The 72,089-nt window shown below is 36.0% G+C and overlaps 3 protein-coding genes, 1 long non-coding RNA gene and 1 pseudogene across 6 annotated transcripts; 3 read left to right on the top strand and 2 right to left on the bottom strand.

Moving 5' to 3' along the window:
- Window positions 1-36,018: 36,018 nt before the first annotated feature.
- On the top strand, window positions 36,019-37,157 carry LOC113361222. Its single transcript, XR_003365013.1, has 3 exons — window positions 36,019-36,372; window positions 36,545-36,732; window positions 37,004-37,157. It is a non-coding gene; the product is annotated as an uncharacterized LOC113361222 (long non-coding RNA).
- A 334-nt stretch (window positions 37,158-37,491) lies between these two features.
- LOC113361221 lies at window positions 37,492-38,806 on the top strand. Of its 2 annotated transcripts, none has more exons than XM_026604533.1 (4): window positions 37,492-37,597; window positions 37,719-37,844; window positions 37,957-38,033; window positions 38,585-38,806. In XM_026604533.1, the coding sequence occupies exons 1-4, from the start codon at window positions 37,507-37,509 to the stop codon at window positions 38,663-38,665; spliced, it is 375 nt and encodes a 124-aa protein (XP_026460318.1). In that variant the 5' UTR covers window positions 37,492-37,506; the 3' UTR covers window positions 38,666-38,806. The 2 variants fall into 2 exon arrangements, with proteins under 2 accessions (XP_026460318.1, XP_026460319.1); XM_026604534.1 differs by having other exon boundaries at window positions 37,957-38,065.
- Window positions 38,807-42,737: 3,931 nt separating this feature from the next.
- Window positions 42,738-44,485, bottom strand: LOC113356056. Of its 2 annotated transcripts, XM_026599069.1 has the most exons (3): window positions 44,225-44,485; window positions 43,836-44,088; window positions 42,738-43,239 (listed from the first exon to the last, which is right to left on the bottom strand). In XM_026599069.1, exons 1-2 carry the CDS (start codon window positions 44,319-44,321, stop codon window positions 43,859-43,861), a joined length of 327 nt encoding a protein of 108 aa, XP_026454854.1. In that variant the 5' UTR covers window positions 44,322-44,485; the 3' UTR covers window positions 42,738-43,239; window positions 43,836-43,858. The 2 variants fall into 2 exon arrangements, with proteins under 2 accessions (XP_026454854.1, XP_026454853.1); XM_026599068.1 differs by lacking the exon at window positions 42,738-43,239 and having other exon boundaries at window positions 43,587-44,088; window positions 44,225-44,483.
- Window positions 44,486-44,636: 151 nt separating this feature from the next.
- On the bottom strand, window positions 44,637-50,827 carry LOC113356055 (annotated as a pseudogene).
- Window positions 50,828-54,927: 4,100 nt separating this feature from the next.
- On the top strand, window positions 54,928-55,347 carry LOC113359391. Its single transcript, XM_026603033.1, has one exon. It carries the CDS (start codon window positions 54,928-54,930, stop codon window positions 55,345-55,347), a length of 420 nt encoding a protein of 139 aa, XP_026458818.1.
- The last annotated feature ends 16,742 nt before the right edge of the window (window positions 55,348-72,089 follow it).

Raw genomic sequence — 72,089 nt, 5'->3', positions numbered from 1 at the left:
AAATTTGTTTCCTTCTTTCAAAACAATGGATAGCATAATGATTTCCTTTTCCACAGAAGGTACAAGTTCGTGGAGGTGAAGAAACAACATGCACTTGTTTAAACTTCATAGCCACTGGAGAAGATTGTAAGTTATGAAAACTTTTCTTGACACAATCTTCATCTGGAGAAACTTTCATTTTTGTACAGTAACTCATGAGAATTAGTTTGTGTAGAAGAATAATTCTTTAAAACAGAGTTTTTCTTTTCCAAGGATCTGCACTGTCCATGGGCTAAGACAATCGATGCTTCAAGTTTCTCCTTCTCAACACGAAGTCTGTCTAGATCGAATAGATGCGTCTTGATCAAACAATTTTCTCTAATTGAGCCTTCTTTGACCAGCTTTTCAAGATCACAAATCTTTTCACGATGTATATTGTTTTCTTGAAGAAGTTTCTCAATTTCCTTAGAAAATGACCCTATAATGTTGTAGAGTACTTGTTCACGGTCAATAGACTTTTCGAATTCATCCATGAGCTGTACATAATCCTTGAGATCAACAAACTCTGTAGAATTTTTTGAAATTCTGGTGAGCTCCATTTCAGCTTTTGCCATTATGTGCAAAGTCTCATTGGAGGAAGAATAACCAACACATGATGGAACAGTCTTCCTACCTCGGGATTCAGAAGAATTATCTAAGGAGTGACCCTTTGAGGTATTTCTGAGACGCCTGACAAGGTTGAAAACTTTAGGAGGCATTTTGGTATGCGTATGAGATTCTGTCCACAGACTCAGATTGCCACAAACACAGACTTATGAGGTCTTTGACGTGTTTGCCTGCTCTGATACCAATTGAAAAAGCGGGGGTCTAACAACACCACCCAATATTTCTTTTAGCAATCTATATGGACTAACTCTGAAATACTTTGCTAGAGAACCAACTAGACATTCAGACTCAATCTAGATAAAAAAGTATCTCTAGGAGTTATTATCTCAATCTCTCGATTTGATCTTTACACAAGAAAATATAAATCTGCGAGTTTTTATCAAAGAGAGATAACTTGGACGGTACCACAGACCAATGTCCAAGGATCAATCAACTACAATCAACAACCAAAGGTTGGATTAGAGAAGTTGATGATCTTAACGCACAACATGTATTATTTCAATTATATAAAATATAATGCGAAAAATAAATAACACAGACACCAGAAATTTTGTTAACGAGGAAACCGCAAATGCAGAAAACCCCGGGACCTAGTCCAGATTGAATACACACTGTATTAATCCGCTACAAACACTAGCCTACTACAAGCTAACTTCGGACTGGAATATATTTGAACCCTAATCAGTCTTCCACCGATCCAAGGTACAGTTGTACTCCTACGTCTCTGATACCAACATGATACTACGCACTTGATAACCTTAGCTGATCTCACCCACAACCAAGAGTTGTTGTAACCCAAAATCACAGACTTGGTGATAAACAGATCTGTCTCACACAGAAAAGTTTATCGAATGATAAATCTGTCTCCCACAGATAAACCCTAGGTTTTATTCCGTCTTAAGATATAAAATCAAGGTGAACATGAAACAATTGATAATCCGGTATTATATTCCCGAAGAACGACCTAGATTAATCAATCACCTCTCTACAATCCTTCCTGACTACACAGGCGGTTTGTCGAGGAATCACAAACAGTGAGACGAAGTTGTTTGTGACTTCTTTATCTTGCCTATCGGAGAACTCTCATGATATCAAGCCAATAAATCGATTGTACTCGTACGATAGAAGATGCAAGATCAGATTACACAACTACGATAAAAGTAGTATCAGTCTGGCTTCACAATCCCAATGAAGTCTTTAAGTCGTTAACCTGGTTTTAGAGATGAAAACCAAAGGTTAAAGGAGAATCGACTCTAGCGAGCGCACTAGTATCACACAGACGTGTGGGGATTAGTTTTTCCCAATGCTAGATGTCTCCTTTATATAGCCTTCAAATCAGGGTTTTGCCTTAGTTGCAAAGCAATCCTTATTCGCCGTTAGATGAAAACCTGATTTAGATTCAAGCTAATATTTCTCAACCGTTAGATCGAAAACTTAGCTTGTCACACACACTTGGGTATACGTTTACTGGGTTCGTGAAAACCATGCCCAAACGTATACGTGTATGTTGGTTCAACATAGTAACCCAAAAGGTTAACCATATGAGTATTTTATATTAACCTTGTTCTTCTTCACCATAACTAGTTCAATTGACTCAAATGAACTAGTTAGAGAATTGTTCAATTGCTATGAGATCTTATGTAACTACACAAGACACAATTGAAACAAAGATGATTCGATTCGATTGAATCGGCTCATGAACATTATAGCCATGGTTTTCATAAAGCATTCCTTAGTAATTTAATGTTTCATGTTCAGAGCACATCTTTAGATCATAACCTCTTAAGTTCACAAACAAGTTCGCGGACTTAAGTTAATCGGTTGAGTTTTCCAAACTCAGCATAAATTCTCGGAAAGAGAACTTCCGCCAGTTCGCGGACTAAGCAAACAAACGAGTTTTGGAAAATCCAGCAGAAATTCTTGGTCGAGAACATCCGACAGTTCGCGGACTTGGCAAGCCAATTCCACAATCCTACCGATTTCTCTTGATCAACAAAGTTCGAAAACTTCGGTTCAATCGAATACATGGTTATGTAATCTAAACTCTCATTTCAATCATTGAGACATTCTCAGAGGATGCTATGTAGCCGTTATTCAAAGACTGATTCACGTCAGAGCAATTCTCAAAGTGACTGAAATTTTTCATGACTTTCGTCACTAGGTGAAGATAGACTTGATCAAAGCGAAACGCTTTACCAACACACGATTTCGAGATAAAATATAAGCAATGAATGCTCAACTCGAAATGTCAAGTGTGTATGATCTAGTTTATATAGCATACGACTTTTGTATCATAAGAAGTAGGAGATAGAATAGATAGACTTTTGAGTGATAGATAAGTACAAGTCTCCACATACCTTTTTGTTGATGAAGTTCCACGGTTCCTTGTATAGATCTTCGTCGTTGTATGATGAATCGCGATGAAGTCCTTGAGCTCAACTACACTTTTCTATCCTAGTCCGAGACTTAGCTATGTAGGTTAGAAATCAAGACTCATAGTTTTGATCACTAACATTGAAAAACATGCTTGAGATAGCAACACATGCGAGGTTGACCGAGCTATGCTCTAACAAAATTCAATGTCCTTATCACTCACCTTGTCATGGACCTGGCGCACTGACCTCGTCAAGGACCTGATGCACTGACCATCTCCTTCGTGCATGTTCTTCTTCTCAATTTTGAGGTATCTACAATGGCTAGACATAGTTTGGGTTATGGTGGAAAGTTAGGTAATTATACGGAAAAAAAATAGTTGATGTCGCAAATGTGTGGGTATGGGAGCCTTTTGAACTAGTAGATTTATAGCCTGAAAAGAAAGTATTTGAGAGGCTCATAAAGGCCAATTTACATAGCAGGGTCTCTACGAAATCCTAACAACGTTCTTCGGATTTGGTGAAATCGTTGGGGTTTTATTCCGTATAAAAAAATTTATGGCTGAAATTGGACTTTAGGTGACAGTTTTTGAAGCAGAAACAGTGATCTAATGCTGTCAAAACCGTGGTTAAAGGGTAGTTTCGGGTTTGGAATGTCTACAAGGTTTGTTTGAATTAGGAAACTTGTATGACGGTTTGGAGGAGTATTTTCCAAGTTTAGAATTTCCTAATTAAGGTGTGAGTCTATTTTTAGGAGTTCTAAGACTTGGGAAGCAATGATTTGTCTATTATATAAGAAGTCTTATATTGTGAGTAAAATCCATTTTCTTGGAGAATTCTCTCTTTATGAGAGTGTTCGGTTCACAACCATTATGTCCTACAATGGTTGGTGATGGTGAAAAATCTATGTGAGATGAGAGATTTGTAGTGAGAAAGGGTGTGGGAGAAATCTAGGGTTTCTAGGGTTCATAACTTCATATGGGAGAAGCTAGAATTCATGATGTTCTTCATGTTCTTTTCTAAAGTCGAAGCAACCATGGCGGTGGAGGTTTATGGAAGAAGAAGAAGAACAAAGGAAGAGGTAAACTCTTCGTTATATGTCTTGTTGTTTCTAACATTTAGCGCTAGTGGGTTACATAACTAGTTGATTATATAAAGTGTCGATGTAATAACTTGTTATGATGATGAAAGATTCTCGGAGTGGTTTTGGCCGTGGATGTATCCTACAAAGAGTAGGTGAACCACGTAATCTTTGTGTCGTGTGTTGATAGACGCATTTATGTGTCTAAATTGTCCTCATTGTTTCGTATTGTTAGTACTCGTTTTCGTCTTTATTATGGTGTTTTGTGTGTTTGTAGGTAATTTTTGGAAATAAATAATTTTGGAAAAATCGGCTCGAAAAATTATGCGAAGCATCCCAGAGGACATTTGTTATTCGGACTCTCATTTTGGTTAAGGGGCAACCCAATTACTAAGGGGCATCTCAGTTGGGCATTTGCTATTTGCACTCCAGAGACGGATAGGGGGCAGTCTTCTTCAAAATTCAAATTTTGATTTTTGGCGGGAAAATTGTTCACAGTTCAGGAGATTTTCGATCGAAGAAATGAAGCCGTTATACATCGATTCAATGGCTGAATTTTGGCATAGAGATGTGATATGGCATATAGAACATGTTTTTGGCATCAGGTTTGATCAAATTTGGCTAGAATTCCTGGTTCGATTCATCAAACCAAAACAGAGCAACACGCACTGTAAGCAAGAATAATTGGAGTTAGAGCGTGCATGGGGGAGTTATGCTAGCTCAGGAAGAGTTCTGAGGCGTGGAGAAGGCAATTGGGAGCGTTCAGGGAGAGAGTTGACGTGAAAATCTTCTAAAAATGGTAACTATCGTTTATTTTTGGACAGCGGGTTTAATGAGAATTATGTGGAGTTATGGCGAGATTCGATGCTCCTGTTGAGTATAAAAGGGTCTGTTAGGTAAATTATAAGGGTTAGCAAGTGATTGGAGATCCTTATGAGGAGTGTAGAAGCCAGAATAATCGATAGAAAATTTGACAGAAACTGCTCCTGCTGCTGCTGTGAAGAACAGGAATCGGCCACGGTTCCTTCAACCCATTCTTCGCAATAGTTTCTTCAACCAATGAGCAACAACATATTAGACCACAGATCCTTAATTTCCGTCACCAATTGTTTCTTTGTAACTGTTCAACATCGTCTTCGCAACAGAACAGCTGTTGCGATTTCTCTGTTGCAACTTTTACTCATTTGTAAACAATTTTGGAGCAATAATATTATATTTTGAGATGCATTACATAATGATGAGCTAATTTTATTCTCTGGGGCGACGGAGGAAGCAATTCCACCAATAAAAATTGGTAATATCTATTTTTATTATTTATGCAACTTAATTTATTTAATTATTTGCCTTGAATATTTAGGATTTTCCAAAGATTTTTATTAAATACTTGTTATTTTGATTGATGGATTATGCTGGACTTAGAAGTTTTTGATATTCCATGCTTTTAACTTACAAGTATTATTTTATAAAATCAATTTTTGCAATAATTAAAACTATTTAAAAAGAAAAATCTGCATAATAAATATTAGTAATGTCATTTTTATTTGGTAGAAAAGTGGAATCCTTAACCCCAGTTTCCCCCAAAAAGACTTCGACCACTTTGCTATTTTATTATTTTTCGTACAACTGAATTAAATCTAAAAAAAAAAGTTACCTTCACAAGTTCGAAAAGAACCCCTTTTACCACTATCACTATAACTTTCGAAATTACATCATGTGTGATTTTCTATTATCGTATTGATTATATATTCGTGCTAGTATTATCAGATCATGCTAATCTAAAGATGTAAGTAAAGGATTCGAGCTAAGTTATCTAAAGTAGGATGTTTCATGGAATTTAGTTTTATGAAAACATGCCGGTTAGAGATGAATGTAACCTCGGTTTCCCGACAAAGATATGGAGTTATCTAACTGTGAATTAATCCTAATTATCTTACCGGGTAACTAGTTTATGAAAATCTTTTCCAATCTCACAAAAGCAAATGATTTCAAATATAAAGATATAAAATAATTTTTTATTTTTTGACTTATTCAATTGGTTACACAGCTCATAGTATATATAGAGCTCAGTATTCTCAATATATGAAAGACCTGTAAATTAGGAACGAGTTGGTGCATAGATATCACACATGCCCAACTTGTACAGAAAACTTAAGTACTACTTACTTGATACTGAGTGAGTAAGGATGTCAGCGAGTTGATCTTCAGAACGAATCGGTGACAACTCAATAATCTTCTTGTCCAACTTCTCTTTGATGAAAAATCTATCGATATTCACATGTTTAGTACGATCATATTGTACAGGATTATATGCAATATCACGTGCATCTTTATTATCACAATACAAAAGGTTCCTTAGGAAGAAACCCCAAATACTTGAGAAGAAACTTTAGCCACAAAGCTTCACGGATACCATTCTCTATTCCTCTAAATTCAGCCTCTGCACTTGAAGATGAAACAAAATTCTGTTTTTTGCTTCTCCATGTAACTAGGTTACCTCCCACGAAGGTAAAATATCCCACAGTAGAGCGTCTGACATCTAATTCTCCTGCATAGTCTGAATATGTATATGCCACAATTCTTCGACAATCTTCATTTTTAGAGAATAATATCCCTTTTCCAGTAGCAGACTTCAAATATCGCAAGATACGTATAACTGCATCCATGTGTTGCTCTCCTGGATTGTGCATAAATTGGCTAACAACACTAAGTGCATAAGCAAGATATCAATATTCCCACAAGTCTTTGATGTCTTCCTTTATCAACAGGTACTTGATCAGGCTTAATACATAGTTTCACCATTTCTTCCATAGGTGTATGAACTGGTTGACATGTTGACATGCCTACTTCCTATAAAAAAAATCAAGGATATGTTTTCTCTGTGACAAGAAAATTCCCTTACTAGATCGAGATATTTCAATTCCAAGGAAGTATTTTGGCGAACCAAGGTCTTTCATTTGAAATTCCTTAGATAAGTAGGTATGTAGAGGTCTTCTCTCTTCTGGATCATTTCCTATCACCACCATGTCATCCACATATATGATGGGAGTTGTAATTTTATCTTTTTTTTTTCTTTAAGAACAAAGTATGATCAGAGTTACTCTGACGATGTCCAAAGTTCCTCACAGACTTGGTACATCTTCCAAACCATGCTCTTGGAGATTGTTTCAGTCCATACAATTATTTATTTAACTTACATACCTTTTTACTATGGGACGAAAAAATATGAATACCTGGTGGAAGCTCCATGTACACTTTTTCAGATAATTCACCATGCAAAAATGCATTTTTTGCATCGAACTGTTGTAAAGGCCAATCCAAGTTTGCAGCGAGAGATAACAATACTCGCACTATGTTGATTTTAGCTATAGGAGCAAAAGTTTCATTATAATCTATCACATAAGTTTGGTTGTATCCCTTAGCAACTAATCTTGCTTTATAACATTCAATCTCACCATTTTCCTTGTATTTAATTGTGAAGACCCAACGACATCCCACAATATTTCTTTATTCTGGAAAATCTACATAATCCCAAGTACCATTTTCTCTTAAGGATCTCTCTTCTTCTTCCATAACGGCCTTCCATTTTGGATGAGCTAATGCTTCCTGCACATTGTTAGGAATAAAAATAGTAGATAGTTGACCTTATTTGTTTCTGAAAAATGGTGGGTAGAGACATAATCGTTCATAAGGTACTTGAACTTAGTAGAGATTTCTGATTCATATGTGGGTTTAGGAATACCTCTGTTTATACGATGAGGAAGCTGTTTTCTTGATGATTCAGGAACATCCTCGGCAGACGATTAATTAGGTGTGTCATCTTCTTGAAGTACTGTAGACTCTGGAATTTCTTCTCTTAGAACTTCTGGAATTTCTCTTCTTAGGCCTCTTGCACCCACTATATAGATGGAAAACAAGCAAACATGCCTGGCTAAGTGGAAAATTTGCCACTCAGCCAGGACAGGTCAAGTTTCTACCTAGCTGTCGAGAACGCTCGGTATAGAGAAAAACGGTAGGTGTAGTTTCTACCGCCAGCGGTCTAGACTCGATCGGTCGTATCATCTCATCTAACGGTCATAATTTCATCTTCCTATGAATACAATATCAAATTTCATTTCAACTCACACCATTCTTTCACTCCACAAATCCAATATGTCAGTTCGAGTTCGAGCTCGCAAATTTAGCATAGCTGAAGATGAATCCATTTGCAGGCATTATGTTTTTGTCATGCAAGATATAGCCAATGATGGATAACATTAACATTAAGAGATTGTATGCAGTCGCATATTTTATAGATTTCAGGAAGAAACATTGAACCTCAATAATCGAAATGCAAATGGATTGTGTCATCGCTTCGGAATAATAAACAAGGATGTAAAGTTGTTTGTTGTTACACTTACTGAAGGCTATCGAAACGGAAAAAATGGCCAAAACGCATTTGATATGGAGCAAATGTGTCGGCTCAAATGGCGCAACAGAGTGGGAAAAGATTCTCAATTTGATGGTTGTTATCTTATCTTGAGGGTGTTGCCCAAATACGATCAGTTTAGATTAGCTGCCCAAATATGATGCATCTATCATTTGTATCAAATTTTAATTTTAGATTACAATAAAGACTTTAAAATTAAAAATTTGGGACAATGTTCTTCATCTTGTTTATCTTCTTCATTTCACCAAACTTTCGCGCTCATGAACGGAGTTTCCTTTGTTTATCTTCTCTTGAATTTCAGTATTCTGATATGATATTGTATTTACTGTTTCTGTTTCTTCTCTTGAAACTTCTTCATCTCTTATAGTCTCTTCATCAGCAGATTGACTGATTATATCATCAGAGCCAGTAATAACAGATACATCAGTATTAGATATATTGTCATCGATCATATTTAAGAGTCTGAATTTCCTTGTGGTACTCCCCCTAAGGTTCAGACTCACATGTAAAATACATGGAATCTTCATGAAATACAACATCCAAAGTAACGAACATTCGTTTGGTTGGAGGATGATAACAACGGTACCCTTTTTTTGTTGCTACATATCCTACAAACACATATTTCAAAGCTCGAGGAGCCAACTTATCACGCTGAGTCTTGTATAGATATACAAAATCTACATAACCAAACATCTGAGGTGGTAAATTTGGAACAGTTGGAGTAAGCCTGTCAATATCTGTCCGATATCCAGAATCCGTTTCCGAATATTCGGGATCCTATAGGATTTTATCTGTTGTATCGGATATCGGATACGGATATTTATCGAATATTTATTCCTTAACCTATCGATATCGGATTAGGCTCCATCCGTTTCGTTAATATCCGATATCCGATAGAGTTAGGGATATACTTGTAATTTTTCCAATTCCACCTATTATCAGTCGAGTAAACCGAGAGATATACTCTTTTTTTTTTCTCTTCTCTTCTTAGTCCATCAGTCGCCTCTCCACTCTGTCCCTCGATCGATCAATCACTCACTCACTTGTTTATCAATCACTCATCCACTCAATCAGCAATTGATTCTCTTCTATTTTTGTATTCGATTTTTGTGTTCGATTGTCATGAAATTAGGGTTTCTATCTTGCAATCAAAAATTAGGGTTTGATATTACTTACATGTATGGATGAAATTAGAGAAATATTTGAGATGGGTTTAACTTAAATAAGAATATGAGGCATTGAGGTTGAAGAGTAACTCAATATTGATAGTTATTAGTTTAGGGTTTGATTGAATTGATCTATTTTTGAGATGGGTTATAAGGTGGTTATGAGTTTGAAGAATAACTCAATATTGATGAGTTACTGAATTGAATCAGAGTAAAGAAGAGATTGAATTAATCTATTTCTGGAGTTTTTCATGGTTTGTTGATTCTATTAAATTTGCACATAAAAGGTTTCTTTGATTTATGTTCTTATTCATTCTTTGTTCTTGTACTTTACATATTTCTTAAGCAATATTATCAATCTGCATCACTATTTGTTTTTATTTCTAAGTGATTATTTGTGAATACAGATATGGAAGTCCTCGACGACTGAAGTTGATGCAATGATACAACATACAACCAAGCAGCCAAGGAAGATCATCATTAGCCTGTTGAGTGTTGACATTGTTGTTAATTCTGTTACAAGAAGACATGGTTTTTTCATTTTTTGTACTTTAGTTTGCAGACTGTTTTTGTGTGTTTGTAGTCTGTTTTTCATGTGTAATGTAGACTGGGAGTAGTGTTTGTGTGGGTTCGTCTTTCAGTTACATTGAACATTTTGAACAAAAACTCTGTTAATTTCAACATTTACTTTTGTTCCCAGAAACCGGATATTATCGGATAAAATTTCGATATCCGATAGCTTATCCTTTACCCTATCGATATGGAATTCTTGGATTCCGCCGGATATTATCGGATACTGGATATCCGATAACCCTTAACCGTAACCTTATCGGTATTGCCAATATCCGACGGATTTTTATACGTTGCCAGCCCTAAATTGGAGCGACAACTTCTTCAGTAAGAGCTTGATATGGTGTCTGAAACACAATGGCATTAGAAGGTACTCGATTTATAAGATATCCTGCAGAAGTAAGTGCCTCACCCCAGTATGACAATGGCATATGTGCTTCCATCAATGAAGAACGAACAACTTGTAATAGGTGGCGATTTTTTCTTTCAGCTACTTCATTTTGCTGAGGTGTATTAGAACATGTATTTTGATGAATAATTCCATGTCCCTCCAAAAAATGTCGAAGTTAGGAATCCATATATTCACCACCATTATCATTACGCATTACTTGAACCTGTTTGTTTTACTGAGTACTAATCATTTTATAAAACGATTGAAATAACGAAGTAACTTCACTTTTAATCTTCATTAGACACACCCAAGCCATCCGAGTGCAATCATAAATAAACATGACAAACCACTTTGAACCACACAAAGTAGTGACTTTAGACGGTCCCCAAATATCAAAATGTATAACCATAAAAGGAACTGGACTCTTATTGAAAGATAGTGGAAAAGAATGGCGATGGATTTTTTCAAGTTCACATACTTCACAATGAAAACTAGAGATATCAAGTTTTGAAAAAAAACTAGGAAATAACTTTTTCAAATATCCAAATGATGCATGTCCCAATCGTCGATTCCATAACAAGATTTGAGATTTCCGTCTCTCCCCCTCGGAACCGTCAGCAAGTAGAGCTTGACGCATCTTATCAGAACTACTAGACGCCAGATCCAAGTAATATATCTTGCCACACTTAACACCATAACCAATCGTTTGCCTAATGTCCTTAATTACACAAAAGTCGGGCCAAAAAATTACCACACAATGTAAAGTATTAGTTATTTGGGAAACTGATAATATACTACAATCTAAGGTGGGAACTACCAAGACAAAATATAAGTTCAAAGTTTCAGTCAGGGATACTGATCATTCACCAATAATTGGAGCTTGTGATCCATTTGCAGTGGACACTTTTTTTTTTGTAAGGATGGTTGAATGGATGAAATTTGTCGGGAATCAAATGTCATATGGTCTGTAGCACCAGAATCAACTATCCATGAATTATTCAAAACAAGTGAATAGATATTTAAAACCTTACCATCATTACATGCTCTTGCAACTGATGCAGATTTTACCTTAAAATTCTTTTCTTTCTTTGTTGAATCCGAAGAAGCATTAAAATTCCTCTTTGACTCATTCTTCCTCTTGAAATGTTGATTCCACCATTCTGGATACCTAACCATCTCAAAACAAATGTTTTTTGTATGTCTAGTTTCATTACAGTGGGTACACTTGAGTGTATACTTGTCCACCTCCTTTGAATGTCTCTGAAAGGATCCCTTTTGATTGTACCAGTTCCGAGTTACCATAGAAGAAGGTTCAATTTCTTGTGATTCTTTAACCATCATTGTACGTCGAACAGATTCACGACGAACAAGTGCATAACATAATTCCAATCCAGGAATAGGATCCTTTCTCAAGATTTCACCACAGATTTACTCAAAACTTTCATCTAACCCAGCAAGGACGATATGCACCCTTAGCCGCTGAATTGATTTTCGATAGGTTTCAATATCATTGTATTCTCCATAAACACTTTATCGCGATGATCTAACTCTCCAAAGATTTCAGTTAGCTCTCCTTAATAAATAGAGAGTGCTCTGCCATTTTGTTTTGTAGAAAACACTCGTTGATTCAGAGTAAATATGTGTAGTTCATCATCTCCATCATAAAAGGCTTTAGATAGTGCTTCCCAAATATCTCGAGCAGTAGGTAATCGAATATACCTCTTTATGACTTCTGGCGACATGGACATCAACAACCATCTCTTGAATTTTTGATTATCTATGTACCACTTTTCATATCCCTCGTATTCTTCAGTAGGTTTTTTTGTCTTGCCTAGAATAAAAGAACTTTTTTATTTCTCGGCGATATGCATCTCCATGATTTGTGACCAAAAATCATAGTTGGTTTCATCAAGAAAAATTTCTGTCTTGAATGCTGCACCTTCAGATTGAACAACAATGGGGGCAGATTTGTTAGATGTTTACATCTTCTCTTTATGTCTTAGTTTGCCAGATTTCTCATATAGTTCTGAATCACTAGCCATGATTCAAGAACCCTAGCTTCGAAGAATGCAACAAAATGAGTATGTTATAAATAAGGTGAGTATCTATCACATATATAAAAATGCAACAAAATGAGTATGTTATATCATTTGCTCGGATAAATCTTTAATAATCATCCAAATCTTTATCGTCATCATACCTCGTCATTAAACTAACAAAACCATGCACCTAACTGAAATCTCATCATTTTGTTTAGAAGATTGTACAAAAAAACCCAAAGGTTTTTACATTTTTGTTATCATGATCAATACCTCCAATTTTTAGTAAACCTTTACTAAACTTGCTTTTGAGTGACATTTTTCTTCTTCATTTCCCACCTTGAATACTATTCTTTACTTGAACCCAAGTTCATCAAGGTTAAGGTATTCAAGGTCAGACTCAAAAGATATGGTGTTCATCATCTCATTGACATCTTCGTAATAAATTTCATAGCATCAATACTACACCATCATGAATACCTTTAGCAACAACATTGACATCAAGTATTTTGGCTCCACCTTCGTTGGAGTTTTCTGGGTTCTCGGATAATAAAATTTTGTTCTTTCACGGCAAGGACAAATAAGGCCGAACTGTTGCGTAGATTTTGGATCACATGATAACTTTTGAATCACAATGTAGATTTTGAATAATAATGTCGATTTTGGGTCATGAAGTACGTTTTGGATCACCGGGTAATCTTTAATAATCAACCAAATCACCTAACTAAAATCTCATCATTTTGTTAAGAAGATTGTATAAAAAAAAAACCCGAGGTTTCTAGGTTTTTGTCATCATGATAAGTACCTCCAATTTCTAGTAGACCTTTACTCAATCTTGCTTTTGGATGACATTTTTTTTTTTTACATTTCCCACATTGAACACTATTCTTCAATTCAACCTGTTAGAGCATTGCTCGGTCGAACTCGCATGCGTTGCTATCTCAAGCATGTTTGTCAATATTAGTGATCAAAACTCTAAGTCTTGATTTCTAGTCTACTATAGCTAAGTCTCGGACTAGGATAGTAAGTGTAGTTGAGCTCAAGGACTCCATGGCGATTCATCATACAAGACGAAGATCTACTCAAGGAACCGGTGGAACTTCTCGACAAAAAGGTATGTGGAGACTTGAACTTATCTGTCACTCAAAAGTCTATCTATTTTATCTCCTACTCTTTGAGACAAAAAGTCGTATACTATATACATAGACTATGATTATACACATTTGGTATTTCGAGACGAGTATATCTCGCATATATATATCTCGAAATATGTGTTGGTAAGCTTTTCGCTTCGACCAAGTTTATCTTTACCTAGTGACGAAAGTCATGATATGTTTCAATCACTTTGAAAATTCCTTTGACGAGAAATAGTGTAACAACTATATAACATCCTCTAAGAATGTTTTAATGATTGGAATGAGAGTTTAGATTACATAACCAATGGTGGACATAAACATTGTTGTGGAAACACATTTATGTATAAGTCCTATTCCTTGAACCAAAGTTTGCGAACTTTGTCGATCAAGAGAAACCGGAAGAATGGCTTGTTGCCAAGTCCACCAACCCAGTCCGCGAACTTCCGAACTTCTCATCCTGAGGAATTCTGCTGGAGTTGACAAACTAGTTGCGTGAGTACCAGTCCGCGAACCGGCGGAAAGTCTTTGCCGAGATTTTCTGGTGGAGTTTGTAAACTCTGCCCGGTAGCTTAAGTCCGCGAACCTAGTATCCGTGGCTATTAAATTTCATGAACCGATTCGAGTGAATCAAATCATCTTTGCTTCAATTGTGTCTTGTGTAGTTACATAAGATTTCCTTGCAATTGAACAACTCTCTAACTAGTTCATTTGAGTCATTTGAACTAGTTATGGTGAAGAAGAACATGGTTGGTATGAAACGCTCATATGGTTAACCTCTTTTGGTAAACTATTGTTTAACCAACAATGTACACGTTTGGGTGAGGTTAACAAACCTAGAAGCGTACAGTCATTTGTGTATAACAAGCTAAGTTTTCGAACTAACGGTTGAGAAATATTAGCTTGAATCTAAATCATATTTTCATCTAACGGTGGATATTGATTGCTTTGTAACTAAGGCAAAACTCTGATTTGAAAGGCTATATAAGGGGACATCTAGCAACTCTGCAAACTAATCTCCACACCTTAAGTGTGCTACTAGTTTGCTTGCTAGAGCCGGTTCTCCTTTAACCTCAGGTTAAACGACTTGAAGACTTCATTGGGATTGTGAAGCCAGACCGATACTGCTTTTATCGTAGTTGTGTGAACTGATCTTGCATCTTCTAACGTACGAGTACAATCATATTGATTGTCTTGAGATTGATATCTCCGATAGGCAAGATATAAAAAGTATCACAAACATTTTCGTCTCATTTTTTGTGATTCCGCAACATCCTGTTTCGCTACCATATGATTAAGATTTTTGTGAGGTGATTGATTAATCTAGGCTGTTCTTAGGGAATATAAGACCGGATTATCAATTGGTTCCTGTTCGCCTTGATTATTATAAAAAGACGGAACAAAAACTTTAGGGTTTTTCTGTGGGAGACAGACTGATCCTTTGATAGACTTGTCTGTGTGAGACAGATTTGTTTATTGTTAAATCCTGCGATTTTGGGTCGTAGCAACTCTTAGTTGTGGGTGAGATAAACTAAGGGAATCAAGTGCGCGGTATCCTGCTGGGATCAGAGGCGTAGGAGTACAACTGTACCTTGGATCAGTGGGAGACTTATTGGGGTTCAACTATAGTCCAGTCCGAAGTTAGCTTGGAGTAGGCTAGTGTCTATAGCGGCTTAATACAGTGTGTATTCAATCTGGACTAGGTCCCGAGGTTTTTCTGCATTTGAGGTTTCCTCGTTAACAAAATTTCTGGTGTCTGTGTTATTTCAGTTTCCGCATTATATTGATTTATCTTTATAATTGAAATAATACAGGTTGTGCGTTTAGATCATCAATTAGTATAATCCAACCTTTGGTTGTTGATTAACATTGATTGATCCTTGGACATTGGTCTTTGGTACCATCCAAGTTATTCTTTGTGTTTGATTAAAGACTCACTGATTTATATTAGCTTGAGTAAATCAAAACAAGAGAGAGATATTAACTCCTTGTGATACTTCTACCTAGATTGAGTCTGACTGTCTAGTTGATTCTCTAGAAAGTGTTTCGGAGTTAGTCCATACAGGTTGCTAAGCGAAATATCGGGTAGTGTTGTTAGACCCCCGCTTTTTCAATTGGTATCAGAGCAGGCAAACACGTTCAAGACCTTACAAGTCTGTGTTTGTAGCGATCTGACTCTATGGACAGTAGTGCTATCTCAATAAATGCATCACCAGATCCAGGGATTTCAGAATTCTCTTGCATGACTGATTTAATAAAATCTGTAGAAGAAATTCTATCTAAACCTCCACCAGGTTTAAAATCCCTTGAAGTGTTTTCAGGGCTTGAAAAGAAGCTTGAGAGCCTATCTCTTGATGTTGAGTTATACCTCCAGAAAGAGCAAGAATATCTTGACAGGCTAAATAAAGTTACGATGAATAATATTCATGTTGAGGTTGATATTGATTTACTAATCAGTGAAAGCAATGCTCCTCCTCTGCGTAATCTAATTAGTTGTGATAAACCAAATGAATTACAAGAGGAGTTTAAATCTCAGTTATCTGAGTATATCACCTCAAATCATGAATATATTCGTTTCTCAATTCCCGATACTTCCTATCAAGATAATAGTATTGTCTTCTTTTATGAAGAATCTAGGACGTCTCTTTTTATCAAAAGAGTTTCCCTTCGCAGTACTAAAAACTATCTGCAGCAACTGTTTTTTATAAGTTGGAAAACAAGAAATCAGAAACACAAATCTTTTTGGGTTCTCTTGAAGTTCTTTGATAGACTCATAAAAACAGTTCCTTGGGTGTTTCTCAACACTACAAGATGTAAGAGTTGTTGGAAAGAAACTCTTTCTTGGTTCCATGGTGAGCAAGACATTGTTCACCTCAACACAACTTGTTTGTGTTGAAAGTACATCCTCACCAAGAAATGCCATGCTATGTATACGGTGAGGGAAGCACAACAACTGGGGCGCACAGATTATATTCGGTAAGGTTGTAGAATTCAATTGGACTTTTCTAAAAAGGTATGTTTATAAACTTGAGCAAGTTTTATGTTTTTATTACTTGTTTGAGTACTTATAATGATCCATGTACCTTTCTTATCGTTCATTTCTACCTAACTTGATATGTGTTTAAGTTTCTTAAATGTTTAGGTTTGAAAGCATTAGTTCGGGATGTTTGGACTTCATGGTACACATACCAAGTATGCATAACATCATTTAAAACCAAAATCCAGGGTTTAAGTTCGCAAAACCCGTCTGCATACTGCTTTAGGATACGAAAATTCGTTTGCAAACCCGTATGCATACTTGACGTCGATATTCGGTAAACTTGTTTTGGCCGTAACTTCTTCGTCTGAACTCGGATTGACCTCATTCTTTTTTCAATCTCTTCCTCTTTAAATTCTCTTAAAAATGGAGATGAGAAACCTTGAATTTGGATGAGCGTCCTCTTGTTTATGAGTATTTTGCTCCGTTTCGTTTCACTTGTTCCACTTCTCTTGAACTTGGGCACTTGGATCATTGGAGTACTACTCTTCTAAGATAATTTGTAGCTTTTACAAGAATGTTGTTGGTGAATCACAAAGAAGGAAGTTCAAGAATGGAAAGTAGTACGCAGTGCTATGGAATTCTTGAATATTCACAATCATCCTTTGTGAACTATGGTGCATAGTCGTTATTGAATTTATATGTTCTTCTTTGTTAAGAAAATATTTTTATACGCCTTTGGTATCTATTATTGTTGTAAATCCATGCGAACAAGATTGATTATACCCTATAAGGACAAATCATCTTGTATGTGCATTACGAGTTTGTCTTGTTGCCTAGGAAACTTCTTATGAGAATTTATTCTTATTTTTGAGAAGGATTACTAGAGTTTGGAATAGCCATTATTGTGATTACACATAGCTATGTCCAACGTATTCATATTCATGTTTTTGGATTTATTGGTTTAAATTCTAAATTTATTTGGAGGATGATGTTTTGCAGTATTTAATCTTTATGATTTGTTATATTGCAATTTGTTATGGGATATTGGTGTTTACGTCCGTGAACTATGTTGTCCCATATTTTGTCAAAAGTAAAGTCGTCCACGATCGGTATTCATTTATTGATTAAGTAATGAATGGACTTTTGACATATACAAAAGTTAAGTCTATATTGTCAATCTTTGATGGAAGATAGGTTAAAATCTTTTGTATTCAAGGATTATTGCTATTGTATATGCTTGTGCAAAAGAATGAATCCTTGTGTATTCCACGGTATTGATCTTCATTGTTGCATCCTTTTTTGTATTACCGTGAGGCTCCGTAATGTATCTTATGTTGAGCACGATACAACCAAGTTGGTTATTTTTGGTTATCTTTGTTGGTTGTTCCGTGAGGTACTTTATGTTGAGCATTTAGAACTAAATTAATCATCTTCTTGATTATTTAGTTATTACTCCACATGTTCTCTTGTGTTGAGTATATGAAAGATTAAGCCAATCACTCTCTTGTATGGTTATCTTAGTCGTTGCTCCGTAAGTTTACTTATGTTGAGAACAATGAATTAAATTGATCACTTTTGTGTTTAATTTGATTATGTATTCTGATTAAATTATACATGGGTTTACTTATGGATAATTTGATTGAGTCTTGGATATAAAAACCATTCTCATTGTTTTGGTGTCCAATAAAAATCCTTCTTTTCTCTTGAAATTAAGGTCGCTCGTTGTTGTTCTTTCGAGAATGACATCAAATGGGGGGAGAGTTATTTTGAACTTGTGCTTAATGGTCATATCTTGAGGGGTATGCAGCTGTGGAATTTTAGAGGGGTTATCTTGTATCTTTAAACTCCTTGATGAGTGTTGTTAGCTTCGGCTATATGATTGCATCTAAATAAGATGATGTGTGTTTCTTTCTCTCAGTCATGAAATGTCTCTTACGGAAATTTCATTATGATCCCGTTCTTGTACCTTTGCCATTTTTATTGACAAAAAGGGGGAGAATTAATATGTAGTTCACACTACAAATACATATGGTTTTCGGATCATTGTGTAAGGGGAAGTAGTTTTCATGTGAGATGGAGTATTGACTAAGGGGGAGTGATACATATCACCATAGTATTATTGTTGAAGTTGTGATACAATTGAACTTTGACACTGTGTAATAATACTATGACATTGTATAGTAATGATCGAGACCGATGCTTTCTCATTGTTATAGCTACGGATCTTCAACAATGGTGATGCTAAACTTACAACCTTTGGGATCATTGGAGTACTTGGAAGTGACGAAGATTTCAAGGAATGTTGAAGGTTAGACATGTGGAACAGGAGCTACTAAAGTTTCATTATATTTTTTGTATTCCATATATATTAATAGTTATGTCATTAAAATTGACAAAAGGGGAGATTTTTAGAGCATTGCTCGGTCGAACTCGCATACGTTTCTATCTCAAGCATGTTTGTCAATATTAGTGATCAAAACTATAAGTCTTGATTTCTAGTCTACTATAGCTAAGTCTCGGACTAGGATAGTAAGTGTAGTTGAGCTCAAGGACTCCATGAAGATTCATCATACAAGACGAAGATCTACTCAAGGAACCGGTGGAACTTCTCAACAAAAAGGTATGTGGAGACTTGAACTTATCTGTCACTCAAAAGTCTATTTATTTTATCTCCTACTCTTTGAGAAAAAAGTCGTATACTATATACATAGACTATGATTATACACATTTTGTATTTTGAGACGAGTATACCTCGCCTATCTATATCTCGAAATATGTGTTGGTAAGCTTTTCGCTTCGACCAAGTTTATCTTTACCTAGTGACGAAAGTCGTGATATGTTTCAATCACTTTAAAAATTGCTTTGACGAGAAATAGTGTAACAACTATATAACGTCCTCTAAGAATGTTTCAATGATTGGAATGAGAGTTTAGGTTACATAACCAATGGTGGACATAAACATTGTTGTGGAAACACATTTATGTATAGGTCATATTCCTTGAACCAAAGTTTGCGAACTTTGTTGATCAAGAGAAACCGGAAGAATGACTTGTTTCCAAGTCTGCGAACCCAGTCTGCAAACTGTCGAACTTCTCATCCCGAGGAATTCTGCTGGAGTTGAAAAACTAGTTGCGTGAGTACCAGTCCGCGAACCCAGTCCACGAACCCAGTCCGCGAACCGGCGGAAAGTCTTGGCCGAGATTTTCTGCTGAAGTTTGTAAACTCTGCCCGGTTGCTTAAGTCCGCGAACCTAGTGTGCGAACTTGATAAGGTTATATATCTAAAGATGATTTCTGAACTTAATCTTAAAAGACTAAGGAATGCATTTGCAAACCGTGGCTATTAAAGTTCATGAATTGATTCGAGTGAATTAAATCATCTTTGCTTCAATTGTGTCTTGTGTAGTTACATAAGATTTCCTTGCAATTGAAAAACTCTCTAACTAGTTCATTTGAGTCATTTGAACTAGTTATGGTGAAGAAGAACATGGTTGGTATGAAACGCTCATATGGTTAACCTCTTTTGGTAAACTATTGTTGAACCAACAATGTACATGTTTGGGTGCGGTTAACAAACCTAGAAGCATACAATCATTTGTGTATAACAAGCTAAGTTTCCGATCTAACGGTTGAGAAATTTAGCTTGAATCTAAATCAGGTTTTCATCTAACGGTGGATATTGATTGCTTTGTAACTAAGGCAAAAATCTGATTTGAAAGGCTATATAAGGAGAATCTAGCAACTATGCAAAACTAATCCCCACACCTTATGTGTGCTACTAGTTTGCGTGCTAGAGTCGGTTCTCCTTTAAGCTTTGGTTTTCTTCTTCTAAAACCAGGTTAAACGACTTGAAGACTTCATTGGGATTGTGAATCCAGACCGATACTACTTTTATCGTAGTTGTTGATCTGATCTTGCATCTTCTATCGTACAAGTACAATCATATTGATTGGCTTGAGATTGATATCTCCGATAGGCAAGATATAAAAGTAATCACAAACACCTTCGTCTCATTGTTGTGATTCCGCATCATCTTGTTTCCCTACCATACAATTAAGATTGTTGTGAGGTGATTGATTAATCTAGGTTGTTCTTCGGGAATATAAGACCGGATAATCAATTGGTTCCTGTTCGCCTTGATTATTATCAAAAGACAGAACAAAAACTTCATGGTTTTTCTGTGGGAGACAGATTGATCCATTGATAGACTTGTATGTGTGAGACAGATTTGTTTATTGTTAAAGCCTGCGATTTTGGGTTGTAACAACTCTTAGTTGTGGGTGAAATCATCTAAGGGAATCAAGTGCGCAGTATCCTGCTGGGATCAGAGGCGTAGGAGTACAATTGTACCTTGGATCAGTGGGAGACTTATTGGGGTTCAACTATAGTCCAGTCCGAAGTTAGCTTGGAGTAGGCTAGTGTCAGTAGTGGCTTAATACAGTGTGTATTCAATCTGGACTAGGTCCCGAGGTTTTTCTGCATTTGTGGTTTCCTCGTTAACAAAATTTCTGGTGTCTGTGTTATTTCAGTTTCTGCATTATATTGATTTATCTTTATAATTGAAATAATACATGTTGTGCGTTTGGATCATCAATTAGTATAATCCAACCTTTGGTTGTTGATTAACATTGATTGATCCTTGGACATTGGTCTTTGGTACCATCCAAGTTATTCCTTGTGTTTGATTAAAGACTCGCTGATTTCTATTAGCTTGAGTAAATCAAAACAAGAGAGAGATATTAACTCCTTGAGATACTTTTACCTAGATTGAGTCTGACTGTCTAGTTTATTCTCTAGAAAGTGTTTCGGAGTTAGTCCATACAGATTGCTAAGCGAAATATTGGGTGTTGTTGTTAGACCCCCGCTTTTTCACAACCCAAGTTCGTCAAGGTTAAAATAATCAAGATCAGAGTTAAAAGGTATGGTATTCATCGTCTCTTTGACATCTTCATAATCAATTTCAGAGCATCAACACCATTACACCATCATGAATACCATTAGCAACAATATTGACAGCAAGTATTTTGGCTCCACTTCTATTGGATTTTCTAAGTTCTCGGATAATATAATTTCGTTCTTTCACGACAACAACAAATACGACCGAAGTATTGCGTAGATTTTAGATCATATGATAAATTTTGAATCACAATGTAAATTTTGAATAATAAGGTCGATTTTGGGTCATGAAGTGCGTTTTGGATCACATAGTAATCCTGGATTACTTGACAGATTTTGATTTGTAATGGGCTATGGGGTTGTAATGGATTTTGGACCGCACAAATAACTAATTAACATTTTGGATTATTCGCCATAGTCCCCAAGGTAGATTTTAAATTACTTACTTGGCATAAGCATGATTTATTTTTTAGGTTTCGACGCAGTTTTGAGTCGCAAGACACACTTTATGTTACACTGCCAAATTATTAGGGTATAATATCATATTTCTTAAAACTTAAATTTTGATTCATGTAACACAATTTGAAACACAAGCCAAATAATAGGTCACACAATGAATTTTAAAACTACAATGGAAAAATATAGGTCACAGAGAATATCTTGGTTATTAAAACTAGTGATTTAAGATCATAGTGGGGGATTTCAGATCACCATGTATATTTTGAATCAGGCTGTGTTTTAACCAAAAGAATTTTTTTACGAGACACTTTTATTTTGAATTACGCACAAGATAAGGTGTTGTTAATAGAAGAGAGGGAATGGATATAACTAGGGAAAACCGGCAAACTGGATTTTTTAGAGAAAAACATACCTTAAATGGTTTTATGTGGTCTTGGTATGATTTGAACTTGGGAGTTAACCTGGATGGATTGGGGCCTACTGAAATCAGTTAGGGCCCCAATTTTGTTTAAGCCTAGAAGAGAGGATATGGGTGGGGTCTTAAATTTGGGTGGTCTTAAATCCATGAAATTACTGAATTAACATACCATTGAAGCTTAATAATTTTTATTTAAACTCTCTCAAAACCTAACCTTCTATATCAGCTGATTAAGAAAGTGAGAAACACAAAATCGTTCTCTCATTTTTCATTTGCAAAACAAACATCGTCGATTACATTATCGATCATTGGTTCCAAAACTATTTCGAACGATTATTCTGTATAACGATAATGGTAAGACACGTTAAGCAAACCAATAAGCAGCCTAATAGAACTGATCTGGGAATTGGTCAATTGATTCGATTTAAATAATCGATTCAAGTTCCAAAAATAGAAGAAAAAGAAGAAACTCAATCCGAAGAAAACAAACTCTGAGTGTGCTATAAATAGAAGAAATGGCAAGAATCGGGTACTTTCGTACCAACTCGAAACTCTTAATTCGGTTTTTGATTCATTCATACATTCAAAAATTAAAGAAAATTTATCAAACTTAGATTTACTGATTTTACCAGCATCGATCTATACGACTATTAACATCGACCAGATTCCTGGATTAATCGGTTGATATGTACATACATGTCTGCCGATTTTCTCGATGTTCAAAAATTGGACGATGTGTACATTCACATCAACTGATTTTATATACCATCAGTTAATGCGAAAATTCATCCACTGATTCATAGTTAAGGAAATGCACATTTGTTTTGTTCGTTCTTAGGCTATAATCTTCATATCGACCGATCATTTTTAAAGAAAATGCCAGCTTTTTTGCAGGGTTTTTAAGTTACAATCGGCCTATATGAATGTCCATATTCGCCAATTATAAATTCTATGCCTTTTCAAATGCCAATCAATTGGCTGATGTGGATGTATCGTGATGGTTATTATACCTTTAGCAAGTACATGAATTTTATATTATTTGTTTTAGCCAATCGGTTGATGTGGATGTCCTGATGACCGGTCGTAAACGTAGAAATCCTAAAGTTAATTTGATTGTTGTTTATTGTATATTAGGATGTGCTTTAGGGAAAAAGAAATCAAAACGAAAATGAAATAGGATCAAAGAATAAACATGATCTTGCATCTCCAGAAAGTTTGGAACCTCGTAGAGAGATCAACAAAAATTTCGGGGCTAGATACCGTAGCTCGGGAAATGGATCAACCTCAATCAACGATCCAACTAAAATGGTACAACCCAGCAAAGAAAAAACTCGTAAAGAACAAAGTGAAGAAGAAATTAATACTAATGAACAGAGTGAAGAAAAAGGAGAATTTGAAGAAGAATAACAAGAAGGTGATCGTCGAAGCTGCAGATAGACCAAGGAGGAAAAAAGTAAGTTACTTGAAAACCTCTAAGTTGATGTTACGTCGCGGTTATATATACCTAAAAATGGATTAGGTAATTTGAGAGTGGGGTTTAGGGTTTGAAATGAGTTATGGAAGGCTGATTATGAAAAGTTCTCCCCTAAACCAATATGATAGTCGTTCGAAGAGTGATTCAGTTGCAGGAGAGAGAGATCAGGGATGGTATTAGGGAGGCAAGTTAAAAGAGAGATATTAGAGTTCTTAGTTGCACATGCCTGTGAGAGAGGTGTATTAACGTTTTTATAGTTAGTCTATTTATAGTTCCAAAATCCAGACCTCAGGTCACTGAGGTAAGGATAGAGTTGCGTGACGAATACTCCTTCTATGTTTATAGGAACAGCTAAGGATAAATTGATGAGCTCAGTTCATCATCTACGAGTAACCCTAGTTATCTCTTCAATCCTATTATCTCCACTGACTATTCTCTTTTCGTGTGAATGGAACTGGATATTTACATGTGTCGTAGACTTCCAGACCAAAACCCAAAAGATGTTCTCTCATGAGTTTTAGAGCTGAGTCCCGCTTATGAGGCCCAAGTTCGATTTGAGTTCATGATACTTAATTGTGTCTTGATGGATGATCCGGCTTGTGATTTCGAAATTGCCATTCTTATCCCTGATTTTTTGTCGTCAAAAATTCATCATTTACGATGGCATTGATGATCCTCCTTATGGGTTACCCGACGATGGAGAGAGTTGTTATGGGGTTCGAACACACTTGGGATGTTAATGTCTTTATATCTATATTAGGAAAACTTCTTTCTCAAACACATTTTCCCCAAACTTGCATCTTTTATTCACTCATACTTTATTCATTACTCAAATGGCACGGGAACTGTAAGATGATATGAATCTTGTTAAATCGTTCATTTTTGTCTTTCATGAATGTCCAAATGCAATTTATCCTATTTTTTAAAAGAGGCTTAAGTAATTCTTAGAAGACCGCATCAGGAATCATAAGCGCCACAGATGGAAAGACTCGGCGCTTAATGAAAAGACAAGGGTGACGATTGTACCGCCAATTATTTTGCTTTTATAGACAAACCTTGTATGATCTTGTCGATCTTATAAAGATCAATGATTATCTAGAAAAGGCTATCATGGATTTAAACTCGGCTCCAACCAATATGAATAATATACTGGAGTTAAATATGTGTTTAATATTTCTTGACACATGAACTTTCATAATCCAACTTGTTTATCTTTCAAAATTTTAAAGATTATTAAAAATGTAAAATAAAGAATTCGAATTTTTTCCTTTTAGGATCGGTCCCGAATCCTATTAGACACGTAAACTAAATCCTAGTCTAAACAAACTTTAAATTGTGTCCACGAAAAAGTTTTCTAAAATGAGTTCAAAGTTCAGATTCGCCACTAAATAGATATACATATTTTTTCTAAAAGTTCAACACTAACCAATGACAAGAGTCATATTAGTGTTATGTCGAGATCACGAAAGTATCAAAAACTATACCACGTCTCTAAGTACGATAAATTGTAGAAACAACTAATGTATAACATTCCTCTTGGTACTTTGATCATAAATAATGATCAAGTTATCTAAATAGTAAAGCCATGTAAACAAATTTCACATGATTTATTTTCGATGGATACGACTGTAAGAATTTAATAGAAATGGAACAAGTCATAGTCAATAGTTACTAACCTCAATTTGAAGATGATATATTTGTTTGATCTTTCATACATCTTCATTTCTTCAATGAGTTACTAGAGCATGTCTCAACATTTATATGTCCAAACCTAACAAAGCTGACTGCAATATGCAATTCAAGTGGTGAGTTTAAGAGCTAAATTTGACATGCTAAAGCTTGGTGGCTTCAACCGAGCAGTGCTCTAACACTTAGATTCGACAACATCAAAAAGGATATCTGATAGTATTGTATAATACGAGAGATGGTTCATAAACATCATTCCCAAGATTTTCGTGTGGAAAAAGTGAGTAATTTGACACTTCCTCATGTAATGTTTGCGTACACTTGTCATTAATTTAATTTCAGATTTGCCAGCCTATGGAAAATACGATTGGTGAACAATGGTTCATGAACATGAAGGAATACATCATGTTGAAGAGACGTACAACTAGATGTATTGAATTAAATGTCTGAGATATAGAGTATCATATGTTAAACAGTGTGTTAATTTCCTAAATTATATAATGTGCTAATTTCGGATCACTAAACAAACCTAGGTCACCGCGCAAAAAATTGTCAGGATGGCAAGATTGTAGTCACAAACTCACAACGCAACTTTTGTGTCCCACAAGGTTGTCTACTAGGACGTGGCTGGAGACTTCTTGGTTCCCTCTCCGCGTTCCCATAGTCTCTTCAATCAATGTGAGTGACTGACCTCCAAACCCTGCATATGGCTTAGAATTTCCTACCTTGAACCGAATTAGGCCCCAAAACAACTTTCGACACACATGTGTTAAGCATATCGTCTTGTCTCTTTTCTGAACCAGGATCGAGCTTTGCTTTTGACTATGATTCCTTCCTTTACCTGGAGAGTTTCCTTGAAAATGGTGGGACCAGAGGCGTACGATTGGAGTTTTCTTCTTTTATGATTTGAGTGAATGAGTCCCAAGTCGAGCTTCTGCAGATTCATTTCCTTAAAGTTCAAAGATGGAAGGAGTGACCCATAAGGAATAACTAAACTCAACTGCTGAGGAAACAACGACCTCTGGAACTGCTCGGCACCGAATTGCTTGAAGAAAGCGTGGACCATGCAATAAACTCGAAATTCCATTTTGCTAAGCAATTTTTATGTCACAATGACACAAATTTTATGCTATCATGGCAGATTTTGGTTTATAATGAAAAATTTGAAATCACGGGCAAATTCTAAGTCACAAAACAAATCCTAGGCCACTTAGCAAATTCTTGGTCACAAAATTATATTTTAGGTCATAACGGTAGATTTAAGGTCACAAGGCTAGTTTTCGATCGCGAGGGCCATGAAGCACATTTTTGATCAATGATAGGATCACATGGCAGACTATGGGCCGAATCTGGGGGTGTACCAAGCCCTAGGAAAAACCCTGTTTTGTTTTGTATAAAAAACTGTTTTGTTTTATTTGAGTTTTGGTACACTCTCATATTTCGGTCCCTCATTAGCAGCCTTGATACAATTTTATGCCCATCCAAGAACCACTAAATTTGATGTGTTATCCATAAATTAGTCGGACGCTTAATCATATATTACTAGATTTGTGCTCGTGCTACGTACCAGGCATATTTTTTCTTTTAATTTGGTGTACACGAGGCGGTATTTTGATTTGCTGTGCGCGGGGCTTCTCCTGCCCCGTGGCGACGTATTTCTGATTTGGTTTGGCTGGGCAGATACATTAAATAGGTGGACAATATGTGCAGATTTTATTTATTTTTTCCTTTTATCTTCGCAGAAAATATGTGGATTTTCTTTCCCCTTTAAATATGTGTTGAAGCTCAGCTTGTGGCCAGACTCTCATCCAATTTCGTATGTAATGATTATTCTGTTTAATTTTTATTTCAATTAATATAGTAGTTACTCGATTTTCAAATTGAATTTGGACTTCCTTAAAAACCAAACACGGTAAGTTAGGTTTTCCTATTAATCTTGTGATTTTTAAACAATCATGCCAAGCGTCCTTACCTATATATTGAATTTGGTTTCATATTTTTAATTTTTTTCCCATTCTTTTTGAACCAGCTATACGTTGCCAAGTGTCTTCACCAAAACAACTCAAAAAATGCCTATTTAAGTCAACAGGAAGCGAGGATTTCCTCACCGTTCAACGTAGAAGCTTTATTTGTCTAGGCCTTTTAAGTCTTTAGATGGGAAGAAATCTAACATTTTTTTGTTTTTTTGAAGCATTAAATGTAGCATTTATTTCTGGGTGAAGTTGTACCTAAACCAATGAACCCTGATTTTAGGCGTACTGAAATCTTTCTAGGCATACTGAATAAAGACAAAAAAAGTTGTGAAATAACAAAATAAGATATCCCCTTAGCCCAATTTTTTTAAATGGAAAATCTACCCTTTACGTATTAGTGTTAGTAATCTGGATTAGTGATTAAATATTTTATTTAGTGATTAAGATAATTTTCAGAATTATAAAGGTTGTTTAGATGAAAAAATTTGGGGGGAAAATCAAAGTTTTGGGTAAGAAGGAGAGAAAGAAGGAGAAAATGAGAAAATTTTAATTCTTGATTTAATGGAGGATGAGGAGGGTCATAATTCATATAAAAAACCTAGGAAAATACATATCAACTACAACAATGATTCCCAAATGGCTGATTTCTTAGATTATGAGAATGATTTTACACAAACTCAAACTCAAGCTCAAACTCAAGCTCAAACTCATACACAAACTCAAGATGATGATTTTTATGAGCCAAATCCAGATGATGAGTACATATATGAGGAACCCAATGCTTCTAATACACAGGTACACTTCTATCTTATGCTCAATCTCACTTCTATAACTCGAAATTATCAAAAGTTTAGATTTTTGCTTCATGGTTCGGCGAACCAGGTTAAGGTTCGGCTCACATCTACGAGCCGAATCAACCAAATGATGAACGGTTCGGCTCACTGAATCTGTTTACAGCATGCGCCGAACCTATAATTTTATTCTTTGTTGCCCTTTTGCTAGACACTAGTTTGGCTTATATGAAAGTTTTATAGTAAGCCGAACAACATCCTGAATAGCCCGGAATACAAATAACTACTGGTTCGACTTATATTTTCAAAGTCGCATGAGCCGAACATGAATTTGTTAATTTTTGGGTTAAAATATTGTTATTGGTTCGGCATATATTGAGAATATCATATAAGCCGAAACACATAAATGTTCATGGTTCGGCACATAATATGATTATCGAATGAGCCGAACATTGCTATTATATTCCTTTTGTAGTATTTAACCTTGTGATATTCTTTGTAGATCGTGCTTGGCGGACCTGTACCTATGGAAAATCAACCTGATTCAGTAGACATAATTCACGAGGATACCAAGGATCACTTCCAAAATGATTATGTTTGTAAGAACTTTTTGTTTACCTTAATGTTGTCGGAATATTCCAAAGTTTTTTGCTTAAAAATTATTTGTTTTGGAATGAACGTAGAGATGGAAAACTAAACCCGAAGTTCTTGATTGGGTTGAGGAACACACGATGAAGGTAAATTGTGTACTAGTTAAAGGACAACAAAGCCGAGGGGATCGGTTTGAAATGTTTGTGAGCGTAGTGGAACCGGCGCTAGCAAGGTTAAAAAGGGTACCGTATATGTTGGGAAGACCGGGAGAAAGAATAGGACGAAGACGAAGAAAGCAAATTGCCCTTTCGAGATCGTTTTCAACCTCAAGAATAAGTCCTTGAACAAAGAAGATCAATATTGGATAATGAATAAAGATATGGATTGTCGTCATAACCACCCACTTCCCAAAGACCTTCATGGACATGCGAAAGTAGCGCGACTCAAACCCGACGAGATGCTAGAAGTGGATAAAATGACACGAGCATTTTTGCCACCGTATGGGATTCTTAGCAAATTGAAGGCTGACAACAAGAATAACAAGTCGACTATGCAAACTATCTACAATGAAAGGCAAAAGATTAAAAGACTCAACTTGCAAGGTAGGATGGTGATGCAACGAGTAATGTGGTTAGGGGTGAAGAATAACTACGCTTGCCAAAAGAAGTTGGATGACTTCGGTCAAGTCACACACCTTTTCCTTGCCCACCTGGAATGCGTCCAATTGTCTTCATGCTTCCCACAAGTTATTATATTAGATTGCACGTACAAGACTAATAGATATGAGATGCCATCGATGAACATTGTGGGGCATACTTCGACAAAGGCACCATTCACCGTGGCTTTTTTTTTCTTGAAAAACGAGAAGAAAAAGAGTTATGTTTGGGGGTTAGAACAATTGAAGTTAATCTTCCGGAATGGTGCTCTTCCTAAAGTGTTCGTTTCCGATCAAGATTCGTCGTTGATGTATGCTATTAAGAAGGTATTTCAGGATGCTTTCAACTTTCTTTGCACGTTTCATATATGGTGCAATGTGAGGAAAAAATGCCAACCGATAATTCAACCTCTTAAGTTGAAAGAATTAGAGAATATTGCTAAACTACCGTTGGAGAAAAGAGTAAAGAAAAAGAATGAATTCTTGAAAGCATATGAACATAATGAGATGTTGTGGGATTCTTTCCAAGGCGAATGAGAAGCTTTGGTATGGTCAATCACCAAGGATGTCTATGAAGAAAATTTTAAAATGCTTATTGAGCATTAGAAGACCGGATACCCCGATGTCATTACTTACTTGGTCAAAGATGTGTTGGAACCTAATAAAGAAAGGTTCGTGTGTTGTTTCACAAATCGGCACAAACACTTCGACAACAAGCCACAAGTATGATAGAGTCGGCTCATTATCGGTTGAAGAAGAACCTTTTTGGATGTGTTGACACTTTTGTCACGGTTTTTGATACAATTGGTGAATATTTCAAAAGTGATGATGTGAGAATTAAAGCCGCGTTCGAGCATAAACTTATGTTTAGACACAAGAATTATGGTAGTAATTGGCTACGAGAATTAACTTATAAAGTCTCCCATCTATGCGTCGACTTGTTGTTGCAAGAAGTGGATTTTATTAAGACATTAGGAGCCAACTTGGAGGAAGAGTGTGTTTGTAAAATGAAGACATCTATGGGACTTCCATGCAGCCACGACCTACTTCGGTACAAGGATGGTATCATACTATTTGAGGATATTGATCATTTTTTGGAAACAATTAAGCTTCGATCCTCTCCCAATCGAAGACCACGAGGATGATCTAGAGATATGGGACACGACAAATGGGAAAAAGTTGGCGGAGATGTATAGGAATATGTTCCGAGCTCAAAAGAAAATCCTATGGGACAACATGATGCCGGTCATGTATCCTTTCACCCAAGAAAATATTTTGGAACCGTAGAAGAGTGAACCGAAAGGTAGGAAGAGTAAGAAAATGAATAATTTCAAACTAGACAAGCCAACAAGGAACTATTGGCTACTAAAAGGGATCCATCCGGGGTTGACTACCATGATGCAAGGTATGAAAAGGAAAAGAAGGAAATTGAGATGTTGATGAAGGAAAAAGAAGTCAAAGTACCAAAAAAATGAGGTCGTCCGAGTATTCAAAAATCCTAAACAAGTAACAAAGAGGTGAATGATAATGATTTTCCGTCATAAGCAAAGGATAGTAAAGAGGATGTGAAGGGGAAGGCTAAGATGTATCCTTCACAAACTAAGATAAAGGAGAAAAGGACCGTACATGAAATTGGTAGGATGAGATGACCCAAAAGAGATAAGTCCTGTAAGTATTTGAGACCTATCAATTTTATATACGATAACTACTTGGAAGATCTATCGCCATTAATTCATGAGAATATTATAGCAATGGACGACGTGCAAGGTGATGGAAATTGTGGTTATTACGTCACGGCGAAATTGGTCCTTATAAGGAAGAGAATAATCTGGTGCCCCCTGAAAATGAAGTGAACTATATTCGGCAACGATTGTTACAAACCCTACGTAAAAACAAAAAATTCTATAAGACAATGATGAGAACAGGTCCAAGAAGAGATGCAGGGGTGGAAGCGGAGTATATTGCATTCGAACGTCGTTTGCATGGGGATTTTATCATTACCGAAGAACATCGGATGGCAATGCCCATTTATGGGTTTTTATTAGAGACATTCAATTGCGTCGTACATTGTTTCGCATGGACGGGTAGTAGCTTTACTTACGCGCCTCCAACAAAACCTTGCCATGATGGTGTAAAGGATAGAAGACTTGTTATTGGATTTGTTCGAAATTGTCATTTTATCGGCCTCAAACTTAAACCTGGTTGCCCGTTACCACCCTTAATGAGTGCAGCATTTTGGCCTAGATTTGAAATTAATTATTCGATGGATTGGTGTGCAAATTATGCGACGGAAATGGATCTTTGGAATTCTTTGAATGTGCAGCCCCCAAGTGGACAAGTAATTTAGTTTTCAAGTGATGAAGATGAAGATGATAAGCAAGAGGTCAGTGAAGAGGATGAGAAAGAGGTCAGTGAAGAGGATGAGATTCGTTTAGGATCTCCATAAAAAATGTTTCATGGATTTATCCGCGTATTTTGTGTCTTTTGATTTTCGTGTATGATCAGGATGATAGTTTGACTAGAATTGCATTTACATGTACCCATCAAAACGAAATACTTGAATGATTTACTTTTTGGTTATGGAACGTGTCGTTTTCTGGAAACTGGAACCATGAAAACAGGAGAAGGTTCGGCTTGTACCGTTAATTCAAGGAAAGCCGAACCTGAGAGAGTGATAAAAAGCCAGATTTTTCTGTCATGTTCGGCTTGTAGTATTATTTTGATGAAAGCTGAACCTGACAGAAAAAAAAACCCACAGTTAGTCTGCCAGGTTCGTCTTGTAGTATATTTTTGAAGAAATCCGAACCCGACAAAATTAAAAAAAAAAGTGTTTCTTTGTTAGGTCCGGCTTGTAACAGTATTTCAATGAAAACCGAATCTGGCATGATTCATGAACCCAAGAATTATCATATCATTCCAAATATACTTTTCAAATTCATGGAAAATGTGGACTACATCCCCGCTACATAGTAGCCTTGCAATAAATTTCTAATATCCTAAACGGGTAATGAGAAACCTTCTAAGAATGTGGTAGTGATCTTCATATTTGAAATTATTTCCCTTTCATCGTCGACATTCCTCTAGAGCTCAAACTTCAATCTAAGAGTTTGTTTCACCCTTGAGTCGATATCGACTCACAATCCGAACTAAAGCTATGAAGTCTATGACTTTTTTCTTAATACTTTCAATTCGGCAAAACAAGGACGCACTATCCCGGTTGTGAGGATTACCTGTTTCCGTGCAGAAGGCTTCATGAATTCTAACCAAGTAGTACATACTCATCAGACCTTTCACTCGTCGTTCTTCACCCTTATTTGGATAGTATGCTACATAATTAGTGCAAAGAGATAAATCTTCTTCTAGAGTATACTTAGGAGTTGGGGGTGCCATTTTTTGAGCATATGTGCTTAAGAATATGAAAAAACATGTAGGTATATATAAAATATAGCTTTACAACGGCTATGTTTTTCAAAAATTTTACAGGTTCGGCTCACCATATCGGTGAGATTTAAGCCGAACTATATACTGGATTACACGCCAACAATGATTTTTAAGGCTCGGCTTATAACTCAAATTATAGAGCAAGCCGAACCTTAGAGTTACACAATTCAGCTTACAACTACGCTATCGATTAGAATTTCCAGGAAACCAACTTAAATAATTAACTATTACGCTATCGATTAAAACATGAAATTCAAGGTGTTCATAACACGAATCCAGTGCACTTACGCAAACATTAAAAAGATAGTTCAGCACCTAAAAGTCAAAGAACTTGCAAAGTGTACTTAATACTTAAGAAAACCACTAAAAAGAACTTGGCAAACTTAAATGTGCACTTAATAACGACCCTTCTTGTTAGTTCCACGACCACCTCCTCTTCCTCCTTGGCGTTCATCTTCCGACGCATCATCCCTAGTACCACCTCCACTTGTACCTTCACCAACTTGTCGAGACCTCTTAGTGGTAGGCCTTTGTGCGGGTACCTCGGATTCCTCGGGTCCTTGTCCTTTATTTATAATTGCATCCCACTTGTTGTAGAGGTATTTCTGTTCCTCAATAGTCATAGGTGTTTTGCAACCAAGTTTCTTCTTCATTTTTTTCAACATCTCCCTACCCGCAGCAACCTATTTTCATTTGACAACAACTTCCAACCGTTAGTACGAAGACATTTTTACCATGAACTTATATATGCAAGAGTATAAAGTGAAATCATTCTTACCATCTCTCTAAAAGGTAATTGAAATGTGTAAGTCTCTGGACAAAATCTCTCGGCAAAACAGGAGGCTGTCACACTATCATATTCTTGATGTTCATATTGAATGGCAGGTCATAAAGCAGAGGATTGTACGTAAGCAACCACCTCATCAACCTCTTCAGAAAGTTTCCATTCTGCTGCCCTCTGGTGTCTCAATACTCGGACTGCACGGTTGTGATCAGGAGTCTCATAAATCCTTTTTGCCCAAGATTCGGTGTAACCAATCAACACATTTCCTCCATCTTCCGGAAGACCATGAGGTTGACCATCCGATCTAGGTGAAATTACATCATCTTCATCAGGAATGTGAAAACATGTTGCCCGTTGTTCTGCAACTTTGTTCACTGACTTTGGTTGTGCAACCTTCTTACCTTTATCGGGTTTTCTTTGGGGTTGTGTTTCTTGAATATCATCAACTTTTTCATCATCATAAATTCCTTCTTCTTGTATTCCAACTCTTCCTTGTTCATCAACTTCTTCATCATCATAAATTCCTTCTTATTGTATTCCAAATATTCCTTGTTCATCTACTTCTTCTATGTCAGTTCCTCTACGGTTCGCTCCCAATTTTTTCTTACCTCCTCCTCGAGGATCGGGAGTTTTAGAAGTAGAAGGTGTTACCTCCATCTTCTTCTTCTTTTTAGATGTATTGTTCCTGACATAAGCATAAAACTTATAAGCCTAATACTTCGAACAACAAAGGAATATAAAAACTATATGAAATATGTATTTGATTATCATTTACAGAGAGTAGTTCGGCTTATATGCACAAAATACTTCCAAGCCGAACATATATATTCGACACAAAACTATTATTATCGAATAAGCCGAATCCATATTTACGAATTAAAACAACTATTCGTCGCATAATGATTTCATAAAATGAGTCGAACCTCTACACTTGCAAAAATAATGAATTCTAACAACACATATTCGACTCAAAACAAATAGTATCGAATAAGCCGAATCTATACTTAGGAACTGTAACATATGTTCGGCGCATAATAATATCATCTGATACCCCGAGCCTATACACTTGAACAATCTATGAAATTCTACAAATACATGTTCAGCTCAAATCTAATTGTATCGAATAAGCCGATCCTAAATACCAGGATTCTATTTAACAAAGTTTGGCTCAAATCTCATCTAAACTTTTAATCCGAACTGTTCATATGCATTTTCAGAGTTCAATTTCAAGAACAGTTCCGCGCAAATCTGGGAATACTTTTAAGCCGAGCCCTACCCTGTAACCGTCGCAAAACCCTAATTTTTGACTATTAAACCTATTATACCAATCAAAAACATCAAATACAGGATGGGTTTGTAGAAACTTACTTTCTTATTCTCATTTCAGGTGTTGGTTATTCACTTTGTTCTTCCGGTTCGAATTGTGGTTGGATTTCACTTTGTTCTACATCTTCATCTTCACTTGGTGCTTCAATTGATCTATTAGAACGCGTTACAGTTTTACGACGACCCATTATATAGTAGAGTTTAATCGACGGTCAATTTCATGAATCAACGATTATCATTTTCACGACGATGCGATATGAAGTGAGGGAGGCAGAGGAGGGAAGGAAGAAGAAGACTAGAAGACTAGAAAACTGATTTAGTGTTTTTTGTATTAGGTTTTTGTATTAGGGTTAGGGATAGATTAGTAATTTATAATATTTAAGGGCATATAGGTAATTGAACTACCCATAGGGTACCCCTTATAAGGTCACCCAAGTTAGGACTATTGCTTTGTATGCCTAGAAAGATGTAAAAATTGACGTTTAATCCCAAATTAGTTGCGCTTTAGACACTCTAGTCCAGTGCCCTCAAGCCTAGTATTAGGATGTCCAAATTTACCAAATGTAGAACGAGTTAATCCTTTTTCAAACGATTCAGTCCAAAATGTATTTTTTAGATGACAAAAGTAACCCTCGTACAAAATCTACAGTAGTTTGTTCCTAGCTAATTCATTTCTTCTCTCTTCTCGTTCCTGAAAAGAATTAGGTTTCGTCGACGGAGAAACCTGAAAGAAAATCTCACCAAGTTTTGATGTAAATCAGCGGACTTTAAATTCGTAAATTGGGTCTAAAAAACGTAAATCGATTCAATCTCCATCTTCAAAACCAAAATCTATTAATGCCTGAATCCCACATCATCGATATTTGTTCTTGAAGAATTAGCTGAAACTGTGTGGAAGAGAGAAGAAATCACCAACAACAATTGCAAAAAAAATGTTTAGGAAGAACAATTACTGATAGAATCGATATTTTCTCTTCGTCTCCATTATCGATTAGGTTTTCTACTACTCCATCTTTGAGTCATCATTTTAATGGAAATGATTGTCGACAGATTTGTGAGATGACATATAAAGTAAGGTAAACGACGAGCATATCTTGTTGATATATTAGCTCTTGTAATTATTCCTTCCAATTTTGATTTTCTTTATATGATTTATTATTTCTTTTGTAGATTTTAGAGTTTGAGATTCGGTAGGTTTGGATACTTTAGTCCTTATGAAGATTAAATATTTGTGTTATTTGTGGTTAGGAAATTAGAGAAACAACCTTCAAGGAATTGAGATTTAGTTGATGAAGCTACACACAATAATTAGCGTCATTCTGAGGAAGGCAAGTGACATGATGATGATAAGTTCGATTTTATGGAGCTCCCTGTATCAACACCATATCTTTCAGCAATACTCAAATAGACCTTAATCTCGTACTCAAATTTGAAGGGTTAGTTCAATTCCTGACTAGTTCTTCTTGATTATAATGTTAAGAAATCGTCGTTGTATTTATCTATTTTTTTGTTGATTTCGATATTTTAGTATTAGAAATCTGGTTTTTCCCCTAATTGTTCTTCTTGATTGAAATTTTGTGATGTTTAGACATTGATTGAGAGGTCCAGCTTTGAAAACCCTTGGTTGTTATATTTTCAGGTTTTGATCTTACGGTTCACTTCTTATTTGTGTAATGCTAATAATATGTGTTATCATTTGCTATACAGGTAATTCGATATAAGCTCTCTAGTGATACCATCGAGTATGGCAATGCTAGTTCCTCTACATAAGTGATGGAGAAGTGGGTCTATGTTGATTATGTAAGAGCTCACACTCATGATGTCAGAGCCTTGACGATAACAGTTCCTAGAGACAGTAATGGTTTGTTCCACTGATACTCTGTTTCTCTTGTAATGTGTTGAATAGGGTGAAACTTTACCGATCAACAAAAAAAACAAAAGAATAAGGTGGAACTTTGACCTCCTTAATTCTTTAAGAGCCGTCAATTAATTCACCAACTTTTCCCCACATGATATTTGTCCTGCACCACAAAGAGTGTGCATGCAATTGGTGCATAATACACTCATTATTGATGCTTTTATGATATTATATCAGAACTCCAACTCCTTGTATGTTTCACTTGTTCACAAACTCTAAAAGGAGTGCAAGCACATTGTTGGCCAACTTCGTTGCTTATTCTCTTGTGCAAATAAAAGGCGATTCACCTGAAATGGTAGAGTACAATGGAATGAAAACTTTAATTAATGCTCTCGAGAAGGGTGTCGGGCATCTAAAAGGAAAATTGATATTTGGTTTCCAAGGTTTGTTTCAGCTAATTTTGATTTACTGATAAAACTTGGACTGTTCGCCAGATATACCTCTGAAGTCCAACTAAAATTATTTTGTTCCTGCACATATTTCTACGTGTTACCGGATTTGCAGATAGCATGTACAAAGAACTGGATTGTGGTGAGCTAGATGATGCTGGAACGGGAGGTATCAGTGAAAGTAAATTTCTAATCGATCACTGCGGAAGTAAAAATAGTGGCCTAACTGGGCTCTTCAAAGGTCTACACCTGTATAGTCCTCCAAATTTATGGATGATTGTCTTCATTTGTTAGTTTATGTGGCTACCTTTAATTGATTTCCAAAGGTTACTAATGTTTATTTTATGATTCAGGTGTTCTCTCCACATTCGAGATTTATAAAGTACGAGAATGCGATTCAAGGATCCTTATTCCTGGTGGCACTTCCCAAGTACGTCATTATAAAATTCCTTTATAAAACAGGTAGATGTCAAACTTTTGTCCAAGTTGATTGAGTTCGCACTGTTAATACCTTTCTTATGGATCCAAATATATGATTTGTTTCAATTTTTATGTTTTTATTTATGGTGACATTTATTATTTTTTATTTAAATGGGTAATTAGTTGGAGACATCTGATTTTTCCAATATACTTGAGGTGATTAAGGTTGATCTAAACACTTTGTAATTTTTATCCTTATTGTTTTCTTTTCTCTGAATTTTTAATGCACGCATGTTTGATTTTTAATGTGTACATAATTGTACACATGTTGCTTTTCAGTATGCACATATTTGTATACCGGTTGATGTTTATGTGCACATAGTTGTACACCAGTTGGTCGGTAATTTGTACATAATCATACAACTTTAAATCTTATTATTTTATTTGATGCTGAAAGGGGCTCTAGTATTATTTTTCGCATGGAACTTATTAGTCGGTCGGTTGGTTAATTATTGATGTTAATCATAAAGTGACGCAATGAGTTTTCATCCTCTTGTTCAGGTGGAGAATCATAGGAAAGCATCAAAGGTAGCATCAATAAAATTCGTTGTTGGAGCATTCCATTTTGGTGGAACTTCTTAGAGATATTTGAAGAATCCTTACGATACTCTTTTAGCTCTACCGTCTCAATACCAAATATTGTATTCTTATCATGTGCTCTGAAACTAGGATCTTAGTAATTAAATATTCTGAACTAACACGAGTTGTGAGAAAATAAGAAAATAAAACTACTGGAACCTGTATCATCTCATGTTAGATTCTCAAATGATTTTTTTGTTGTCATTTTCTAGTGATTCATTTTCACTTCCAGCTCATACATATATATATATATATTGTCAACTCACCTGAGATGCTCACCAATAATTACAAGGAAAGGTAGATACACGTTGCATGGAAGATTACTAAGGTTGGAATGTGTCTAGTCTCTATATTCTATATCTTGCGTGGTTCATTCTGTAGGCAGTACACTCTATCACTTAGGATGTCGAGTAGTAGATATCATTTTCGTTCTTTCTAACTTTCCTCTCAAATTGACATCTTGTCAGCATAAACAATCGATGTGCGTTGCGTATGTGTACATAATTGTACACATGCTGAATATTAATGTGTACATGATTATACACATTTATTGTCAATGTGCACATAGTTGTACACCTTTTTATTGTTAATGCCTACATAGTTGATACTGTCATCAGTAGTATTCATTATTAACAACAAATAATGCTTACTAGGGGTTGCCATATTCCAGCAGTATGTTTCGTTTTACCTTTTGGACATGATATCTTACAGCATAAGATACATGAGAAAATCATATTGTGGATAAGATTTGAAGTATCGAAGCTTCTCAAGAAGGAAAATACCAGTGTGGTTGTGATCAGGTTTTCGATGTCATCCGAAAACAAAACAGTCCATCCCAAATGTTGAAGCTGCTTGAACTGTTTGCAAGATGATGTTGAAATGGTTGTCAAAAATCTATGGAGGACACTTCTCTAGTAAAAATATTACAGGTATAAATGACCATGGCATGACATCCCCTGATCATTATTTCTTTCTTGTCCTTTTTTAATCATCCTGCTTGTTGTTCTTTCATTGAATATAGTTTGTCTAAAGATTATTCTTGATCCTAATAGTAGAAATTAATTGGTGTATTTTGTTGTACATCTGTTATATGGGTGCACATAAAAGTGTACTGTTTTTCTGTGCTTGTTACACGAGGTGTATACACTTGTACACCAGTTTTATGCAGTGTATTTTTATGTATGTTGTTTATTCTTTTTGGATTTCTTATTCGATGTACACACACATGATTGCAGTTTAATCTCTTTCCTGTCAAACAATCTTATAACAGAGCAATTTCCCTCATTAAGGATAAAATATTTGCTAGCATATTAATTATGGTTGATTCTTGATCATCTTGGTTTAGCTTTATAAGATTGTTGTGAATCATTGTGGCCCTTTATGTGTGCCCATACTTAATGAGTTGTTAAAACTGCAGTATACTATAAATCGGAGCATATTTATAGTCATTGTCGTCCTTTACGTATGCCTAATATTTATTGTTGTAATGATTTTGCAGGGTTTAGACGAGTTGCAGTGAGACATTATTGTTAAAAGGACCTTAGGCGAGAGAATATTCCGTTGATTTTAAAGCACAAGAATTTCTTCATTTGGTTAGTAACTTCATTTCGAACTTCAGTTGATTTTTGTAGGTGTATATAGTTGTACACCACAGTAATTCCTTAAAAAACTTGTGAAATGCCACGTGTACTATGTTTAACAGCAGTGGTTAGTAACTTCATTCCGAACTTCAGTTGATTTTTGTAGGTATACATAGTTGTACACCACAGTAATTCCTAAAAAAACTTGTGAAATGTCATGTGTACTCTGTTTAACAGCAGTGCACCAAAAGTAGCCCTCATTCACAAGAAGGACAAACCACATATTTATGTCAGATTTATAAATAGTGGCATGTATGCCTTTCTAAATTGTTAGTTACACAATACTTATTTGAATACACATACAAGGCAACAAACGTACTTGTCCAAGTAAGTAATTTGTTATAATCGTGAGTACCGGAAATAGTAGATTATTAGATTCAGGGGAGGCTGGACAATGTCTGCAAAAAGTTTATTTTAGGATAAAACATCTTCAATATCGGTAGAACCTTATTTTACTTTTGTTTCATATGATATCTAGCAAAATCATATGTACATTATTGTACACTGCAGTTGTTTTTGGTAATTGTTGATGTGCACATAGTTGTATACATGTTGGTCGATAATGTCCATGGGTATGGACTTGTACACATGTTTTTGGTACACATGTACTCTTGTTATTTGTTACTGTGCGCATGTTGATTCTTTTTATTGTTTATTTGTAGGGACTCATAAGCTCAAAATGATAGAGAGACCAAGCCTATCACAAGGTTTGTGGAAGTTGATGGTTCAAATCCATTTGAAATTCCATTTTATGTACGAAGTGGTGCATCTTGTCTTGTATTAGGATTTTCTTGTTTTTTGTAGATAGGTACATGTTTGCACCAATGTAAATTAAGATTTTAAAAAAATGAGAATAATATAGTCAAATGGGTACTCTTTTTCTAGCTCCGGAAAGAGCTTTCCGAATTTATAAAGTTTGCGAATTTTGGACACACGGTTTGAAAGATAAATTGTTTTTAATTTTTTTTATATTGTTTAAAATTGCTGAAATCATCATGAGTCACTTTGGACTGAATTGTAAATTTTTGGACCAAATTGTAAATCAGGAAGGATATATGTGTATTTTCCATATTTTAAATAACTTTTGGACTAAATTGTACCTAGTTAATTCGGGAGGGACTAATCCATATTTTTTAACGCGTTTTTGGACTAAACCGTTTTTTTCCCTAGAAAGATTTAGGTATGCCCAAAATCAGGGTTCAAACCAATTAGGAGTATTTTTTTTTTGATCGGTACCTAAACCAATTATTACATGCGGCCTAGTTGGTATCTCTGAATATTGCTACAATACTTGGGGTCCGTCTTACTTAACTGGACTTCTAAGGTTTTACCTAGAGATTCTAGAGCACTATGGGACAAGATACTATGAATGACCGTCTGCCTAAGGCTGATAGCTACCTCCATGACAAAAGAAAGGGTCGTTGGCCGGTGCTATCTGCCGTTCCTTACCAGTTGTTGAGAGAGACTATCCTCCATTTCTCTTTCCGTCTGGGTTTCAAAAGTGTGCAAAAATGATAGATCTTGAAAGAGGATTGCGTTGTCGCCACTAGTTGGATTAGACCGACTTTGAAGAACTCTATTCAAATTTGATTCTGGTTCTCCAACTTTGGGTCACAGGGGTTCAAACTCTTTGCTAACCACGTATTGTGGTGTTTCCATCCATTATCCATCATGTAATGACCTAATCAACAATTATGGAAGCAAGTATTATTTAGCGCAAGTCTTATAGTGGAATCCAAGCTATTGCAAGTGTGGAAAAACTGGGGAATGTCAAGTCTAGCAATTCTTATGGGGAATCCAAGCTATTTCAAGTGTGCAAAAACTGTGGAATGTCAAGTCTAGTGGCTTCCAAGTTGGAATCTTCCACAAAAAATCCAAGCAGTGTTCCATGGTTTTGTGGGAAATCCCGTGGAATCCATGGGAACGGTAATCAGATTAGCGTGAAACGCTATTCAGAACAGCGCATTAGAAGACAGGAAACGACGATCAGAAATGCGCTCAACGCTAATCTGAACGTTTTTTTTTCTATCCGTAGATTGAAAACGAGGCCTTGAAAATTTAATGGCTGAGAAAAAAGCGTTAATCTTAATAGCGCTCAACGCTATTCTGAATAGCGTTTTTTTAGCGCTATTCTGATTAGCGTAAAACGCTATTTTGATTAGCGTTTCTGAATGCTGAGGTAGCGTGGAAGATGGAACTCTTCCACCATAAGACTCGCTCTCACCAACTACAAGTATCTGAACTAAAGAGAATCCGAAGCATCAACATCCAATCACGACAGAATAGCATCTTCAAGACGTGATTAGTTAATGTATTCCGAAAGCATAAATATATTAACAAGACTGAACTTGTTCTACACTTAACAGATAAGATGACTGCAGCAGTTTTGATCCTCCTGCAAGTTGGAGTTGCCAATCCCTAGTGTTCATCCTAAGAATTACCTAATATTTGATCTGCACCTCCGAATTTGTTGGTCCACTTTCTGTAGTTTCCCGGTATCTATATACCTTTCCACCACTGAAGCTTGCTATTCAATTCAATCCAGTTTTTTATTCAAAACAAACTTCTTACTCTGTAGTTAAGCATCATGGAGAGTCGTGCTTACACAAAACAAATGCCCTACCAACCTTCTCCACCCATTCACATCACTGACATCAGTATATTCATAAATGCAAATGATCAGGGCCGTGGCAGGCTGGCAGCAGATAGGTACCTCCAGCAATTGGTCTAAAATCGGGGCCAACTGATATTCAAATGGTGGTTCCAGACCTTGTTATGCAGGGACCTATTATTATTATCTAAATACAGCCGAGTCAATGATAACAAAGTAGAGCCTGGAAACAACATTGAGAAGCAATCGTACAATCATTGGACTATAAATGCAGTAGAACTCAAATAAGTCCACTCCAAGTTTGTAGAAAGTGCACCCAAAAATTCCTACATCACATCAGAGCAAATTTTAAGGAAATTTCTCTGTGAATATTTATGACCAAAGACAACTTTAATCTTGAAAAACAATCCCTCCTAACCATAATCACAAATTTCTCCCTTCAGATACAAGCCCCTAAAACTCAGCTTGAATCCAAGTTAGGGGAAGGTACTGTAGAAGCTACATTTCTATGTTAAGAATATCGGAAATGCTAATATGAACATGAGCTAACACTGATAAGATTACGGGCGTTACAACAAGGTCATGGAGACAAGGATAGACAATAGCCTTATATGAAGATCAGAAAGCAAAACATCAACAGAAAAGATCAGAAAGCCAAACATCAACAGAAAAGTTGTTATCTGACACATGAGATATGATATAAGTTATATAACCAACAGGTATCTACAAGATTGAACACGCAAAGAGACGTCGTACAATAGTGAATCAAACATTAACAATCCAGGTATAATTATACATGATCTCAAGTATTCCACAGAATCGAGCTAAAATTGTTTGATGTATGTTCTATCTAAAAGTGATTCAGACTTTCCTACGACCTAAAATACTTCATTCGGCTAACTAAAATCCATGAGAACCGAACCTGGTCATTGCACGTTTCCATCTCTACTCATGCTTCTGGCGATCTCGGGAAAGATCTTCAGTTTCAGTTGGAGTGGGCTGTTGCTGCTTGATACTTGCTTTAGCTTCGGCAAGAAAAGCAGGATCAGGCTCGTGCTTATTGGAGGGCTCTTTCATCGCCATATAAATATAGAATGCAATTACAATATTGACAGAGATAACAGCAAGCAATCCGCTCAAAATCGTTAAGGAATGAGAAGACAATTGATTTGACCCTGTTGGACAGTGAAATTACAAAACAAAATCAGATCAGAAACAGCTTTTATAACCTGATTATTAATTACATTGAAAATTTCGCCTAATTAAAGAATCAATTTGAATAAGAGAATGGATATGGAAAAAAAGGATTACCAGGAAATAAGTTGTTGTTAAAACCATATAGAATCACGATTGGAGCTATCCACATAAGCATTGATGTGGTGAAGAACTTCCTCACAACATCTTCCATGGATTCCCCCTACAGAGAGAAAGAGAGAGTGTATGTTACAGGGCGGGAGTTGAGACTTGAGAGGAGAAAGGGGGAAACTGTGAGTGACAAACACCGTCTCTTACAGAAAATAATAAGAGATCTGAAAGGGTGTTTTTAGGTTCTCACTGAAGTAGAAGAAGTACTATCCAGAAGCAACTTCTAGAAGTTGTTTTTTACGACTTCTTTACTTATAAGTGCCAGTCTTTGGCCAAACTAACTTTTCGGTGTTTTTAACTTAACAGAAGCACTTTCCAAACACAACACATACATAATAGCATCAAGTGTCAAACTGTGTACTCCAAAAAAATTTAACTGTACCATAATATGATATAACCTTCAGTTTACAAGTTACAACAATATGAACAACAGCCAATTTCTCAAAAAATCAGCAATCAGAAGCAGTTGAGAGTTGGCTGGTGCTCTTAATCCAAGTAGTTCTGCATTGAAGTATTAAGACGACTATTGCAATATAACTCGTATTAAGAGTTGTCAATGTACACAAACCATGGAAACCATTGAAGTTGAACATTCATATCAAGAATTACCTAAAACTGTGATCTTCAGCTTCTATACTGTTAATTTGTCAACTCATATATTCAGTGGTTTCAATAAATCTTGAGAACTTTCCTACGATGCTCTAAATGCTTTTTGCTGTTTAAGTAAATCCAGCTTTGTTATAAAACAATCTTATCACTATGTTGTTAGAGCATCCGGAAGAGTTGTCGGTGCTCCAAGAATCTTACCACCCACATCAGGGAAGTTTTCATATTCAGGCAGCGGTTTGACTTTCCCATCTTTACAAACTTTTACCGGATATCTCATCAAATGTCCCTTCATTTCTTCGTTCTTGGTTGACACATACAACTTCCAGTTTTCTTCTGCTAACTCGTTAACACGCTTAACACATTCAGGCGTCTGTGGTTCACGGAATGAGTCTTCAAGGGTTCCAAGGTGCTCAGCCCAGAGAGACATCCTATAACCATACACCTGAAAACACCATGGTGCTACAATGAGTTACTGAACCAAAAATCAAGACTCATAAAAGACATTTTTGTAACCCCACATATTTTTACATCAAGGTTATTACTTGGGATGCTGAACCTAGAGCTAACTATTTGAGGCACAAGAACTGACTCCACATTATGAGCATATATAGGAAAAGCACAGTACTGGTGCACCATTGCCGTATGCAGATAAAACATGGGTTTATGAAAGAGGTTTAAATTGATCATAACTTTAAATTATCAATGCTATTGAGACTTATCCACATAAAGCTCATCCATTCTGTGTTTGAGCTTGGGTTTGATTCTTTTGTTTCTCCCACTTTCTATGTTTTTCCAAATATAAACAGTCACTAGTACACTTACGCGTTAAACCATTTACATGAATCACAGTGATGGAATTTGTTTTGAAATGCAATAATTAGGAAACCTCGAAACAAACTTGATATTGCGTAAAAGAATCTTTAGTTTTCAAGAAGTTCTCAACTAACAAATGCAATGTAATTTATCAAGAAAATAAATTGCAATTTCTTAGGGGGTTCATGTTCAAACCTGGCCATGTGGATGATTTTTCTTTCCTCCCCACTTGTAATGGGGTTGGTAAGCTCCCATCGCTATTTCCGTGTCCCTTGAACCATCCAAAGATCTCTGATTAATATTTGCAGACCCCATTATTACATACTCATCATCCACTATCATCCCTTTGGCATGAACATAGATCATAAATCTACCAAACTTATTAGCCAGCTTCTGTAAAAGAAACATAAAAAAGTGTAAATTAAGCACAGTTGCAAACTGCAACAGGGTGAAACTATGGTTAAATCAATCTTGCTTTCACATTTTTAAAACTATGGTGATATTATGAGACCAATTATAATGGTAAAGGCCTTTAAGAAGGCGAGATTAGTTACAATCCTGAAATCACTAGAGAAACGAAAAATTTGAGCTATTTTTCCTTTTGTTTCCTGAAATTTAGAACTCATGCACATTTCATCAACTCAGCGTGTTTTTTTCTAGGTCATACCAATGCATCGGATTGCTGACTATGCTGCAATGAGCTTTCTCCTGAACCGGCTTCACGCTTACCGAGGCAATACAAATTCAAGTAATCCTGTGGATGCTTTTCATTAGAAAGACCTGCTCTATCAAGTGCTTGTGCGATAATCCTGTACATCATATCCATTGTTTGACCCTGCAAGAATGTAATATTTGCTTTAGCTTGACCTCATAAAAATCTCATCAACATTCCTACACCCCGCATCTGTCTGTTTAGAGGTAAGACTGATTATTCTTTACAGCCATCCAAGAATACGAATCAAAACTCAAAATTTTCCGAAAAACTTAACAGATAATGTAATAAAATGCATCTGTGATGGACTGAAACAGAGCTGAGGAACGTCCAAAAGGAACATTGTATCAGTAATCAGTCTCAAATGTAAACAAGGTAAATGTAGGTTCACCTGCCAAAAAAGGATTTCCTGCACAGACGCGCTAGTTGGGACACCTTCAGGCCACATTGGGATTACTACATACACTGCAAAATGTTCATTTGCAATGATTTTGCTAGCAATCTTCAAAGCTAATTCCATGGGCACCAAATTATCCGCTCCTGCGTAAGTTGATCATTTCATTTAGTCCACACTGAAAAAAAAAGAAAAAGAAAAAAAGAAAATTCCAAGTCCTGCTCTAACGAATGAATACAGATATGACATATGTGAATTTACTTCACAGTTCTTACAGATCATCAAGATGATAAGCAAAATTCTTTATGAGAAACTGAATTGCTAGTAAGGTAATCAAAGATGTCGCAGAAACAAGTCTTATTGCAAATATGTCATAACAAAATGCGACATGAACATATTTATCTTAAATTAACCTGCATTTTTGTACGATGGCCAATAATAAGACGATCCGACGAAATACTGGTTCTCAATGTATATAAAGTGTTGAGCCGATCTTATTGCCTTTACATATGCAGTGTGTATACTCTTGTCTATTTTCAAGTTCTTTTCACAGACGAGACTCTGCACAAGAACAGATAAGTAACTGCCAGCTCTGCCAATAAACTGTGAAGAAATGAGCCATGTAAGAGCTATCTGTTCAAACCTGTGTTTCTGCTTCCTTAACAAGTTTTGGGAAGCCCTTGACTGATCCAGAATCAATTGATCGAAACACCTGTAAAAGCATGTCTCCAGAGGTCAACTTTCATCTATGTCTTTTTCCTCCTTTTCTTTTTGGATTCCTTTCTTTTTTTTCTTTTTTTTTGTAATTTAATGGTGAGATAAGAAAAGGAAGTGCAAACAAAGAGATTCACAAATATATTTTCTTTACTACCTGCACGTGCCAATTTTCAGCATCGTCTTCCTCGGAAACACGCACATTATGATCATCATCAGGTTTAGGAGTAAGTATCCATGAAATCCGGTCAAGCTTTAATAATGGATCATCGTGCCAGTGTGCAACTTTCTTGAATCCGAAATCTCTCCATTTTGTGGCTTTTCTCCACCTTTGCTCAAAATTTGTCAAAATGTCATAAGCAGCAGGGCCCTCAATTTTGCAGTGTAAATCATGCCATGGTTGTCTTGGGCCGCCCCGACTCTGTACATATTTATCAATATCAAAATAAAAGGAAAATTGGTGAAACTGCAAAAACTCTAGGACAGGACAAGCGGATTGTTCGAAACAGTGCACTGAGATTATTTGTCCACAGTGATAAAACAGGTTAGCACCACAAAGTTACTAAAACAAAGATACCCACCCATCACATGTGGATTGGTAGAAGTCTCACAGCAAGAAAATTTGTGTGTCCTGTTAAAACATATAAATTGCTAATTGCCGTGGAAGTATAATCACTTACAGAAAATGTAGGATTGTGATAATCGTTTTCAAAGACGGTGTCAATATCGCGAAAGAGGCGATGTTGTGGGGTGTCATATCTTCCATCACAAAGATCCAATCCACCAACGAAAGCAGATATTTTTCGGTTATTTCCAGGAGCTTGGGTGTCGAGAATAACACACTTCTGATGGTGGGTAAATAATGTTCCTACAACCTATGTTGAAAGATTTACTCAAAGAAATATCAGTAAATGTGCATGTAAATACAAATAATAAATACCAAATGGAAGTACTCCTTGCTTCTTAAATATATGGAAAAGAGTGGTGATTTAGTACCTGCTGTTTAAAGATACTAAGCTTATTGCTGGCATAACGTGGCGACAACACACAATGGACATTTGAATGTCTGAAAAACTTTCTAGTTTCTTCATCATGAGTTTGCATTACTCCATCCTGCAATCAGATCTATGCTTAGTTTAGTCTTGTATTTAACCACAGGGACAAGTACAAAAGGGTAGTTGAAATTTGACTTCATTGCAGAACTTCTTGGAGTTTAAGATGGTCAATTTTCTTAATTGGTTCTGATTCATGTCTTACAAGGGAACATTAATGTGAATTTTACAGAAACATCTTTATCCTTATGATCCATAACAAGATAAATACTTATGGAGAAAGGTAAATTGAAGCAAAATAATAGCCTACAGAACTTAGTGCATGGGAACGGCATAACGTCCATATGACTTTGGCTCGACAAGAAAACCTTGAAACTTAACCATTGAAAATCAACTTATGACAACCATGTCGGGTAAAGTCTGAATGATTAACCAAAAAAATTCTCTATAAAATAACCATATCAGTTAATAAAGAACCAACTACATAGAGTAAAAACATTGGTTATCCAGTGCACACACCTGGGGTTACCTTGAAGGCAAAACTTAAAAGACAAATTTAACAAAAATGAAGGAAGGAAGGATGATGGATGGATGGATGGATGGATGGATGGATGGATGGATGGAGAGAGAGAGAGAGAGAGAGACAGACAGACAGATAGATAGCTTACTGTTTTCAATAGAAGTTTATCATGTGAAGTTTTGTCCTCCCAAATAAGCATCATAACACGGACACCTTCTTGTGACTTGTACTTCAAAAGTTCACCAAGGGTTAGTTCTCCTCCATTCGGCAAAGGTTTTGTGGGCTCCCTTACAATTTTGACACGATGATATACCGACCAACCAACAATGTAGATCAAATGGTGTGCTTCCAAAATGGCATGACATATATCTTCCCAACACTGACCTTGCCTGAAAACCTTTCCACCGTCTAATGGGATTTCAGGTAACATATTTTCCGGTACATGAGCATCTTGATAAAGAGTCAACTGTCCACCTTTTCGAAGTGGAAAATATGTGTTAGGAACACCCAAGTAATCAGCCCCAGCACCAACACCATCTCTGTACAGTGGGTTGTCTTTAATAGCCTTGAATTGCAAAGAAAAGCGTAACTCAGGGTAAGGTTTCAACGGGTTATTGTAAGAACCCACAATAGGCAACCATCCACTAATTTCTGTTCCAGTAAGAATCTTCTATACCGCTATATCCACCAGTCCTATAAGTTGAGCACCAAGAACATCATTGTCCTTCACTTGAAACTCAATTTTAGCTATTGGATGAGCTACCGGTATGCAAAAATGCTCGTCTCAAAGTGGGTTCTCGGAGTTGGAAATCACTCTAGTTCGAGCAACTGTTGCCCCTGCTAAGCACACCGATACATAAGGGTTGCTGGTAATAATTTTATGTGTCTTATTACGAATGCCAGTTTTTCTTTTGATTGGAGATGTAAAAGAGCTAAACATGGTAAAACATCTTCTCATCCTTTCCGTAGTTAAATCCATATTCGGTAAACATTTTGCTTCATAAATCCACAAATCCAAATCTCCATGCAAAAACATAAACTTCTGAGCAACCTCATTTCCTTTTCCTGCACTTTCTTGTGAACTTATTGAGCCACCAGCCATTGGGACCAACCAAAAGCTGAGACACCGCAAAAACACAGAAACACATCTAGGCCATAGCCATCAATCAAAATCAACAAATCAACGAGGCCACCTCGAACAAATGTAACCGTTTAATTACAGTGTTCTTCTGAATCTACACACTAATGCCGAAACTCAATTACGTTGTGTCGTGACTCCCAAACAAGCTAATCAAATCAAACCTATAGCAACCTCAATCAGAATTCACATTCTTAAAGCAGACGAAAGCATAACATTTTACCACACAATCTCCATAGATGCAAAAATGTCATTAACAAATCAAGAAGCTGTACGTTTTTACATATATCTTAACTTAAAATCCGATTTACAGACCCTGAAATTGAGTCCAGATTAAAGAAAGTAAGTTATTTCATAAAATCAGAACTTAATTGATTTGAAAAAAACTGACAAAAATGTTATTATTGCATACCTCGTAATGTGAATACCAGATAAACACTATAACCAAACAAGACCTAAACTTTGTTTTTCTTCTGTTTCTGTTGATACGAAGAAGGATATAAACCAGAATGGATGGAGAGAAAAGATCGGGAAGAAAATGGTTGAGGATGAGAGAATGAAACGATTAATTCGCCAAATTTAGCGTGGGAATGTCATGTCGACTGGCCGTCTACAGAAAGCTTTTGTGAATAGTTCCGGGTTTACTTATGCGGAAATGTTTGTTACCTAATTATGACCCAAAATCTTCTCATAGGCTAGAGCATGTTTGGACATCAGAAGTAGAAATGTAATCAATTTTAAAAGTCAGAAACGGAAATATTTTGCTATGTTAGGCCTATTCCTATGCACATGCCAAAATTTGGTATCTGGCATATATGTATCCATTATGGGTATGCCAAACTGGTATGCCAATATGCCAGGACTGGCATATAGGCATACGAGACAGAGTTTCCATCGAGCGACAGAAACTCCATCGCTCGATGGTCAAACAATCGCTCGACAGTTAGAGAAGCGCCAGCAATAGTCATGATGTCGCTCGGTGGTATTATTATCATTGATTTGTTCATCATCCAACGGCTGCAATTTTTCATGATTATAATCAATGAAAATATTATGATAAACACCCGATGGTATATAGATTTGAGAAAATATTTTTCATGATTATCACAATTTAAGAAAATATTTTTGTAATTCGATGTTGGGGTTCCAAGGGATATAGATTTGAGATAATTATGTTGAGATGTAAAACTAGTTTTATTTAAAAGATAGTTTTCATTAATTAAAATAAAAAGATTACATTTGAAATAATTAAAAGATACTAAACTATGCAAACAAATTATTGATTTCCTTGACCGTTTCTTTCTTGACCAAAGACACAATTACCCATATTTTCTGGATCAATGGTACTGTTCAACATTTCAGTTATCGAGCCTGGTTCGGTTTGAGACAGACTTGGCTCGGTTTGAGACTGACTTGGTGGTTGAGTCTCATCAGAATCACCAAAACCTTGGAAATTAATAGGCTTCAAGGGTACACGATAACAATCTTGAAATGCGTGTTGTTAATATGGTGGAGGATTTTGCTGATATAACTGAAATGCCGATGAGCTTGAGGCAATTGGGGTAAACAAATTTCGCTTGCCTAATAAATTCTAAGTTCACACCACCTCCAGGAGTCATTATGTCCATCTGTACAACCGGATGTGCCGGAGTTGTATACATGCTTATGTCTTCAACAACTCTACGTTCTACTTGAGTATCAAAACTAGGTTTGGAGTAGAACTTTCTGGTCTCTCCTGCATACGACGTTTCAGCCTTCTTTCACTTCCACGACTTTGATGACTTCCAGTTGGACTCATTCCTCTACCACCTCTACCAGTGGGACTCATTCCCCTACCACCGGGACTCATTCCCCTAGTACTACCTGAACTATCATAACCTCCAAATCCTGGACTTATGTCAAGTATCAACTCATCCCTCTGTCTTTGCAACTCCTCAAAGTGGAATCTCTGAAATCCCTGAACAAAAGCATCAAAATCGTTACACCGATTCTGATACTCCACCGGTGTGGCATTGATCCCCCAGTATGGATTACTCCGATCAGGTGCACTGGAATTAATTGGATAAGTAACAACCGATCTCCAGATGTGGAGGATATAGTCTGTACCTCCCAAGAAAATGGTGGCATAATTGATGATGAACTTTGAGAAGGATATGCACATGCGTCGCCCGTCTCTGATGGAGGTTGGGAATGAAGATAGTCATCAGCAAGTGGCATCCTACCTAAAGCTGGGAAATCAAATCGACCCAAACTTTGTGGTTGCATAGCAATATTGGACTTGTAATAATGTCAAACCAAAATATGTAATCATTCATATACATTGGCTCCTGAATCAATTGATCAACTTCTTTCCAATGATGACCTTCCCTTAACAATTTGAAGTAGTCATCTGCAGAAATCTCAGAATTAGGGTAGGGGTTGACGGATATAACTGATCTTCTTTGCAACTGAAGAAGTTGTCTTTCACCATAATACCAAACACCCTTTTGAGAAATAGGGTTGTATAACACGATCCTTGTAAGGCTTAGCTGTAACATTCCCTGAGCTTGTTCTTCTTCGAACTCAGGTATTCCTTCATATGGCTGGGAGACAAAGTTATTGCTTGTTCTACTTAACTGCTGAATCTTATGAATAAAAGTGGTATGTTGACCATCTTCAATCTGTTGAGGTTCCCAATTCTAGAATCGTACTTCCTTATGATCGGAAAAACATTGGTATGATTCCTAAGAGAAGGTTCCGCTACACGGAACCATGTATACCACCAATACTGCAAATAATAACATTATTGGTTATTATTTTCAATGTGAAAATAACAAACAAATATTTAGAAAAATATTGGTTCTTGCCTCCAGAACGCCCCAAAAAGCATTGAAACTATCTTTGAAACACGTCGAGTTTACACCAAGTTGCATGTAAATCTCTGATAACATAGGAGACCCCCAATCATATGTTGGTGCTTGCTCTAAGTCTTCTAATGCTTCGAGAAAACCAATTAAGACCACTAAGCTAGCATTTGGAAATAGACATTGGCCTAGTGTCCATAAGATAAACACCCTTTTGAGCTCCTCATAATGGGCAGGGAACAAATATTGATTACCAACACTCTCGTTCTCTTCCATATTCCTAGCATAACGTTGTAAAAAACTTTTCAACCTAACCACTTTTAACCCTCCTGCTTTTATTTGTCTATGTGCTGGATTTCCTTCTAATTCACTAGAGTATAAGGAAAGTCTTTGTTTTCATTTGTCTTCTGCCAACCAGTTTAGTGTGTTATATGGAAGTAAGGTTCCCTTACATTGAATTCCAGTTAATATGTACAAATCTAGCGGGGAAACTCCTATTAACAATAATTATTCATAATTAGGGTTTGTTGATTTTTATAAAACTAAATACATAATCTAAAAAAGAAATTACTGGAAAAAACTAACTTACCGCATTCAAAGTCCTTGAAAAGGAACGTGTTTGTAGTTTTCCACCATCTTTCAAATATAACTTGAACTCCTTGAGTCCGGTGGTTTCTTGGGTTAATAAGATATATATGTCGCCAAGGATATCTTCTAACTCTCTCTTGAACAACTGGGGGAAGTAATTCATAAATCACTTTTAACTCGGTCCATCCACCTCTTAACGTTACCGAATTAACTCGCTCCGGATGATCAGATAGGTGACTGGGGAAAATACCTGCACCGGCTACTTGTCTAACATTATTAAACTCATAATCTGTATCCACAACAAAATTTATTCCACTGCTTGGGGCACTAGTACTTCCTTTGGTTTTTCTGTTTATTTTTATTCTCTCCATTTTTGAAAAGGGAAGAAGAGTTGAGAAGGGAATAGAAGAGGAGAAGAGGAGAAGGGATTGTGAAGATTGAGATGGTGTTGCTGCGGAAGTTATAGGCGATAGAATACTAAGCGCTGGCGATATTGTTTATATCGACAGCGAATTTGATAATATCGAACGGTATTGATTATATCACCAGCGATAAATACTTTAATCAATATCGTTCGGTAGAAATTCCAGCGCTAGTCGGTTTTCCCATAGTGGCGCAAATGGTTTAGCATGCCACCTGGCATGCCAAACACCATTTTTTTTCCATACCCATAGGAATAGGCCTTATAGAGCCTAGGGCTCATGGATGTGCTCGTTAGATGATTAGGGTTTTTCCTTACTATGTATATAAAGAACATTATATGCCTATGTAATATCTTTGCCACTTTTATCAATAAGAAGTTCTCCCTTTTACTTTTCCCAAATTATCAGTCCAAGATGTTGTCGAGCACGAGCTCTAACCCTGCTGTAAATAAAAAAAAACGGTTATCATCAAATCAGTTTCGGAAAAGCACGGTCGTCGGTGTGGATTTCGTACTTCTCTTTATTTCTGTTTTCAATCCCATCCTCAAAAGGTATACCTAAACTAATTTTTGTTTATTATTTTATGTTTATAAGTGTGATGTAATCCACTAGGAGTTGTCTGCCATGCCTTGAGAAGTGAAACCCTTTAAGTGCCATTTTATCTCTGTATTTGACGTTGTTGGGGTTATGTTCATTGATTATTAACTTTGACGGACCAAATTTTTTTAAGAATCATCAAGAAATTTGGTTTTTAAAAATCAATTTTGACCATTAAGAAATTTGGTCTTGGAAATCTAGTACTGGAATTAGTCATACTAATGTACATTACTCTTATCTTTTGTAGATGGATCCAATTCGACCTGAATTTGAACTTTTGGACTCAGCTGGACTTGAGTACCATCGTTGGATAGCTGATGTGGAGACTACTTTTGTGGCGAAATACTACACCGCTACCATCAAGCCTTCAACCGCTGCAAATGTTGTTCCAGCGACTGAAAAAGAAAAGGACAATGCCCTCATGTTCGTCAATAAGCATATTGACCCTAACTTACGATTAGGCTACCACCATATGAAAACACCAAAGGAGTTATGGGATGCTCTCGAAAGTCATTTCGGGAATATTCACGACTCTTTACTTCCACAACTACAAGTCCAATGGAATGAAATTTGCTTACTGGATTATGTCAAAGTGAATGATTTTCAAAAAGACATGATGCATCTACAAGCACGTCTGGATTTTTGTGGCACCAAACTAACTTGTTAGAGCACTGCTCTATCGAACTCACATGCATTGTTATCTCAAGTTTGTTTGTCAAGTTTAGTTGCCAAAACTATAAGTCTTGATTTCCAGTCTACTTATAGCTAAGTCTCGGATTAGGATAGTAAGTGTAGTTGAGCTTTAGACTTCACAGCGTTCATCGAATGAAGACGCTGAACTACTCGAGGGAACTTGTGAAACTTCATCAACAAAAGGTATATGGACACTTGAACACACCTATCACTCAAAAGTCTATCTACTTTATCTCTTATTTGAGACAAAAGTCGTATTGCTATATAGACTTCAATTATACACATTTGATATTTCGAGCCGAGTTTATCTCGCTTATATATTTCTCGAAATATGTGTTGGTAAGCTTTCGCTTTAACCAAGTTCATCTTTTATTCTTGACGAAAGTCAAAAGATGATCATGTGAAAATCGCCTTGTAACATCTTACATGATTTGTGTAGATAGTCATTTGATGTAGACTCGAAATGTTTCATATTGATCATTCAATCACTTGAAAATTGCTTTGAAGCTAATAGTTTGTGTGAGACAGCTATTGTCGTCTTCCAAGAATGTTTCAATGATTGAAATGAGGGTTTAGAACATGTAACCATGATTCGATATAAACATAGTGTGTATTCACATTTGTGTAAAATACAAAACCGGGAACCATGGTATGCGTACCCGTACGCGTAATGGTTGGTTGTTGGAAGTCCGGGAACTAAGTATGCGTACCCATACGCATACTGGCGGAAGTTCAAGTTCCGTTAATTTCTGCTGGAGTTCGGAAGTATAGTATGGTATGCGTACCCGTACGCGTACTTGCGTAACCAAACTCAATTCGGCTACTTAGGTACCGTTTGCATACTTAATTAGGTTATGTTCTAAAATCGATTTGTTCAAGAACTAATACATTTATATAATTAGGAATGCAATCTTTTGCAAACTGTGGCTATAATGTTCATGAAATGATTCGAGTGAATCAAAATCAATTTTGCTTCAATTGTGTCTTGAATACGTTTATGAGAATATAAACAATTGAAAAACTCTCTAACTAGTTTCATTTGAGTCATTTGAACTAGTTGTGATGAAGATGAATAAGGTTGATATGAAAGTGCTCATATGGATAACCATTGGTTAACTATTGTTGAACCAACTAAGTGTACACGTTTAGGTATGGTCACCTTTATCTAAATGATGGTACATTTCATTTGTGTATAACAAGCTAAGTTCGATCTAACGGTAGAAAGATATTAGCTTGAATCTAATCAGGTTTTCATCTAACGGTGAATATTGAATGCTTTGTTACCAAGGTAACATTGATTGAAAACCATGATTTGGAGACTATATAAAGGACAACTCTAGCAACTGGGAAACCTAATCCCCATACCTCCTGTGTAATACTAGTTGCGACTAAAGTCGATTCTCCTTTAACCTTAGGTTTTTCCAAAACCCTGTAGGTTAACGACTTGAACACTTCATTGGGATTGTGAAGCCAGACCCCAACTAGTTTCTCTGTAGTTGCGTGTTCTGATCTTGTTTTTTTCTATTGTGATTGAGTACTATATTCTTTAACATTTGCTCGAGATTTATTCTCCGATAGGCAAGATTGAAAAGTAGTCACAAACATCTTCGTCTCATCGTTTGTGATTCCACGATATCTTGTTTCGTTAATCGATTAAGATTATTGTGAGGTGATTGATAATACGAGGCTATTATTTGGGAATATAAGTCTGGTTTATCAAATTGTTCATGTTCACCTTGATTTATCAAAATACTGAACAAAACTCGTAGGTATATCTGTGGGAGACAGATTTATCTATTCAATACACTTTTCTGTGTGATACATATTTGTTTATCAAGTGTTCGACTTTGGGTCGTAGCAACTCTTAGTTGTGGGTGAGATCAGCTAAGGGAATCAAGTGCGCAGAATCCGGCGTGGTTCAAGAGGCGTAAGGAACGCAACTGTACCTTGATCAGTGTGAGATTGGTTAGGGCTCAACTACATTCCAGTTCGAAGTTAACTGGTAGTACGCTAGTGTCTGTAGCGGCTTAATACAATGTCGTCTTCAAATCTGGACTAGGTCCCGGGGTTTTTATGCATTTGCGGTTTCCTCATTAACAAAATTTCTGGTGTCTGTGTTATTTCTTTTCCGCATTATATTTGTTTATATAATTGAAATATCACAGGTTATGCGTAAGTTCATCAATTAGATAATCCAACCTTTGGTTGTTGATATAAATTTATTGGCACTTGGATATTGGTTTTTGATACCGTCCAAGTTATTTCTTATATTAAATCAGGCTCGCAAATTCCAATTTGTTTGCTTGCGAATTTAATTGAGAAATTGAGATATAACTCTTTGATATACTTTTCTTAAGATTGAGTTTAACTGTCTAGTTGATTCTCTTGAAAGTATATTGGAGTTAGTCGATACAGATTGATAAGAGAAATATTGGGTGTGGTTGTTAGACCTCCGCTTTTTCAATTGGTATCAGAGCAGGCAAACACGTTTAAGACCTTATAAGTCTGTGTCTGTGCTGACTCTATGGACATAAGTGTTATCTCTATAAACGTACCACCAGTCTTCGATGACTCGAATTACTTATGGTGGAAAATTGCTATGCATTCCTTTCTTCAAGCGCGTTATTTTCAATCATGGGTTTACATTGCTATAGTCCTCTGGTTGTTTCAATAGGCACTGCAATTATTCCAACGGATATCGGTGATTATGATGCTGCCGAGATTCTTGCTGCAAAGCAGAATTCTGACGGATTGAATGCAATCATCCATGCTGTTACCCCAGATCTTCAGTACCATGTGACTACGTGCACTCGGTCTAAAGATGCTTGAGATATCTTAGAAACCGTATTTGAAGGGAATAACTGTGAAAAAGAAGTTAGGCTGCAAAACCTAAATTCTGATTGGAAAAACCTTCGTATGGCATATGAAGATTCCTTTGATGAGTTTAATCTTTAAGTGTCTGAAATTGTTAATGCATCTTTTGTGTTGGGTAAGACTATTCCTGAAAAGGACATTGTAATGAAAATTCTCAGATCATTGTCATCTAGATACGATTCTAACAAACATGCCATCGTTGAAGGAAATAACCTTGACGTGCTTTCCAGAAATACTCTCGTTGGGAAGTTAAAGATCTTTGATCATGTATCCAAATCTGGAAAGGATATTGCTTTCAAAGCACAAAAGAATACTAAACTACTTGATAAAAGTAAAAGTGTTGGCATCTCTGAAGATGATCCTTCTGAGAATGATTCATCAGATGAAGATCTTGACAAGTCAGTCTCGTTGATCACAAGACAGTTTAGAGATATTCTTTTGAAGAGAAGTAAACGGTTCACTAGAGATAAACGTAAGTCATCAGTTAAACCTCATAATCGTGTTCCTCCTAAAAACAGGGATACTGACGATACTGATAACGAGGATATGCCACAGTGCTTCAAGTGTAAAAGTTTGGTCATTTTGCAAATGAGTGTCCAAATCGTAGAAAATACACTGGAAACAAAGGTCTTGATGCAACTCTTGATGAAATGTCTGATCACTATGATTCAAATGAAAAATCAAGTGTTGCGCTCCTTGCTGAAAATATTAATTTTGATAATTGTAGCAATACTCACATCAATCTTGATATTTTTCCTGTAGAAACTTCTTCAACAGTTTTGGAGGATAAAATGGATTTTTCTCTATCTACTGGAGACTCTATTTCTAATATTTCAGGTACCACAATTTGTCTAGCAGCCTACTCCGCTATGGTGTCTGAACCACCCTCCACCTTGACATGTTATTATTGTATTCTTAAGGGTCACAAACTCTCTAATTGCTTCAAGTACAAGCATAAAGTAAGATATGTCAACAAACTTCAATGGAGAGTGAATCGATTAGCAAACAAGCTTAAACTTGTTCAGAAATCGTCTGAGGTATGTAAACTAAATCCCTCTCCGAAAAGGTTAATTTCTAAAGAACCAGTTAGACCTCTCCGGAAAATAACAAGGTCTAAGCATTCTGTGGAAGAAGTAGTTAGGAACTCTTTCCAAAAGGTTCACGGTGGACAAATAATTGTTCACCTCAACACAACATAATTGTGTTGGCTGTGCATCTTGTCTCAAGTGCCTGATTTCAAAGAGACAAGAGTAAATCACATTCAGGTCTCACAAGAAAAAAAAATAGGTTGTTTTCTTTTGGTTGTTTTCTTTTCAATAAAAAATTGGTTGATCCTTTCATATCACAAATTGGTATTGAAATGGTCTTTCCTTTTTGGTTAAAAAGAAGGGTTAAACTCGACAATTCTACCCTCTTTAGTGCTGAGAATTGAGCATACGTGAATCCTTAGTTTGTATAAAGGTTATGTAACCCTACATTCCTTTCTCCTTCTCTAAAAACTATTTTCATCACAAGTTTGCTTGTAGAGCTTGTTCAGTGATTTTCTCTCATAAACCCATTTTTATGGAGACTCCGAGCATCATGACTTCTGATGGAAAAGATGTCAATATGATTGTTAAGCCATCAATCATGAAGGAAAAAGATATATTGGTATCTCCCTTTATCCTCAAAAATGACGAATGTGAGAAAACCAAGAGTTGTTCCTTCAAATCTTCAGAAGTTTTCTGGTGTTCTTGAAGAGTTGAAGGAAATAAGAAAAGAGATGCAGCAAATAAAGTCTTTTGTGTTTAAGACTCTTGAAATTCAGAAGACCCTGGTTCAACATCAGTCAAGAAGGTTCGTTGAAATTGACTCCTATCTTCATGAACCTTATGTTCCAATGATTGTTGATGACAAGGAGTTCGGGGACGATAAAGAATTTTCAAAGGTCTTAGTGTCTAGGAAACTTCTTATGATAATTTATTCTTGTGATTTAATAAGGATAACTAGGGTTTGGAATAGCCATTATTGTGAGTACACATAGCTATTTCCAACGATTTTCATCTTGCAATGTTTTTAGATTTATTTATTTAAATTCTAAAGTTTATTTGGAAGATGATCTTGCAGTATTAATCTTTATGGTTTTATATATTGCAACTTGTTATAAGATATGTGTGTTTGCGTCCGTGAACTATGATTTTCCCATACGTGGTCAAAAGTTAAGTCTTTCATATGTCATTATGCAAATATCGATAAAGATTGAATGAACTTTTGACAAACAAAAGTTAAGCCTATTATTGTTAGAGCATAGATCGGTTGAACCCACCAAGCATTGGTATGTCAAGTTTGGTTGTCATATTTTAGTGAACCAAAACTCATTTAAAGAGTCGCTTGATTATGTACTAGAGTCAACTTCGTATAGGTTAGCTTGAAAGTATTAGGATATGAGTCATTACAAGTATTACGTGAAGACTTGAAGAAGTGAAGAAGTAAGGATCTCAAACGACAACATCATCCTTCCACTTGAGTTTAGTGATATTTGACTTGAACTGTTTCATTCCTTAACGTATCTTTCAAGTCGTGCATGTTGAAAACATAACTGCGAAGCATGAATGATTATACTCTAGTTAGATGTAGTATTAAGGAATACAATACGAAGTATAATGCTTATCTTTTGAACTTCGTATATAAGACATCGACAAAATCGTTTAAATGCTATTGTGATTATGTATGGGTATGACGTGAAGATTTCATCCTAGGAAACAATGTTTTACATTCGTTTAAATGAAGTAAATTCACGAAATTGTTTCGTGAATCGAAAGGGAAATCGCTAGGCTTATTGGTATTGTTATTCACTGCATATCTTTTGAACTACCAATATGTGTGATTAGTATAACCGCTCATGACTTGATTATGTTCTTGGTAAAACTATTCACAAGGCCTGACTTTTGTATTGGTATGACTTTTATTAGTGAAACCGATCTTAAGTAATCACCTGAGATGGTATGATCGATTTTTTGTAATTGGTATGACCAACTCTAGGCAAAGGGGAACCAATCCTATTAAGAGGTGCAACCGATCACAAGAGGGGAATCGATCCTTGTATGAGGTGCAACAAGTTTCTAGATATTGGGAACCTATCCTATGAACATGTGCAACACGTTTTTAGATATTGAGAACCGATCATATGGACTTGTGCAACAAATAAAAGTTAGATACCATATATATGTGGGAACCGATCCTAATACCTAGTCAACCGAATTTTGGAAAGCTAGTGTGACTAATTCCAATACCCACATGGAGGTAGAACTGAAACTTGTTTTGGTAGAACCGTGAAACCCATGTTTGGTGATTGAGTGTTCTTAATCAATCACATAGTTCTTGAAAGTCAGATGAACCAATTATAAACTTGTTTGCAAGTGTGGAAAATCGTTTCAAGATTGTAAGTATGAAAGAGGACTCACAAAGTAAAGATATCGACATACTTTGAACATGTGCAGTAACGTTTATCTTTTATTTTTCAAAGATATTCCTTAATAGCTAAAGGAAAATCCCAGATCGAAAATTAAATTGAGAATATTTTAGTTAAGGTTTTTAATTTTATTTTTGGAAAATGAAAATTAGTAATGTGCATTTACTAGTTGGAGATTTTCTAAGAGATTTTCGGTCAATGTTTGGACAAAGCATTTCCAAGATTTATGGAGACCGAATTTGGAAATATATTGCATATCTTGAGAATATTTTCAGTTTTGGAAATTCCTTGGTGTCCAAACTTCCCTGGTCTATAAATATCAAAGTTTTGCATTTCGAGCAAACTAATCCTTAGAGCCAGCAAAACTACCCAGTTGTGTTGTTACTGGTGGAGCCGCGTATTCGGAGAGGAAAGTAACCTAATTAGGCAAAATCTCTTACGACTGCGCAGTTTAAAGACTTCTTTGGGATTGAGAAGCTCTATTAGTACCGTTGGTGGGAAACTAGATAATTACGGTTTATTATTAGTTTTCGATTGATTTGATTGACTAACGGCTGTTGAACTTTGATTGCACCTAGTTTGTTTATGCTTGAGAATCTTCTCTTCTGATATAAGATCTACTCAAACTAGATCGAAGTTTCGACGGGGATCTTTAGACTGTTTGTAGATCTAAAGACGTCTTGTGATAATCCATTATTAACAGACTCCTTTTTGTACGTGATTGATCACAAGAGATTCAAGTTGATTGTGTGCAGGTATTTATTGGAGATCTAAGAAGATTTGAAGACGAAGAATATTTCTGATTTGGGTTCATAATCTTTGGTGTGCACAATACTTGTTTCGGTTAAAGAGGATCCAACTACAATCGGTTTATCCTTGTGGTAGATTGGATTGATTAGTTGAGTAGATCAGCATCAATACAATTCTTTGTGATTCAAAGTATTGATTGAAAAATCTTGACAATTACCTTGGTAGTTGTTATTAGATAGATCTAAGGACCTGACAAAGGAGTTTATTGGGATAAACGGAAGAGCCTTTTGTCGAACTCACATTACTTGGTTGAAAAGAGTTGTTACCAAACAAATTTGTTGTTCCTTTATACTCTAGTTAGATGTAGTATTAAGGAATACAATCGTTTAAGGAATACAATACGAAGTATAATGCTTATCTTTTGAACTTCGTATATAAGACATCGACAAAATCGTTTAAATGCTATTGTGATTATGTATGGGTATGACGTGAAGATTTCATCCTAGGAAACAATGTTTTACATTCGTTTAAATGAAGTAAATTCACGAAATTGTTTCGTGAATCGAAAGGGAAATCGCTAGGCTTATTGGTATTGTTATTCACTGCATATCTTTTGAACTACCAATATGTGTGATTAGTATAACCGCTCATGACTTGATTATGTTCTTGGTAAAACTATTCACAAGGCCTGACTTTTGTATTGGTATGACTTTTATTAGTGAAACCGATCTTAAGTAATCACCTGAGATGGTATGATCGATTTTTTGTAATTGGTATGACCAACTCTAGGCAAAGGGGAACCAATCCTATTAAGAGGTGCAACCGATCACAAGAGGGGAATCGATCCTTGTATGAGGTGCAACAAGTTTCTAGATATTGGGAACCTATCCTATGAACATGTGCAACACGTTTTTAGATATTGAGAACCGATCATATGGACTTGTGCAACAAATAAAAGTTAGATACCATATATATGTGGGAACCGATCCTAATACCTAGTCAACCGAATTTTGGAAAGCTAGTGTGACTAATTCCAATACCCACATGGAGGTAGAACTGAAACTTGTTTTGGTAGAACCGTGAAACCCATGTTTGGTGATTGAGTGTTCTTAATCAATCACATAGTTCTTGAAAGTCAGATGAACCAATTATAAACTTGTTTGCAAGTGTGGAAAATCGTTTCAAGATTGTAAGTATGAAAGAGGACTCACAAAGTAAAGATATCGACATACTTTGAACATGTGCAGTAACGTTTATCTTTTATTTTTCAAAGATATTCCTTAATAGCTAAAGGAAAATCCCAGATCGAAAATTAAATTGAGAATATTTTAGTTAAGGTTTTTAATTTTATTTTTGGAAAATGAAAATTAGTAATGTGCATTTACTAGTTGGAGATTTTCTAAGAGATTTTCGGTCAATGTTTGGACAAAGCATTTCCAAGATTTATGGAGACCGAATTTGGAAATATATTGCATATCTTGAGAATATTTTCAGTTTTGGAAATTCCTTGGTGTCCAAACTTCCCTGGTCTATAAATATCAAAGTTTTGCATTTCGAGCAAACTAATCCTTAGAGCCAGCAAAACTACCCAGTTGTGTTGTTACTGGTGGAGCCGCGTATTCGGAGAGGAAAGTAACCTAATTAGGCAAAATCTCTTACGACTGCGCAGTTTAAAGACTTCTTTGGGATTGAGAAGCTCTATTAGTACCGTTGGTGGGAAACTAGATAATTACGGTTTATTATTAGTTTTCGATTGATTTGATTGACTAACGGCTGTTGAACTTTGATTGCACCTAGTTTGTTTATGCTTGAGAATCTTCTCTTCTGATATAAGATCTACTCAAACTAGATCGAAGTTTCGACGGGGATCTTTAGACTGTTTGTAGATCTAAAGACGTCTTGTGATAATCCATTATTAACAGACTCCTTTTTGTACGTGATTGATCACAAGAGATTCAAGTTGATTGTGTGCAGGTATTTATTGGAGATCTAAGAAGATTTGAAGACGAAGAATATTTCTGATTTGGGTTCATAATCTTTGGTGTGCACAATACTTGTTTCGGTTAAAGAGGATCCAACTACAATCGGTTTATCCTTGTGGTAGATTGGATTGATTAGTTGAGTAGATCAGCATCAATACAATTCTTTGTGATTCAAAGTATTGATTGAAAAATCTTGACAATTACCTTGGTAGTTGTTATTAGATAGATCTAAGGACCTGACAAAGGAGTTTATTGGGATAAACGGAAGAGCCTTTTGTCGAACTCACATTACTTGGTTGAAAAGAGTTGTTACCAAACAAATTTGTTGTTCCTTTATTGTTTGGAATACGAACCAAAGGAATTGTTCCAAGTACGTGACTTATTAAAAGTTGGAGGCGTGGTAATACAGACGGAACTAGGTGAACTATAGGTTTAGTTTCTTGGTCTCAATTATACGAAGATGGTTTGATTTTGTATAGCGGCTTAATCCTGAGAGTATTCAATTCTGGACAAGGTCCTGGGGTTTTTCTGCATTTGTGGTTTCCTCGTTAACAAAATCTTGCTGTGTCATTTACTTTTATTTTCCGCAATTATAATTGTTGTTATTATAATTTAAAGTAAACTACACAAACGTTAATTCAATTTACTTGATAGTAATCCTATTGTGTTTGGTTAAGTCCGAACCATTTATCAAGTAAACATACTTTATTGTTGTATTGTCTCGATCTTGTATACATAGTCAATCACACAAGTTATCTTGTTGTCGTATTGTCTCGATCTCGTATCCAAAGACGATCACACGAAGTGTAAACCGATTAGTTGTATTGTCTCGACTCAGTCCATAGACAATCACTTTTAGGTGGAAATTTTTTGGATTGAGGTATATTTGGGTACCCTCGTCTTTTCAATTGGTATGAGAGCAGGAAAACACGAAAATATCTAACAATCTGTGTTTGGTGCGATCCAACCTATAAGAATGAATTCGAGTTCTCATGAATCGACTTCAATTAACGCACCGCTAAGATTTGAAGGAAAAAACTATCTATGGTGGAAATCTGCTATGAGATATTTTCTTCAATCACGAGAGTTTAATACTCTGCTATTAGTTATCGATGGTTATAATTACCCAAAGGTACAAAATTCAGAAACTGAGTTTAAACGCTTAGTGGATTTTTCAAACGAAGAAAAGGCTTTTGCTAAGCAGAATTTAGATGGTTTGAAATGCTATTATTCATGTTGTAAGTCGTGATTTACAACATCATATATCAACATGTCAAACTTCAAAAGAAGCTTGGGATAATCTTCAGATCGTATTCGAAGGAAACACATCAGAGAAAGAAATTAGACTTCAAACTCTTACGTCTGATTGGGAAAATCTTTGAATGGATGACAACGATACTTTTGAAGAGTTTCATATTAAACTCTCTGAGATAATCAATGCCTCTTTCTCTCTTAGAAAGATTATTTCTGAAAAGGATAGAGTATGCAAAATTCTCAGATCATTGCCATCTAGATACGATTCGAAAAAGCATGCAATCATTGAAGCTAATGATCTGTCCTCATTATCTAGAAGTTCCCTAGTTGGAAAACTGAAGATATTTGATCAGGAGTATATTCTAAAAAAGAAGACAATATGGCCTACAAATCCATAAAAAAGGTCACAACTCAATTTTCGGAAAACTCCCAAAATCAGGAAGATCAAAGTGCTGAAGATGAAGTTGAACTAAATCACCATTTGTCTCTTATTACTCAACGATTCAAGAAACTGTTGAGACACCGAAAAAAGAACCATCTATGTCGAACGGAAATTATGTTCCTTCACATAAACATGAAGACACTTGGGATGATGATGATATGTGGTTCTCTTTTGGTCATGAATTATCTCTATGGAAATTTCATTAGGATCCCACTAGTTTTCGTACCTTTGCCATTTTTATTGACAAAAGGGGGAGAAATAATGAGTAGCTCACACTACAAATACATATGGTTTTCGAATCATTATGTAAGGGGGAGTGGTTTTCATGTTGAGATGAAAGTATTGACTAAGGGGGAGTGATACATATCACCATAGTATTGTTGTCAAAGTTGTGATACAATTGAACTTTGATGTTGTGTAATAATACTATGACACTGTATAACAATGATTGAGAGCTATTGTTTTTTCATTGTTATATCTACGGATCTTCAAAAACTATGATGCTGAGTTGAACACATTTAGAATCATTGGAGTACTTGGAAGTGACGAAGATTTCAAGTAATGTTGAAGAACCAAGGGAATCAAGCATTTGGATGAGAAGATACAAAGTTTATTTATTTTGAAATCCATATGTATTTGGTAGTTTTTTCACTAAAATTGACAAAGAGGGAGATTGTTAGAGCACTGCTCGGTCGAACTCGCAAGCGTTGCTATCTCAAGCTTGTTTGTCAAGTTTAGTCGCCAAAACTATAAGTCTTGATTTCTAGTCTATTTATAGCTAAGTCTCGGATTAGGATAGTAAGTGTAGTTGAGCTTTAGACTTCACGACGTTCATCGAATGAAGACGAAGAAATGTTAGAGCATAGCTCGGTCTACCTCACATGCGTTGCTATATCAAGCATGTGTGTCAATGTTAGTGATCAAAACTATAAAATCTTGATTTCTAGCCTACTAGCTAAGTCTCGGACTAGGATAGGAAAAGTGTAGTTGAGCTCAAGGACTTCATGGTGATTCAACGACAATGACGAAGATCTACACCAACGAACCGTGGAACTTCATCAACAAAAAGGTATGCCAATACTTGAACTTATCTATCACTCGAAAGTCTATCTGTTCTTCTCCTACTTCTTATGAGACAAAAGTCGTATGATATACAGACTAGATCATATACACTTGATATTTCGAGCTGAGTATTCATTGCTTATCTTTTACTCGAAATCATGTGTTGGTAAAGCGTTTCGCTTTGATCAGGTTTATCTTCACCTAGTGACGAAAGTCATGAAAGTTTCAATCACTTTGGAAATTGCTATGACGAGAAAGGTATGTTGTTCTTCACGACTGAATATCGCCCTCTGAGAATGTTTCAATGATTGAAATGAGAGTTTAGATTATATAACCATGTATTCCTTGAACCGAAGTTTTCGAACTTTGTTGACCAAGAGAAATCGGTAGGATTGTGGAATTGGCTTGCCAAGTCCGCGAACTGACGGAAGTTCTCGACCGAGAATTTCTGCTGGGATTTCCAAAACTCGTTTGTGTGCTAAGTCCGCGAACTCAGTCCGCGAACTGGCGGAATTTCTCGACCCGAGAATTTCTGTTGAGTTTGGAAAACTCAACCGATTAGCTTAAGTCTGCGAACTTGTTTGTGAGTTTAAGAGGTTATGATCTAAAGATGTGCTCTGAACATGAAACATTAATTATTAAGGAATGATTTATGCAAACCGTGGCTATAATGTTCATGAGCCGATTCTAATCGAATCGAATCATCTTTGTTTCAATTGTGTCTTGTGTAGTTACATAAGATCTCATAGCAATTGAACAACTCTTAACTAGTTCATTTGAGTCAATTGAACTAGTTACGGTGAAGAAGAACATGATTAATATGAGATGCTCATATGGTTGAACTTTTGGGTTATCATGTTGAACCAACATATGTGTACTCGTTTGGGCATGGTTTTCTCAAACCCAGTAAACGTGTACCCAAGTGTGTGTGACAAGCTATGTCATTCGATCCAACGGTTGAGAGATATTGGCTTGAATCTAAATCAGGTTTTCATCTAATGGTGAATAGAGTTTGCTTTGTACCTAAGGCAAAACCCTGATTTGAAGGCGTACTAGGGAAAATGAAAATTTCGCCTATATAATAGGTACGGATGGAGTATATCTTAACAAAAAGTCTGTATGGACCGAGGAAAAAACAACACAAGAAAACCGCTAGACACAATGCATGCCTCCATGCTCAACTCCCGAGGGGAAGGGCCCACTGGGACCCACAAATTAGAAAAAAACCCTGTGAGAAGACGGGTTTTTTTCATAGTTTTCAGCGGTTTGTTTAGAATTGCTGATATTTTAAAGAGATCAACAAAGTTATTAGAAAAAGCCCTAACAAAAGTTATATATATCTTAAAGAGAGCAACAAAGTCTTAACAAAAGTCAAAACAGAATGAAGAAGCTAAAGGAAACGCCGATTGCAACCAAGAAACATTAAGAAATACAAGAAAATAGAAGACATCTTAGACGAACCTAAGAAACAAAACACCAAACTAAAAGCTTTCAGCCAGGTTAAGAATGCAAGCTACAATTATGTAAGACTTCCATTCGCCTCCTCTATGTTTAAGCCCTTATGATTTTTCACCACATCATTAAACATATATTTTCCACTTTCTTTAGAGGAGGGAAAACTTAAACCTATTATAGAATCAAAATCATGAGTTTAACTGCTGAATTTTTGTCAGGATCAATAGCATATGTAGCAGAACTTTTTTTCTTTCTTTTTTTGTACTTAACCTATTATAGATAAGCGAGATAAACTCGGCTCGAAATATGAAATGTGTATAATGTAAGTATATATAGCTATACGACTTAGTCTCATTAGAAGATAAAATAAAATATACTCCTGAGTGATAGATAAGTTTTAGTCTCCACATACCTTTTGTTGATGAAGTTCCTTCAAGATCCTCAATAGATCTTCGTCTTCAATTGGTGAACGCCGTGAAGTCTAAAGCTCAACCACACATTTTATTCTAATTCGAGACATAGCTATAAGTAGACTAGAAATCAAGTATATAGTTTTAATTAACTAAACTTGACAAACAAGCTTGAGATAACACTTGCGAGTTCGACCGAGCAGTGCTCTAAGACATAGTATAACAAACTTATTTTTCCTATTATCCACAGTATGGATTGTTGAATATTGTTCCTTGATACCCATTATAGTCTCACTTGGTACAATTTTCAAAGGAATTTCACCTTCCTCCAAAAAATCCTCACTATTTTCCTTATCCTTATTATTTCTTTTTCTTCTTCTATCATAGACCTTATTAGAATCAGTAACAACTATTGTTAGACCATTGCTCGGTCGAACTCGCAAGCGTTGCTATCTCAAGCTTGTTTGTAAAATTTAGTTGTCAAAACTATGTGTCTTGATTTCTAGTCTACGTATAGCTAAGTCTCGGACTAGGATAGTTAAATGTAGTTGAGCTCCAGACTCCATGGCGATCATCTTACGAAGACGAAGAACTACTCAAGGAACCAGTGGAACTTCATCCGACTAAAAGGTATGTGGAGACTTGAACTTATCTATCACTCAAAAGTCTATCTACTCTATCTCCTATTCTTGAGACAAAAGTTGTATAAGTATGATAATTTTCATACATATACATTTTCTATTTCGAGCCGAGTTTACTCGCCTATCTTTTTCTCGAAATGTGTGTTGGTAAGCTTTCTCTTTAACCACTGCGTGACGAAAGTCATGATGACATTTCAATCTTGAAAATGGCTTAATTTGATGACGATAGTTGTGAATAACGACTATAATAACATTATAGAAGAATGTTTCAATGATTGAAATGTAGAGTTGAGATTACCATCTATGGATATAAGCATATATATTGTGTTCGCACATTAGTGTATAAATCCCATGTACCGGAAACCAAGTGTGTGCATATGTGTGCATACGGTATTGGTGAAGGAGACAGGTTGGGTACGCGTTCTGGCGGAACTTTTCCTCCCGGAAAATTCTGCTGAGTTTGGAGTTTACGAACTCACAAACCAGTCAACTTAGGTACGCGTACTGGCGGAACTTTTCTACCCGAAAAATTCTGCTGAGTCTAGAAACCAAAAGCCAACTCAAATCCGGCAGCTAAGGTACGCATACCCGTACGCGTACCCAAGCTGGTTATTTCTCAAATCGGTAGTTCATGAACTTAAAACAATAAATTATAAGGAATGCAATCTTTGCAAACCGTGGGTATATTGTTCATGAATTGATTCAAATGGATCAAACCAATTTTGTTTCAATTGTGTCTATAAATAAAGACCTAAGCAATTGAACAACTCTTCAACTAGTTCTTATGAGTCATTTGAACTAGTTATGAGAAAGATGAATACGATTAATATGAAAGTGCTCATATGGCTAACCATTGGTTAACTATTTGTGAACCAACTATGTGTACACGTTTAGGTACGGTTACTCAAACCTAAATGAATACATTTCATTTGTGTGTGACAAGCTAAGTTTCGATCTAACGGTTGAAAGATATTAGCTTGGTTAAATCAGGTTTTTCATCTAACGGTAAATATTGAATGCTTTGTTACCAAGGTAACTTGGATTGCAAACCCTGATTTGAAAACTATATAAAGGAGACATCTAGCAACTAGAAAAACTAATCCCCACACCTCCTGTGTGGTACTAGTTGGTTTTGCTAGAGTCGATTCTCCTTTAACCTTAGGTTTGTTCTCGAGACCTTGTAGGTTAACGACTGAAAAACTTCAATGGGATTGTGAAGCCAGACGAAACTACTTCTCTTGTAGTTGAGCGATCTGATCTTGCCATTTTTTATCGTACGAGTTCAATTGAATAATTGACTTGAGATTATATCTCCGATAGGGCAAGATAAAAAGAAATCACAAACATATTCGTCTCATCGTTTGTGATCCCACAATATCTTGTTTCGCTACCATACGATTATGATTATTGTGAGGTGATTGATAATTCTAGGCTGTTTTTCGAGAATATAAGTTTGGGTTATCAATTAGTTCATGTTCACCTTGATTTCTATCAAAAGACAAAAAAAAACTCTTAGGTTTATCTGTCAGAGACAGATTTATCTATTATCGTAGACTTTTCTGTGTGATACAGATTTATTATTCAAGTCTTCGACTTTGGGTCGTACCAACTCTTAGTTGTGGGTGAGATCAGCTAAGGGAATCAAGTGCGTAGTATCCTGCTGGGATCAGACACGTAAGGAGCGCAAGTGTACCTTGAATCAGTGTGAAATTGATTAGGGTTCAACTATAGTCCAGACCGAAGTTAGTTTGTAGTAGGCTAGTGTCTGTAGCGGCTTAATACAGTGTGGTGTTCAATCTGGACTAGGTTCCGGGGTTTTTCTGCATTTGCGGTTTCCTCGTTAACAAAACTTATGGTGTCCGTTTTATTTCTATTCCGCATTATATTTTGTTATATAATTGAAATATCACAGGTTGTGCGTTGTATCGATCAATTGTGAAATCCAACCTTTGGTTGTTGATTGGTAATTGATTGATCCTTGGATATTGGTATTTGGTACCATCCAAGTTTATATCTCTTGTATTTGATAAAGACTCACAGATTTCTATTTGTTTGAGTATAGATCAAATCGAGATATTGAGATATTAACTCCTTGATATACTTTTTATTAAGATTTAGTCTGACTGTCTAGTTGATTCTCTTAAAAGTATATTAGAATTAGTCCATACATATTGCTAATCGAAATATTGGGTGAGGTTGTTTGACCCCTGCATTTTCAACTATATCCTCAGTTGCGTTCTTCTGGCTCTGTTCTCTACTAGCACGGCGTTCAGAAACCATGTGTCCTACAATTCGACAATGATTACATAATTTAGGAGGTTTGGGTATTTCTACATAATGAAAAAAGTTTCCCAACTTGATTCTACCCAAATTTTATCAGGAATTTGATTTGCAA

This window comes from Papaver somniferum, chromosome 3, assembly GCF_003573695.1.
Source record: "Papaver somniferum cultivar HN1 chromosome 3, ASM357369v1, whole genome shotgun sequence".
NCBI lineage: Eukaryota > Viridiplantae > Streptophyta > Magnoliopsida > Ranunculales > Papaveraceae > Papaver > Papaver somniferum.
This window is presented reverse-complemented; position numbering and strand designations above follow the sequence as displayed.

Excerpts from the sequence above, each read along its gene's own strand:
- LOC113361221 (XM_026604533.1), top strand. The coding sequence starts at position 37,507 with ATGGTAGAGTACAATGGAATGAAAACTTTAATTAATGCTCTCGAGAAG. Across the intron at positions 37,845-37,956 it reads CCTAACTGGGCTCTTCAAAG|GTGTTCTCTCCACATTCGAG; the intron begins GTCTACACCTGT and ends TTTATGATTCAG. Across the intron at positions 38,034-38,584 it reads TTCCTGGTGGCACTTCCCAA|GTGGAGAATCATAGGAAAGC; the intron begins GTACGTCATTAT and ends CCTCTTGTTCAG.
- LOC113356056 (XM_026599069.1), bottom strand. The coding sequence starts at position 44,321 with ATGGAAGATGTTGTGAGGAAGTTCTTCACCACATCAATGCTTATGTGG. Across the intron at positions 44,089-44,224 it reads TAACAACAACTTATTTCCTG|GGTCAAATCAATTGTCTTCT; the intron begins GTAATCCTTTTT and ends ACTGTCCAACAG.
- LOC113359391 (XM_026603033.1), top strand. The coding sequence starts at position 54,928 with ATGGATCCAATTCGACCTGAATTTGAACTTTTGGACTCAGCTGGACTT.